General features: G+C 33.7%; 1 pseudogene; it reads left to right on the top strand.

The window, feature by feature from the left end:
* The first annotated feature begins 23,795 nt into the window (after positions 1-23,795).
* Positions 23,796-27,778, top strand: LOC112627044 (annotated as a pseudogene).
* The last annotated feature ends 44,311 nt before the right edge of the window (positions 27,779-72,089 follow it).

Here is a 72,089-nt window from a genome sequence, read left to right as displayed (position 1 = left end):
ATGGAATTATATATTACTTCTTTTGGGGGGTTTGCCTTTTTCCTTATTTTTTCTTTTTTTGTGTGTACAAACTTTTCAGAGACTCATCCATGCTGTTGTGTAAATCACTGGTTTATTCTTTTTGTTGCTGAATAATATTGCATTGTGTGAGTGAATTAATCCATTCCCTATTGAAAGACCTTTTGGTTCTTTCAAGTGATTGGATATTATAAATAAAACTTCTATTCTTATACATATTTGTTTTGTATATATATGTTTTCATTTCTCCTGGGTAAATATCAAAGAGTAGAATTGCTGGGTCATCGAGTAGGTACATATTTAACCATATATATGGTTAAATATATATAGTTTATATATTATATATTTATGATGTATATAATATATAAATATATATTTATAAAATATATAGAAATATATAATATAGAAATATATTATATATAATATAGAAATATATTATATTTATAATCATATCTAAAATATTTATATATTATATAAAATATATTATATATTTTATATAAACGATACATAAAATATATAAATATATATTTATATACAATATATATATTTAATATATAAATTTATTATATATAAATTTATAAATTTTATAATTTTAATATATAAAAATTTATATATCTAATATATATAAAATATATAATATATTTATATATAAAAATATTTTATATATTTATATATAAAAATTTATATATAAATATATTTTATATATTTATATATAAAAATTTATATATAAATATATTTTATATATTTATATATAAAAATTTATATATATAAATTTATAAATAATATATAAATTAATATATTTATAATAAATGTTATATATTTATATAAAATATATATTTTTATATAAATATATATAATATGTGTATATATATAAATGCCAAACGCTTTTGCAAAGGTGGTTGAGTATTTTATATTATCATTAGCAATTGATGAAAATTCCATCTACTCCACCTCCTCATCTATACTCTCTGTTATCAATCTTTGTGCTATTAGATATTCTAGTGGGAATGATGGGGTATTCATATACCTCATTGAAATACCTGATAAGTTCAATTTTCATTAAGCTGATGAATGATTTTGAACATATTTTCATGTCAAGTGTCTGTTCACGTCTTTTTTCCATTATTTTACTATTGAATACCATTTGTGGTAATTTATTTCCAATTTTTCATGTTAAATTTTGAAAATTATTTCTACATTTTGGATACAAATTCTTTACCAGATACATTTCTGATAATACTTTATTCCAGTGTGGCTTGCCTGCTTATTCATTTAATGCTATTTCTGAGGAGCAAAAGTTTTTCTTGAAATGTAATTTATCAGTTGTTTTATGGTTACTACTGTTTGTGTTCTATATGAGATAAAGATTTACCTATCCCCAAATCACAACTCTCTCCCTATTTTCAAAATTTCTTAGTTTATTCACATATGGCATTTATATATAAATTTTAGAGTCAACCTGAAAGTTTCTATCAAAAGAAAAATACCTGCTAGAAGCCGGGCACGGTGGCTCACGCTTGTAATCCCAGCACTTTGGGAGGCCAAGGCGGGCGGATCACCTGAAGTCGGGAGTTCAAGACCAGCCTGACCAACAGGAGAAATTCTGTCTCTAGTAAAAACATAAAATTAGCTGGGTGTGGTGGCGCAGGCACCCGTAATCCCAGCTACTTGGGAGGCTAAGGCAAGAGAATCACTTGAACCCGGGAGGTGGAGGTTGCAATGAGCTGAGATCATGCCTGGGCAACAAGAGCAAAACTCCATCTAAAAATAAAAAAAAAAAAAACCTGCTAGAATTTTTTATTAAGATTGAGATAAACCTAGACACCTACTTGTACACTATTGATATACTATAGTATTGAATCTCTTTGGGTATGAAGTTTCATGCCTCTGATTAAACTCCTTTAGTCTCTCTGAAAAAGATTTTTTGTTTTCAGTATAGAAATTCTGCTAACTTTCATTGTATTTATTTATTTTTTTTTTTTAAGGCTAGTTTAATAGAATTTTGAAATGTGTTGTCTCCAGATTTCTACTAAAATACAACTGATTTTTTTTTTTTTTTTTTTTTAATTTTTCCCGACCATACCTTGTGTCCTGAATCTTGCTAAATTCACTTTTTGTTCTTTTTTTTTTTTTTTTTTTTTTTTTTTAAATTTTGCATATTTCATAGGATCTTTCAGGTACACAGTAATGTTGTCTGACTATAATGGCAGCTATACTTTTTCCTTTCTGATAATTTACTTATTTATTTATTTTGCTTTATTATATCAAATAGAATTCTCAAAACTATTGAGTAAAAATCATAAGAGTGAGAACACCTTCCATTTTGTGATTTCAGAGGCAAAGTGTTCAATATTTCACCACTAAGTAGATCAGCTGTAGATTTTCCGTAATGACCTATGACAGATTGAGAAAATTCTATGCTATTTTAAGATATCTGAGGTTTTATTTGATCATGAATGAGCATTGATTTTAATAAATTGCTATTTAGACATCTGTTGAATTTATCATATTGCCTCTTTTTCGTTTATCCTGCCAATAGAGTGATTTACATAAGTTGATGAATAATTGTTAATCTGACTGCATTATTTGAACAAGCTCCACTTGGTCACATGTTTCTAATGGTTTTTTGTATATTGCTGGACACAATTTGATCATATTTTCTTAAGAATTTTTGGGTCTGTGTTCACGAGGAATAATGATCAGTAATTTTTTCTCTTGTAATGCATTTGTCAAGTTCTGGTTTAAAGATTTAGACTGCCTCATAAAACAGATTTGGGGAGTTCTCTCCTCTTCCACTTTCTGAAGGAATTTTTATAACATCAGTATTGTTTCTTCTATAAATGGTTAATAGAATTATACACAATGAAACAATTGTGCCTAAATTTACTTTTGGAGAAAATTTTGGATTCTAACCTGATGCTTTAGATTTCCATGTTTCTGTGCAAATTATCTATTTCTGTAAATTTAAGTTTTTGTAATTTGTTTTCTTCAATGATTTGTCTAAGTTTTATTAATCGGCAAAAAGTTATTTTAATATTGCATTAATATATTTTTATTGTTAGTAGAATTGGTAAGAATGTGTCCTCTTTTGATATCAGTAATTTTTTAATTTTCTCTCTTTTCCTCATTTAGCCTTTCTAAGAGTTTATCAATTTCATTAATCTCACCAAATAATCAACTTTGACTTTGTTAATTTTATATGTTATTTGTCTGTTTTCTATGTTATTCATTTTGGTACTTATCTTTATTTCCTTCTGCCTATTTTTATGAAGTTTATTTTTATCCAGCTTCTTAAAGAACTCTGTTTGCTTGTTAATTTTTAAATCTTCTATTCTAATATAAGCATTTAAGATCCACAATTGCTTCAAACCTAGCTTTTGCTGCATTCCACAAACTGTTAGATTTGTGGTGTTAATTCAAGTTGAATTTGTGTTGTTAATTCAAGTTGAATTTTTTTGTGTGTAATTATCTTCTGAGTTTTTTTTTCAACTCATAGAATTTTTAAAGAAATATATTAATTTCCAGGTATTAGGCATTGTAAAATATTTTCTGATTACTAATACCTAATTCATGTATAGTGTAGTCAGAAATATGCCCTGCAATATTTAATTATATTGAAATTTATTGAGATTTATGGTGCAGCATAAGGTCTATCATTGTAAAAATCTCATCTGCTCTCCTCTGTTTGTTCTGCGGGTATGGGGTACAATATTCTATTAATGTCAATTTTGTAAAAGTGGTTCATGAGGCTGGGCGCGGTGGCTCACGCCTGTAATCCCAGCCCTTTGAGAGGCCGAGGCGGGCGGATCACGAGGTCAGGAGATCGAGACCATCCTGGCTAACACGGTGAAATCCCGTCTCTACTAAAAATACAAAAAATTAGCCGGGCGTGGTGGCGGGCGCCTGTAGTCCCAGCTACTCGGGAGGCTGAGGCAGGAGAATGGCGTGAACCCGGGAGGCAGAGCTTGAAGTGAGCCGAGATCCGGCCACTGCACTCCAGCCTGGGCGACAGAGCGAGACTCCGTCTCAAAAAAAGGTAATTTTAAAAAAGTGATTCATGATGCTCAAATTTCCATTCTCCCTATTTTCCAACCATTGTCATGTATTTTATATTCAGTAAATCCTAAATATAATTTGCTTTAAATAGTTTTATTTTGAGGAAATTAAGAGAAAAAAATCTTCATATTTCTTACATATTTGCTTTTACTGATTCTATATTTCTTCTTGTATATTCAAGTTTCCATGCTTGACCATTTTTCATAGTGCAGGTAGGTATACTAGTGAGAAATGCTTTCTCCTTTTCCTATATGAAAATACTTCTTCTTAGCTTCACAGAAACAAATTTGTTAATACTTAAGTAGTTTCTTTGACTATTTTTAATTTAGTTGAATTTTGAATTGCAAAATTTTTCAACAGCTCTCAGATGTTGGCCTTATTTGCTTAGATGTCTATTGAAAACATGTCCTAAAGTGAGAAACAGTTCAAAAATACAAAGATGACATTATTTTAAATATTATATAGAACTTTAACTAATAGACACTTTTATCTTTACTAATGAACAATCTCAAATATTTTGTGCATGTTAGGATAATAATGAAACTTCCCCGAACATTTGATTAGACCCTTAAATCTATTAAATTAAAAGTAAGACATCTCAGAAAGCAAAATCCTTCACTGTATGCTGGGTACAAGCTTTTTTTTTTTTTTTTCAGAAATCCATTGTATAGTAAACATATGGGAATCATGAATATTTTCCTCTAGTCTCCAGTCAGCTTCATGTAGCTCTTTAGAAGCATTGTTCTATACATACTTTCCTCTTGCTTGTGGCACTTATGAATTAAACATAACATCTTCATTATGAGATCACAACATCATTCTGTCTTCTGATGAAACCTCCAAGGGGTAAGTTCTCACAAGTCACTAATAGAAGACATGATGCACAAGAGCACCAAGTCATACCAAACAAGTTAGCTAACAGTTATCATACCCACTGGCGAGGCCATATCCATTATTTGCTTTTAACATTGCCTATGGTTTCACCTAAAGCTTAAGACATCAATTACTTTCATGTGTTTGGATAATGTATTTAGAATGCCAACATGGTAATAGAGGATTTATCTTAAATGAGCTGACTTCAGCAAAGTGTTCTTTTCCAGATGGACTCAAAGGGCATTTCAGCTTCCTTCACAGTGAAAGTATTTTATTGCATTGGCTGAAATAGAATGTTGTCTGCCTAATATTTCATTCTAAACATTTTCCAAGCCAATTTCTATACTTTTCAATTTTGCCTTGAATGTTCTGAAAGTGCCACATTTCAGCTACTTGGCTATGCTTAGAAGCTTTATCCTTAAATTTGATGACCAAAGGAATATGCACATTTTGTCATAATCTCATAGGATTTGTCATAGGTCACTAAATTTATCAAAAAAATTACGGTTATTTGTCACAATTGACAGGAAATGTAGCTCTAAGTCTCTCTTGCTGAATTCTAGAAGACCCAGGTCTGGCCAGACAACAAAACAGACTGCTCCTTGCACAAAGCTGTGTAATATTTATAAACTACATCATACAAATTATCAGCTCTGTCATTGTCCATAAAAATCACTTTTGAAAAATGGTTACTGATAGATATGCTCTTACAAATCAATTGTTGACCTTTGATATAGTCATTGATCACTGACTCTGTTAGGATTACTACATTTGGATTTCATGTCTGGGGTTAACATCAACTATTACTGAACTTGAAGATATTTTTATAAATCAAAATGATTATTATATACTCTGCTCAATAGTAAGTCATCTCCTACTTTTACAAAGGGACATATATAACCATTTTAAGCCTCAAACTCAATATCATAGGATACAGTTTAATTATTATTCATATCCTGGTAAACTTTTTATTCGTGTTTAAGGCTATTTTCTCTCCTAATAATAAAGATCTCTTTGTTTCTTAATAGAAGAATGAATAGTTAGGAGCCTGAGGAATAAGAATTGCATTTTAGGATAAATATCAGCAATGATTCTAAATAACTTATTATTGGGATGTGTTTGTGTATAGCTTTTAATTTCTAACACTTAATATTATGTTTAATGTGGATTTTTAATTAAAGTTTTAATTATATTCTACATTAAAACTTTATTTTTTTATTTGCAGAAAATAGCACCTCAACATTTTTTCTAGCCATGTTACAATCACCATTTGCTCATGTATCTCTATCCATGGTCTATATATTAATATCATAATTGTCAATATCATCTTAGAAAATGGTAAGTAATCTTCTTTTGAAACAACTTTCTAGTCTGCTAACTATATATTGCAAGAGACCCATGTATCACTTATAAAATAAGTAACATTTAAAAATTTCCATAACACTTGAGGAGTATTTTGAAAGACAAGATATTTTAAAATGTATACTTTTGATTAACCTATTGGTTTTCTATAATTTTAACTGGGGTAGTGAATTATTTATTAAGAATTTTATTCATAAAAACATGACTTACTGTACATTTCTGTATACTTTCAGATTGTTTTATGCACTGGAAATACTGATTGTCTCACAACAAGGTGTTTAGTCTTGGAACAAAACGGTTAGCTATGATTTAATGGTCTGTTGTCCCTATAAAGTTAACCTTCTACAATCTGCTGTATAGTTTTATTTCAAAAAATCATATATTTATCTCTTACAGACTTTTGGTACAACCTAAACAGCCCAATCTTGGAATAGAGTACTTTGAATCATCATCATATGTGCGTCTTATTTTTATTTTTTTATTCTTTGGGCTTGAGGCCTTCTCCCTTCGTCAATATTTTCAGATTTGTTGTAATGTGATACATGGGCTACCCTGCTTTTCCCATGTTCCATATGATTTTATATAAATGGCACTGAGGTGCTCGTCGGTTCATCATCTTTCATATATGTTGGTTGAGCATTTGAAATATAAAATCCTTAAATGACAATCACTTTAGAGAGATATTATTCACCTGGTTTATCGACTCCAGTGCAGCATGATTTCAGTTACAAGTAGAGCAGCTCATTGCTGCTACCATGCACTTGAGCAGTTTAATTCTCGTCACTCAAAGATGCCAGCATACCCAAATGAGCTGCAGAAATGGTTTCATAAGAATGAGCAGTTTTTCGCATATTGAATGTTTGTTAAACACTTTCTGATCAGTTCATTAATAACCATACGGTGCTTGAAAATTTCTGTGTTGGTTAGATTTTACAAGTAAAAGCTTCACAATAATGCATGAGGGCAGTGAGGTTGCAACACAAAAAGAGAAAAAAAATTACCCAATTTTCTTCAAATTTTATTTTGTAAAGTTTTTTTTGTGGTGTGGTATCACATCCTCAATAATGTAATGTTATTGGAAATTTTACTTGCAGTCTCATTATTTGGTATCTTAAAACTATCTTTTCTAAACTATACCCAAAAATGATAAAATGTCACCTGAGAAGTCCTCTATATTTGAAAATAAAAATACACAATACACAAGTTCGAAATAATTCTTTGACTTTTTTATTTAGAAAGTCTATCTGCTTCTCTAGTAGCAGGCTCCCACTTCATTCCTTAAATAATTGCTTTCTTCTCAAAAAAGGATCATGCCATAAAAGTTGAGACAGTAAAAGTTTATCAAAATATCTCAATTCTTAGGTATGATATAATTTCATTACAAAATTCAGAGTAATATTGTTTTTACATTTCTTAAGGCCTTATCTAGAATGTTACTCTAAGATGTAAAGAAAGTCAAAATGAGTTTACCTAAAAAAAAAACGTAACAGTCACTGTATGCAACTAAAAGCCAATCATGGGGCCTGGGGTAATATATTCATAATTTTTTAAATTAATCAATCCCAGTAACAGCCCTCACGGAAAAAGGTCAGTCAGGAAAAAACAAGCAATCCTTTGGGAAAAAAGGATCCATTGCACATGGAAAACTTCCTATTTTTAATTTTTTCCTTGGGGGAGGTGTTGTCTCAGTGATTCCAAAGAAATTCATTCAAATTCCCTAATTAACTTATTCTTTGCAAGTTAAAAAAATCACTAATTTTAAATTATATTCTGCTTGATAAAATTTATTTCTCACGTCTGAATTTACATTTTTGCTTTTCTCAAATACAGAATTAACACTTTCATTTCAATTCATTCATACTGGGCTTAATAGTACTTCTTATTAAAATATTTTTATATTTTAATTTAAATTAGTTAATTGACTCCATAAACAAATAAGGATAGTTTTTAAAGAGTGATTATTCATACTATAATTCATGATAAACATGATTTAATACATATTTTCAATCACTTTCCTTGTGCTATATTAAATTTCCCACTTAGACATATTTATATAAACATAAAATGATAAATCTACGTATCTATATTATTTATATATGTTATTTTACAACCTTCACATAACTTCCCAATATTGTGTTTCATATAAAAGATACCACCCCAGCCCCCAGAATTGGGTTTTAGTTGCATACAGAAACTAAATACCTTAGATTTCTGATGTTAATAGCTATTCCTTGTGAGGTCTGTGTGGATGTTAATTTCAAATTGTATAGTTAAGAGGTAAAAAACAAATGAATAACACAAAACTTAAAAGCAATTTTGACATGTAATTTAGCAACTCAACTTTGGTAATAAATCAACCTAATCATTTACAATTACACTTGCCCCTTTGGCCATTCATACCTTTTTTTTTTTTCCTACTAGAATACAATTGCTTCTCCCCTGAGAATATATAAATTTATGTTTTCTCTGAACTTTTCACCAACTCTCCAACTCCAACATAGCAAAATATAAAACTCCACATGTTAATAGCTGGGTGTGTGAGTTCATTGCATATCTGCCAAATCAATGAGTTGGATTTGATGCTGCCTTTTAAGCACACTTAAAGCATTTTTCTAACTAGAAACACTCAATTATAAATCTAAGTGAAAATCCAGTACTGAAATAAAACCAAATTCTGAAGATGGAATTTAGCATGGTGTCCATTTAAAAAGAGAAATGCTTGGAAGTGACAGGTTTGTAGTTCAATTTAATTTTAACTAACTTATTGCCATTCTTCAATTTGAAGCCAATATTCACTTTGAGTTCATCTCAGAAGTTTAGATTATCATGAACATTTGACAATTTGTAATCGAATGCTCACAGGCTAAAGGGGTTTTGCTCTTTTATTTGATGGATTTTGTCATGCCAGAGTCTGGCAGTGCATTTTATTTGACCTTTCTCCTCAACTCCATTCATCTTAAACCCCTTGTCACATGAGTGACAGACCATCATGATGTGATGGAAGACAAAACTTCAAAAGGATGCATCACCTTGTCAGATAAATGCAGATCAGAAATTCTTTTTTAAATATTTAGTGAGTTAAAGGACAGTTTAGGCTAAATTAGGTTGTAATATTGAAAAGTAGAAGAAGGTAAATTTTAGAGATCAAAGCTCACTATTGAAATAACTCTAATAATATTTAGAAATGAAAATCAGAGTGACTTTTATGATCTTTCCTGTAAAGTTGTAAGTGACAAGATAGAATTTGCTTAAGAAAAAGTCAGAGGGAAAGAAAACAGTTCAACTAGGTACCGTGTGTTTGCGTACACATAGAAACGTAAACACCCCTTTATTAAACTTTGGGCATTTGTCAAGAAATGTGCTCTCATTGGGCATATTCACCAAAATGTAATTCACCTGGAGCTCTTGATACTGTTAAAAAATTTTGGTGGAACTGAAAATGGGTAGTTTTGTATTCCTTGAGCAGAAATCATGTATCTACTCACAAAACAGACATCACTGAGGTGGAGAAAGGAGTAGATTTCCTCATATTTTGTAGGTCATTCATCTTACATCAAAGATTTTTACTATGAAGTCCTGCAAGATTCTCTACTTTGTGTGTTTATACCAATAGACAGAGGCCATTCATATTGTAAATCAATGAACTAGTTTCTTATTTTGGCAGGATCAGCAGTGATTTAGCAGTAGAATGTGAGCACAGAGTAAAGATACTAACCTGACATATTTTATCCCTTCCCATGAGAATTTCTCCTATCCATGGAAGAAGAGAGAAATACAAAAGACAAAATAATCACAAGATAAAAATGCCATAGCCCTGGAACAGAAATTACAAGAAGCAAAGAGACCTGATTCTGTCACAAGATGCTGGAATCTGATAATGGTGTTTTTCTATTATATGAGTGTTCAATAACACATACACATACATATAAACATACACATATATACTGACAAATATCTTATTTATTTATAGATTTAGTTATTTGAAGTCACAAAGTGTTTTTTGTTTTGGATAACAAAGCAATCACAAAGATCAAAAACAATAGTCTCAATACACCTAAAATTTAACATATCTGAAATAAACACATAGGAATAAAGCATATATTTCTGTTTTCTTTCTATGGTTGTATCATTCATCTAACTTATATCATAAATTTTGTCCAGTTCTCTTCTCTTCATAAGGATATAAAATAACTGGTAATCCAAAGTGGTTTAAAGGAAGGTTTTATGACAGTTGATGTTAGAACACAAAGTGGCTGGTTATTATTAATATATTCGTTCTTTCCTTAGCTAATAACTAGTCTTTGTCAAATAATATTTATTGACATAAATGAATTCCAGCAAGAAATAACATTTTTATTTCACTATTATTATATAATGTATGCATCATCTGTAAAATCTCTTATATAGTATTATTATTCCCTTCCTATTGCATTTAAAAATGAAGTACAATTATATAAATATTATATATATTTAACTGGTAATTATTTTTGCTCTAAATTCTGAAAGCAACATCTTTGTGCTTCAGTAAATGCTTACTTATCATCAAGAATATTTTAAAATACGATGTAAATTTAGAAGACAGTAACTTTTAAAATGCAAACTATTATCTCTAAAAGTATGAAGATTAATAAGATCTAGTATTTGATAGAACAAGGTGACTATATTTAATAATAATATACTTATATATTGAAAAATAACTAAAAGGATATAATTTGGTTTTTTTTGTAGCAAGAAGTCAAATTACCCCATATGCCCCACAAATATATGTACCTACTGTGTACTATTATGCACAAAAATTAAACGTAAAATGAAATTTTAAAAATATTTAAAAGGAGTAAAGATAAAAGATGATATGTTACCCAATAATTAAGTAAAGAAAGGTGTTAACAAGCAAGTTTGTGAAAATTGAAAATATTTTAAGGCTGGCATTTTGCATCCATAAAGTGTTTGAACATCACCTAGGTTAACAGAATCATTCTCAACTCTATTTCCTGTGACAGGATACTCCATGGTTCTGCTCCTATTAATATCCAAGCTTCTACAAAGAGTCATTACCATTTCAGTAATTCTGCTTTGTGTGTATGTTATTATTATTACCATTAACACAAAAAATAGTGCATTAAAATTATACAAATGTATATGAACAAATGCACAGTTTAAAAAAATGTTGTGAAATGAACACTTGAGCAAACACCAACTTGGTTAGAAAATATAACAAGATTCTCAATGTCCTACATAAAGACAACTACCAGCTTCACTAACACTGTGAATAACTACTCTCCTAACTTTAATGAGAAATATTTACTTGTTTTGCTTTTGCCTTTTTTACTGATTTGTAAATCACTAAAAAATTATTTTGTCAGTTAACATAATTTATTAATATAGTTGAATCATATATATTCATGTATCTTCCTCTTCTAAAAGAATGTTTTTCATGCATTTTGTGAATAACCATAATTTATTCATTTGTGTCTCTGTGACATGCATATCACAATTCATGTACTGATTTTAGTACTGAGGAACCATTGAGATGTTTTTTAGCATTTGTTTATGCAAAGCTGCCATGAACACTCTTGTCCATGTTTCCTGGTTCACATATGCATGGATTTTCCTTGGGAATTAATTTGAGTGGAATTGCTCATCACAGACTAAACATGTCTTAAAATTTCTGATACTATCTACTTATCTTGAAAGTCTTTCAACCAATTTTAATGCCATGAGGCATTATTCCTCAATTTCCTCATCTACCTTTTGGATTGATGAACTTTTTTTTCTTTCCAATTTTTTGAGGGTATTGCAGTATTTCTCTGTGGTTGTAATTTGAATTATTGTATTAATAATGAAGTTAAGCATTGGGTTTTCATTTATCTGCCATCTGTATTTCCTCTTTTGTAAAGAGCCTGTTCAAGTTGTTTGTCCATTTTGCTAATAGGGTTAGTTTTTGTCTTATTGATCCTTAGAAGTTCTTTATATGTTCTGGATACTAAGATATTAGGTTAAACTTGTGAAAAAGTATCACTTTCCACAATATGGCTAAAATTTTAACTCTTTTTATAATTTATTTTGAAGCAAGATAGTCTGTCTAAGGCAGCCTCAAATTAATCCTTTTCTTTATGATGAACACTTTTTCTCTTTGTTTTGAAAGTTTCAACCTATTCAAAAAACATGAAGATACTATGCTGTATTATTTTGTAAATATTTTACAGTGGTGGCTTTATGTTTAAGTCTTTCAGCCATCCAGGATTGATTTTTGTTTACTTTATAAGAGTGGTCATTTTTTTTTTTCTATATGGATACTGTATTGTACCACAATAATCTTTTTGAAGAACTCTGTTTATTTCCCACCAATATGTGGTTCTACCTATGTAATAGATCCAGTATCAATGTATGCTTTCTTTTTCTGTTTTTGTTTTTGTTTTCTTTTTTTTTTTTTTTTGAGACCGAGTCTCGCTCTGTTGACCAGGTTGGAGTGCAGTGGCACGAACTTGGCTCACCGCAAGCCCCGCCTCCCAGGTTCACGCCATTCTTCTGCCTCAGCCTCCTGAGTAGCTGGGACTACAGGCGCCTGCCACCACGCCTGGCTAATTTGCTAATTTTTTTTTTTTTTTTTTTTTTTTAGTAGAGATGGGGTTTCACCATATTAGTCAGGCTGGTCTTGATCTCCTGACCTCGTGATCTACCTGCCTTGGCCTCCCAAAGTGCTGGGATTACAGGCATGAACCACCGTGCCCAGCCTCCATGTATACATTTTAAAAGGTTTATCTTTTCTGCTCAGTTGAGTTATACATTTATCATTATATTATTTTAATGATCTTTCATTTATTATAGTTTTATAATTCATGGTATTATCAGGTAAGTCAAGTTCCCCCTAGTTACATATCCTTCCCTTCAGATTTTTTGGTCTATGCATTTATATTTTTTTTAGGTTTCAAAATTTTCATTGATAAAGTTTACAAAATCTGTGAAATTTTACTGAGGTTATTTGAAACTATAGATATTTTAAAGTAAACTATAATTAAAATATCATATTTTGAAGCATTTATTTAGGCTTTTATAAATGTCTCTCAATGCAACTTTATACATTTATCTATATATAATTTTTAGATACTCATTGACTCTATTTTGATATAGCCATTTCCTAATTCTTTGCTGATACTCCTTTTCCATGGTTACTATCAGTGACCAAATTCAAGAATATTGTTTTAGTACTCATCTTGCTTGACCTATCAGCAATATTGAGAGACCTGAACCTGCCTTCATAGAGTTCTCTTTCCTTTTCTTTTCTGACATTGCACACTCTTGGTTTTCCTTTTGCCATGATAACTATTTTATATTCAGCTTTCTTTGGCAGATCTTTGAAGGCCTCTTTCTTATATCTAAAGTATTTATTCAACTAATTTCTTCCTCTTCTGATTACCAGTGTTAACATAAAAAACTTCAGACAAATTACATTCAGCAGAGTTTAATTGAGAAAAGAACAATTCGTGAACCAGGCAGCATTTTTCAGAACCAGGAAAGATTCCAAGAGCTCCACCTAACAACGTGGGCAGGCTGTCTTTATAGAAAGAATAAGGAAATGACAACAGAAACCGCTTGATTGGTTACAGCTTGGCATTTGCCTTGTTAGACAAAGATCAATTGGCATCCCATAAATGGCTGAAACTCAGTTGCTGTGATTGGCTGAGATTCAGCTATTTGTTAGAAGAATATACTCTTAGGTTAGGTTGCAATTTATTTACGTACTAAGTTATACTGCAGTTTGCTATGTATGAATTTAAAGTACAAAGGCAGCTTTAGGCCAAAGATAATTTAATTCAATACTAACAAAATGTAATTTAAAAAATTCTTCAGACCTTTCTGATAGATCACTTTAAAAATAAGCTTTCAATACTGATTTATTAGAGTCATCCCAATATTAACATGACTGTAATTAAACCCTTGATCCCAAATTTAAATAAAAAGAAAAAAAACATTTGAAACACTTCTCTTCTATCTCAGTAAATTATACCAGCGGGAAAATTTATAGAGTTGCTAAAATACATTTATTTTATCATTCCTAAAATATTTCACTGTTTCCTCTTGGTTTTAGAAAATGAATCCAAATTACTTGGCATGACACAAGAACACGATTACCTGACCCTTACCTATTTTCCCACTCACTCTCTTTTTTGTCTTTAATCTGTTGTTATTTTCTTCATTTCAAATTTTTAAAATACTCTCAAATGTTTTTCCTTTTGGTAAATCTCTTCCCCTCTTTCTCTTTTCAAATTCTATTTACTATTCTGTTCTTAGCTTAAATGTCACTTTCTCAAAAAGGCTTTGTATGACAACTCAGCTCTAACCAAAATCTCCTCGTGTTCTTCTTTAAAATCCTGTTGTTTGGGCTGGGCACAATGGCTCACACCTGTAATCCCAGCACTTTGAGAGGATGAGGTGGGTGGATCACTTAAGGTCAGAAATTTGAGACCAGCCTGGGAAACATGGTGAAATCCTGTCTCTACTAAAACTACAAAAATTAGCCAGGTGTGGGTGGCACGCACCTGTAGTCCCAGCTTCTCAGGAGTCTGAGACCAGAGAATTGCTTGAACCCAGGAGGGGGAGGTTGCAGAGAGCCAAGATCACGCCACTGCACTCCAGCTGGGTGAAAAAGCAAGACTCCGTCTCAAAAATAAATAAATAAAAATAAAATAAAATCCTGTTGTTTGTATATATGCATATGTGTCTATTCTTTAAATTAGATTATAAACTATATAAGAGTTCAGAAAGTGATTAGTATGTATTACCTTCTTACAAATTAATTATGGAATAAATGACTTGATCTGAAATGGAATATTGTCAGTACTTCAACTTAAAGCTATATTTGATTAATTTCTATTCTTCGTGGCAATATATGCTCTTTTAAAAGACTTCTAGTAATAAAAGGCTATATCTACGGCAACGAAGCCTAGCAATTCTTAGTTTAATTCTGGGATTATTGGTATGAATTATTGTTCAAGCATTTAAATGCTAAAATTTTTTGCATATTATTTTTTATATTACTAAGGGAGGCAAGCTTCATTTTTGTTTTTGTTTTTGTTTTGTTTTGTTTTGTTTTGAGACAGAGTCTCACTCTGTCGCCAGGCTGGAGTGCAGTGGCGCGATTTCAGCTCACTGCAACCTCTGCCTCCCAGGTTGAAGTGATTCTCCTGACTCAGCCACCTGTTGGGGGGAGGGGGCAAGCTTTTAATAATTCATATACTTACATAATATTGAAAGCTTAAATTTATAGATCATATTATATCCTTAATATATCGTATGCACAATGTATTTATAATTCATATATAAAATTAGACCATAAAGTTAAAAGGAAAAATGTTGTGCCTAAGAGTATGAGTCTGGATTCTATTTTATGATACATTCTGAGATACAGATTCATAATTTACTGACTGGAATTAGATATTACTTCATAGTAACTCTGTTGACCTTGATGAACTTTTAATCATCAAGGTTTTCCTGAGCAGCATTTTCCACTTCTAGATAATTTTTGAATTGATACAGAATATTCTAAGGCTACCTATCTAGTAATTTCTTTTGCATTTAAAATTGATTACTTCTGAAAGCAAAGGACACCAATTATCTGCTTAACAGTGAAATGATTTCCATTTAAAGTAACTGTCAATAATTTTTTTAAAAAAGGATTATAAAGTGTTTAAAATAACTGAAGTGTTAAAAGAATGTGCCTTCTAAAGCCTTGATTTTTACACAAAAATTATTTTTAGACTGAAAAGTTGTAATATACTCAATCAGTTTTTAGAGCTTTTAAGTTTTACCATTTATTTCTATACTTTGTGTTATTTTTGGAAAGATACAATCAGCGTAAATTTTAAAAACACTTTAACATTCAAACTTGAATTATTTCTGTGCCCTCTGAATATTCACAAATATCTTATCAGATTAAATGAGAATGCCATGTGTAAAAGCAAGAAAAGGTATATTTATCTGCTAGAAATGCCATAAGAAAAGTACCACAGATGTAGTGACTTAAGCAACAGATTTTTTTTTTTTTTTTTTCTAATAGTTCTGGAGGCTAAAAGCTCCAAGATCAAAGTGCTTTCAGGGTTGGTTTCTGATTTGGGCTCTCTTTCTGGCTTGCAGACAGCTCCCTTCTCACTGTTTTCACATCACATTTTCTCTGTCTCTGCATGCTCCTGATATTTCTTTTTCTCTCTCTTTCTCTTTAATCAAATAAGGACCCCATTCCTATTGGATTAGGGTCCCTCCCATATGACCTCATTTAAGCTTAATTGTCTACTTAATGGTCCTGTTTTCAAGTATTATCACCTTGGGGATAAGGGCTTCAACGTTCAGTTTTGAAAGGACACATTTCAGTCCATAATAAGGGATATTTACAGTATTGACAAGTTCATTTAAATTTTTTTGTTGAAAATAATAACTGACAGTTTGTAAACAATAGGTACATAGAAAATTGTTTGTGATTTTTCCAAATAAAAACTAAAATTGTGGAGAGGAGCAGAGCAAGATCACAGAGTAGAACTTTGCAGTGGAAAATTCTCTGCAGAAACCTTACAGGGCAGGACATAATTGGGTGATATATCCAAAAGGCTGAAGGAAAATAAAACCAACAACAACCTTTCAATCAAGAAGGCAGTACCCAGCAAAGCTATCTTTCAGAAAGAAAAGAAATAAAGACGTTCTCAGACAACAAAAGCTGAAGGAGTTTATTAACATCAGAACTGTCTTACAAGATATGGTAAAAGGAGTTCTTCAAGCTGAAAGAACACTATACAAATGGGTAACATGAAAATGTGAATGTATGAAACTAGAAAAGTAAGCATACAGTCAAATTCAGAATACTCTAATACTATAACAGTGATCTGTAAATCTATTATATTTTTAGCATGAAGGCTAAAGCACAAAATAATTAAAACTAATAATAGCCACAGTAAATTTTTACAGAATAGGAAATTTATAAAGATGTAAAAATGGTGACATCAAAAATTCAAAATGTTGTGTGGGAGTAGAGGTGTGCATTTTTTTGTTTGTTTGTTTGTTTTTTTTGCAATTAAAGTTAAATTGTTTTCAGCTAAATATAGCCTTTTATAACTATAAGAACTTTTTGGCAGCCTCATAATAACAACCAAACAAAAGTAATAGAAAGTACATAAAAAACAAAAGGCAAGAAATCAAAGCATACCACTATAGAAATTACTTAGCATGAAAACACAGCAAGAGAAGAAGAATGAAAAATCTACAAAACAACTAGACAACAATTAATAAAATGGCGGTAGTAAGTTCTTATCAGATAGTAATTACTTTAAATTAAATAAATTATATTCTGCAAAGGACCCAGTGGCTCAATGTATTACCAAAAAGAACCAACTATATGCTGCCTACAAGAGACTTACTTCACCTTTAAGGACATAGAGAATAAAAGCAATAAAAAAAAAAAGATTTCATATAAATGAAAATTAAATAAGAGCAAGAGTGGTTATATATATAGCAACTAATCCAGACTTTAAAAAGTATAAAAAGAGACAAAGAAGGGCATTATATAATAATAAAGGGGTAAATTCATTTAGATGATACTATATTTATAACTGTATACTGATTATTGGAGCACCTAAATATATAAAGCAAATGTAAATGTTTCTGAAAGGAAAGGCAGACAACAATACAATAATAGTAGGGAATTTAAACACCAGAATTTTAGCAATGAACCGGTCATCTAGACAGAAAATAAATAAACATCCGAGTTAATCTACATTCTAGATCAAATGAACCTAACAGACATATACAAAACATTCCATCCAACAGCTGAAGAATATACATTCTTCTCAACTGCACATAAGCCATTCTCTAGGACAAATTATATGTTAGGCCACAAAACAATTCTTGAATAATGTAAGATTTTAAAATTATATCAAGTTTTTTTCTGACCACAATGGTATAAACAAGAAATCAATAATAGGAGACACTTCAGGAAATTCACAAATATATAGAAATTAAACAACATGCTCTTCAACAACCAATAGGTCAATGAAGAAATTAAATGAAAAAATTAAAATTTATTGAGACCAAAAAAATATATACCAGAACCTATGGGACACAGCAAAATCAGTTCAAAGACAGAAGTTTATAGCAACATATAGCTACACCAAAAAAGAAAAAAAGAATCTCAAATAAAACACTTAATGTTGCATCTCAGGGAACCAGAAAAACAAGAATAAACTAAGCACAAACTTTGTAGAAGAAAGAAAATAATAAAAATTAGAGTAGAAATAAATGAAGTAGGGACTAGAAAAACAATATAAAACATCAACAAATTTATGAGTTGTTTATCTGAAAAGATAAATTGAGAAACCTTTAGCTAGACTAAGAAAAACCAAAAAAGACTCAAATAGATAAAATCAGAAGGAAAAAGGAGACATTATAACAGATACAAAGAAATACAAAATATCATAAGACTATTCTGAACAACTATATGTCAACAAATTGGATATTATAGAAGAAATTGATACATTATTTGATGCATACAACCTACCAGGAGTGAACTATGAAGGAAATAGAAACTCGCAAGAAACCAGTAACAAGTAAGGATGTTGAATTAGTAATAAAATGCCTCAAATCAAAGAAAAGCCAAAAACCTGATCACTTCACCGCTGAATTCTATCAGTCATTTAAACAACTAATACCAATTCTCAAAGTCTTCCAAAAAAAAAAATAAAAAATAAAGAGGAAGAAATACTTACAAAATTATTTTATGAAGCCAGCTAACCCTGATACAAAACCAACTATATCACAAAAAAAAAATAAAACTGTGGGCCGAGAGCCCTTGATGAATACAGATGCAAAAATCCTAAGCAAACTTCTGCCAAACTGAATTTAACACGGCATACAAAAGATTATTAACATGACCAAATGGTATTAAATCCAGGGCTGCAAGAATGGTTCAACATACTGTCACAGGATCCTTTGGGTGCTGCTTCACCAGACAGAAACCTCTGTGGTTGGTGGTGCCTCTGCTTGAGTTTTGATCATGCCCGCTGGGCTTGTTCCACTTTCTTGGCCCAGCAGGCTGCACCTGGCTCACACTACTGACCTGGATCCCACACCTGCCAAGGGCAAGCCAGGCACACAGCAGCAAGTGGTGTGTGAGTGACTGAGTGTGGGTTCCGGCCACTGTGCACAGTCATGCATGTCAGCTGCTGCAGTGGGGCAGGCAGCTTCAGGCACTGGCAGAGGCGTTGGCTCTGTGTGAGGCTGTGGCTGGACCAGACATACCACAAGCAACTTCCACTGCAGGCACCAGCATCTGAATGAGGGCAATGTGGTGGTGCCTGAAAGCTCAGAGATGCCAGGAACTGCAGGGCCCCAAAAAGTGTGTTAGGGCATGTCACATCCCTGGCTCAGGGAGCCCTGAGGTCTGAGCTCCCAGAAAGGCTGCAGCTCTTTTGTCATTCTTCTTTTTGTCATCTGCAGCATGGCAAGTGAAGGGGTGGGTTTGTTGTGGGACCATTTCTGTTACAGCTATTTCAGTCTCACGACCCTGCTCTGGTCAGTGGCTCCTGGGCTGGTCCAGCCTCACCACTGCTTCATGTTGTGTGGGTCAGCCACCCAGCACCAGCAGAGAGTGACAGGGCTATAGTATTACAGCTCTGGCTCAGGGAATCCTGAAGTCTAGGCCCCCAGAAGGGTCACCACTTTTCACTCCCATGGTCTGGGAGTATATCATCACCCACAGCCTGGTGAGCCAGCCAGGAATGTGTTAAAGCCCCTTTCATGCCAGCTATTTGGCAGTCCTCAGTTCTTGTCCCATTTCCAGGAAGAAAGAGGTTACATGGACAACTAGAGGTTGAGCAAAGTGGAGAAGAGCTTTACTGGGTGACCAAAAGGCTGTCCGCAGAGAGGAGACCAAAGTAGGTATCTCCTATCAGCAGTAAGGTGGTCCCAACGAGTGTCTGAACCTGCTGAGTCCTGGTTTTTTTATGGGCTCAGAATGGAGGAAGTGAGTGATGATTGATCCATGGGCAGGAGGAAGTGTATGCTGATTGGTCCATGGGTGGGCCTGGATAAAGCACCGCTTGATTGACCAGAAGGCACCAAGGAAGTTCTCACTCCTGGTGGAGGACTTCACCTGGAACTGGAAGCCCAATCTCAAAGCTTCAGGCCATCCCTGGCTTGAAGGTGGTGTTTCACTAGGGATCCACCCCTTCCCGCCTAGGAAACTGTCTGCCTCCTGCCACCATGTCTAAATTAACAAATGTGAAACATCACTTTAATAGAATAAAGAAAAAAATTCATACACTCATTATAATAGATGCAGAAAATGCATTGAATACAATTTAACTTTATTTTATTATTAAAAACACTGAACAAATCAGGTATAGAATGTACCTAAACACAAGAAAGACTATATAAGACAAAGCAATAGCTAACATCATATTCAACAGTGAAAATTGGAAAGCTTTTCCTCACAGATCTGGAATAAGACAAGAATGCCCACTCTTGCTCCTTCTATTTAATATAGCATTTGAGATTTTAACCAGGACAATTAGACAAGAGGAAGAAATAAAAGATATCCAAATTGTAAATGAATAAGTTAAATTGTCTCTCTTTGCAAATATGATGTTATAATATAGAAAACCCTAAAGATGCCACCAAACAACTACTAGGATTAATAAAAGAATTCAGTAAAGTTGCAGAATAAAAGTCACCATGCAAAAATCAATAGTAGTTCTGCATACTAACAGCAAATTATCTGAAAAAGAAAATTTATAACTAACCCATTTATAATAGTTACAAAAAATAAAATTCTTAGGAATAAATTTAATCAAGAAGGTGAAAAATCTCTCCACTAAAAACTATAACACATTGATGAACTACATTGAAGAAGACACAAATACATGGGAAGATTTCTTGTGTTCATAGATCTGAAGAATTAATATTGATAAAATGATCTTGCTATCCAAAGCAACTGACAAATTCAACACAATCCTTATCAAAATGCCAATGACTTTCTTCACAGAAATAGGAAAAATATCTTAAAATTATTATGGAACCACAAGGATCCTGAATAGCCAAAGCAATTTTGAGCAAAAAGAAGAAAGTTGGAGACATCACACTACCTGACATCAAAATATCCTACAAAGCTGTAGTAAATAAAATAGCATATTTCTGTAATAAAAACAGGCAAGTAGAACATTGGAACAGAATAGAAAACCCAGAAATAAATCCACATATTTACAGTCAACTGATATTCACTAAAGGCATCAAGAGCATACAATGAGGCATGGACAGGCTCTTTAATAAATGCTATTGGAAAACTAGATGTGCACATGCAGAAGAAAAAACATTAGACCCTATCTCACACCATATACCAAAATAAACTCAAAAAGAATTAAAGACTTAAATGTAAGACCCAAAACTATGAAACTAATAGAAAAAACTAGAGAAAAATCTCCATTACATTGTTTTGAGCAATAACTTTCAATATGACCCAAAAAGCACAGTCAAAAAAAAAAAAAAAAAAAAAAAGCACAGTCAACGCTAGCAAAAGTAGATAAATGGGATTACATCAAACTAAAAAGCTTCCTCACAACAAAGGAAACAATCAACAGAATAAAGAGACAACCTACTAAATAGGGAAAATACTTGCAAACTATACATTTAATAAGGGGTTAATATACATAATATAGAAGGAACTGAAACAACTCAATAGCAAAAGAATAAATAACTCAATTAAAAACTGGACAAAGGACTTGAATAGGCATTTCTCAGAAGACAACATTCAAGTAGCAATCAGGTACATGAAAAATAATGTTCAACATCATTGATCAGCAGGAAAATGCAAATCCAAACCACAGTGAGATATGACCAAGCACCTGTTAGAATGGCTATGATCAAAAGACAAGAGCTAAGTGTTAGCAAGGAAGTAAAGAAAAGGAAACATTTGCCCATTGTTGGTGGGAATGTACAGCCATTATGGAAACAATATGGAGCTTTCTCAAAAAATTAAATATAGGACCATCACATGATCCAGCATTCCCACTATTGGGTATACATCCAAAGGAAATGAAATCAGTCTGTTGAAGCAATATTTGCACTGCTGTTTGTTTTAGTATTATTCACAATAACCGAGATATAGAGTCAACCTAAGTGTCTATCAACAGATTAATGAAAAAAGAAAATATTTATATGTATACACTGGAATACTATTCAGCTATCAAAAGAAGGACAGTCTGGATAAACCTAAAGGACATTATGCTAAGGGAAATAAGCCAGGCACAGAAAGACAAATACTGCATTATCTAATTCATATGTGGAATCTTAAAAAAGTTAATCTCACAGAAGTAGAGAACAGGAGAGTGATACCAGGGACTGGGTTGGTAGGGGTGGTTGTTGAGGAAATGTTGGCCAATGGATACAAAATTCCAGTTAGAGAAGAGAAAAAAGTTCAGAAGATCTATTGTACAACATAGTAATGTAGTTAATAATATAGTGTATTATTAAAAAATGCTTAGAGTGGACGTAAAGTGTTCCCACCACAAAAATGGTATCTATGTGAGGTAATGCATACGTTAATTATATAGATTGAATCATTCCACAATGTATATTGATACTCCAAAATATCATGTTATACACAGTGAACAGACATTCTTTTGTCTGTCAATTTAAAAAAAATAATGTTCGCAATGTAAAATTGATTATGTAATAGCATTATAATCAGTTGAGAATAGCAACATATAATTATTTCATACACACATACACACTCCATGTGCACATTCAGGGAAAATTAAATTTGAAATTCAGATTCAATTTTCCTTGTTTCACGGTTGCATCTCGAACTTCTGTATAGGTAAAGTTTAGTGAAAGACTTTTGTCCAGGAGTATTTGTGTGGTGGGAATGGGTAGGGGTGTGTGTGTTTGTGTATTTCTGCTTTTTGCAAAAGCAGAGTAGGCAGCTCACTTTAAAGCTGGGTTTTCCTAGGAAGTACACTGATTTTGATTAAATTTTATGTTTATTGAGCGGTGGCTGAGTTTGACAATCTCTCAAAACACCTTCATGCTTTTTCTAGTGTAAACAATATTAGCACAAAAAACACTTTTCTTAATCTCAGTAAAACGTAATCTTAGCAAGAACTCTGAAGGTTGGAAACTATACAATGTACTGAACTTGTCAGAAGCACTGGGGGAAAAAAGAAAAATCAACTATGTTAAAGAAAAACTGAGGTGTATTACACAAATATGCCTCTGTTTCTGTAGCTTGTGTGTGTGTGTGTGTGCGCGCGCGCGCACACCTGTATATGCTTTCTTTTTACATAGCATGCATATGGTCATTCCGTACCATCATTTTTTTCAGTAGATTATTGTTTTCAAACTATTAGCTTTTAATACCACAGCTGTCCTCAGCATCTGATAATCAAAGCTTCCATGATTCTCATCTTACTTCCTCAGCAAAATTTTCCTTTGTTACCAATAGTACCAGGATGTGCTATACCAGGTATGTCATAATATATGCCTAATTAGAATGATGTAAAATGCTGTAATGCCTATGTAGAGAAGAGTAATTTTCTGCCAAATATGATAACATAGATATAAAATATAAGTGGTGTGAAGACAGAAAATTGATGCATATATTTTTGGGAAAGACGTGAATAAGTATAATCATGCCCAGTCACTGAAACAACACTGGACTTCAGTTGCTAAAACTAGAAAAGAAAATAAATCCAAAGACCAAACTAAATTTTGTGTATGTGTTTTTTATATTGTACTAACGTTTTTGACAGAATCTGAATTTCTCCCTGCCCACCCTGTCCAACATAAGCATCATTTTTTTTTTCTTGGAAAAGCTACTTCTTTTCCCACTGTTTAACACCTTCATATTTAATATCCTTAAAAAATTGTTATAATTAATTGTCAGGAAATGTATACTGCATATTAATCCATCTCTCTCAAATATTTTTAGTAACCATGAAACTTAACCTTCTTTTCTACTAACTTACAGGTTCCCTTCCTCTTCTGAAATTCTGTAAGCATAAGGGTTTACAATGCATCAAGCATTTAAAGATTTGGGAATGGTTAATTATTAAAAATTCCCTTTTGAATTGGATCGCACTCTTAGAGGCCAGGTGGAGAAATCCAAATGTTTTTCATCACTAAAATGAAAGTGGTAAGTACATTAATCATTGTTTTTGGTGAGATTTACTTATGTCAATCACAGTGTATGGCAACGCATTCAAAATCTGTTTAAAATACTGCTTTGAAAACATTTCAATACATTTGTTTTTTTAAATTTGCCACTTTACATAAAAATTATTTGACAATTTTCAATGCTACCTCAATCTCACAAAGTGAGGAAGACACGCATATTCTTTGTTTTTTGAATCAAAAATAATACCTGAATAGTCTAAATTTTTTTGCATCAGATTAAAATGTAACTTGTCAACTTTCTTGCTAAATTAGTAGGACCTTGTTTTGTGAGGGTGGGCAAAGCAAGGCAAAAAAATAGTAAAAATATAATTCCCATTTTTAATAACACAGTGATGTATTGCAATTGCAGTAACATAACTATATATATATTTTTCCTTTTTCTGAAAGTGACCCAAATAGTTCCATTACCACTGTGAAAAAGTCATTCAACCATTGTGGTTAGAGAAGTTTACTTTAACAATTTCCATGCTTAAGGCCTCTCACTAAACAATAATTCTGTGGTGGTGACTTTTTGGTGTGTCTAATTGTCCACAAAATCATACTGAAAACTGGCATTTCATGTAATTTAGAACCAAGTATTTAAAATAGAATAAGAAATATTTACAAAGCTGATTATTTCATAAAAATAGGGATCTCTCAAATGTCAAAGACATATATATGATATTAAATATAGGTTTATATATAGGATAATAAAAACTGTGGTTAAAAAGACAAAAAATAGAATACAATTCCCATAAAACATAATTGGAAATAAAATTTAATGTCAGATTAATTTTTTAACCATCAGCTTTTATCAATTTATTGTTTAAGCATTTCCTAATGAAGGCAAACAGCAGTAGCAAAACTTTCTAAATTTTCCTAATATTCTAAAATATTAAATATTAATTACCATAGCGATAAAGTAATTATCCTGTATACACAGGTTGGTATCTAGGTTTTAGATGTGTGATATTAACAAAGAACTCTGGATTTTAAACCTATATGTTTTTTTCTGAGGTAGACAAAAAAAGGGATCCTCACTGCAAGCCTTTCTCAAAATTAGTGTAACCTTCAGAACAGCCTGAGTTTTATCTGGCCTCAGAGAATGTTTACAAAAACTGACGAAATTTCATCATTACGGCACTCAGTGATTGAAGCCAACATATCCAATAAACCTCTATTGAACTTTGTGCTGAGGTTGTGAGCATGATGCAGAGATAATTTGGAGTGGGGCGGTAGTATTTTGTTTTGTCCATAATGAGTTTTTGGTTTAAAAAAAAAAATTGTACGCATATAAAATAATGAGACTGATTTTCTTTTTCTTTTTATTTTTTTCTGGTCTCAGAAAGCTTATAAAACTGCTTATAGGTGAGGGCGAGAAGCGGCCGCCGCCGGCCTCCCGCGCCGGGCAGTCTGAGGCTGACTTGCCGGTGGCGGCCCCCTTCTTCCTGCTCTACCCAGGAGGTGGAGAAGCTGGCTTCGGAGTGCGCCCGCCGCTGAGCAGCAGCGCTCCAGGGGGACCCTGCTGTCGCCGGCTCCCGGCTACCCTTGCTGCTGCTGAGCAGCGGCGCTGCGGCGGCAGCGGGAGCACCATCCTAATTATCTCGTGGCTAAGGAACACATGAACCTCATCAACACGGCCAAGCTGAGTATCAAGAGCTTGGTTGAATCAGCTCTGAACCTAGAGAGGACTCTTGACTCTGACTATGCACCTCTTCAGCAATTCTTTGTAGTGATGGAGCACTCTCTGAAACAGGGCTTGAAAACTTTAAAAAAAAAGAAAAAAGAAAAAAGAAAAAAAAGAAAAAACTTTTCTTTGACAAAATAAAGCCTTCTGGGGGGATCTAGAACTGGTAGAAAAGCCTGTTCCAGGAGCCGCAGAGATAACAGCAAGTGTTAAAAATCTTCCAGGACTGAAGACACCAGTAGGTAGAGAAAGAGCTTGGCTTTGTTTGGCATTAATGCAAAAGAAACTTTCAAATATATGAAAGCTTTGATCAATAAGAAATAACTTCTCAGTGAATTCTACGAACCCAGTGCCCTTATGATGGAAGAAGAAGGAGCCATAATTGATGGCCTGTTGGTGGGTCTGAATGTCATTGATGCCAATTTCAGTGTGAAAGGGGAAGACTTGGACTCTCAGGTTGGAGTTATACACTTTTCAATGTATTTCAAGAACAGAAACAACAGTAAAAGTAGTGAAGGAGACAGTCAGATTACTGCGATTCTGGACCAGAAGAACTTTGTACAAGAACTGAACAGGCATTTGAATGCTACTGTAAACAACCTTCAGGCAAAAGTAGATGCATTAGAAAAATCCAACACTAAACTGACAGAGGAGCTTGAGGTTGCAAACAGCAGGATTACTACCTTACAAGAACAAATGTAATGAGTTAAAGAGGAAAGTTCCTATATACTAGAATCCAGTTGGAAGGGTCCCAAGCAAGACAGAATTGCAGAAGGGCAAGCACCAAGTGAAGCAAGAAACCATTTAAGAGAAGAGACACAATTACCATTGGATATTGAAAAAGAACTGGAGATACAGATCAGCATGAGGCAGGAGATATGAAGATGCTACAGAAGGATGTCTGTGAGAAGCAGGATGCCCTGGTATCCCTTCAGCAGCAGCTAGATGCTCTCAGGCCCCTCAGGCACGAACTTGCCTTTAAGCTGCAGAGTTCAGACTTAGGAGTAAAACAGAAAAGTGAACTAAGAGTAGCTTGGAACAGAAGACTAATCAGATGACTGCTATCGTTAAACAACTTGAACAAAAATGGCATCAGGCTGAGCGAAACTGTCAGTCTGCTGAGTTGAACAACCGGCTCTTCAAACAGGACTTTGAAGACAAAATCAACAGTCTGCAGCTCGAAGTCGAGGAGCTCACCAGGCAGTGGAACCAGCCTGAGTAAGAACTAAATCAGGAAAACGAAAGAAGATTATGAAACAACAGGAACATCCCAGGAAAGGGTTCCCAGAAGCCAGAATCCAAGATGGATGGGAAGCACAAAATGCAAAAGGAAAATGTTAAACTAAAAATGCCTCTGGAAGAAAGTCACAGACTGCAACCCCACCCTATGGATGAACAGGATCAGCTGCTGCTCGCTGAGAAACCACAGGTGTGTCAGCTACGCCAGGAAGATGTCAGAGGAACTGCAGAGGAACCTTCTGTCATGCCTGTTCGACAAATGAACTGCCTCTTCCTTCAACTATGAAGCCTGAGCGAGTTTGCAATCCCTGTCATGAGCATCTGATGAAGTAATATTCCACCAGCCCATCATAAGACTGGAGGCCAAGACCTGGACCAAAACGTTTATGCAAGTTTATCTGTACCTGTGTTTTAGGTGTCAGGATCTCCTAGAGCCAGTCCTTAGAGTCAACTAAAGAGTTGATAGGAATTAACTAGATCCAGGGAGAAAAGGCAGTGTTTGGGGTTACTGGAAATTTTGCTTGTTTTCCCTAATAATTGTATGAAGAAAAGTGAACTCACTTGAGTCCTTCTCTTCTAAATCTAAACAACCTGACATTGAAGGTTTGCTTTATAGATTTCTTTGGAAGGGCAATTCATTTTTATGATTAGTGATAATAATGCTGGGGTGGATGTAATAGGAGAGAGAGTCCAATCAGATACGAATAAAAAGGTAAATGATCATCTTCTATAATATTTGCAGATTCAAGGGAGAGAGATAGATGCTGAGATCAAAATGACAGTTGTGACATATTTTCCCAGGTGCTGTTAGACATAAACATTGTTTCCTCTTCGCCCCAACTAACTACCTCTTTTTTTTTCTTTTTCTTTTTTGTTGTTATTTAGTTTATCCTTTTTTTCTTTTCTTTTCTTTCTTTTTCTCTTTTCTTTTTTTTTTTTTAATTATACTTTAAGTTCTAGGGTACATGTGCACAACGTGCAGGTTTGTTACATATGTATACATGTGCCATGTTGGTGTGCTGCACCCATTAACTCATCATTTACATTAGGTGTATCTCCTAATGCTATCCCTTCTCCCTACCCCCTCCCCACAATAGGACCCGGTGTGTGATGTTCCCCTTCCTGTGTCCAAGTGATCTCATTGTTCAATTCCCACCTATGAGTGAGAACATGCAGTATTTGGTTTTCTGTTCTTGCGATAGTTTGCTGAGAATGATGGTTTCCAGCTGCATCCATGCCCCTACAAAGGACACAAACTCATCCTTTTTTATGGCTGCATAGTATTCCACAGTGTATATGTGCCACATTTTCTTAATCCAGTCTGTCACTGATGGACATATGGGTTGATTCCAAGTCTTTGCTATTGTGAATAGTGCCACAATAAACATACGTGTGCATGTGTCTTTGTAGCAGCATGATTTATAATCCTTTGGGTGTATACACAGTAATGGGATGGCTGGGTCAAATGATATTTCTAGTTCTAGATCCTTGAGGAATCGCCACACTGTTTTCCACATGGTTGGACTAGTTTACAGTCCCACCAACAGTGTAAAAGTGTTCCTATTTCTCCACATCCTCTCCAGCACCTGTTGTTTCCTGATTTTTTAATGATTGTCATTCTAACTGGTGTGAGATGGTATCTCACAGTGGTTTTGATTTGCATTTCTCTGATGGCCAGTGATGATGAGCATTTTTTCATGTATCTGTTGGCTGTATGAATGTCTTCTTTTGAGAAGTGTCTGTTCATATCCTTTGCCCACTTTTTGATGGAGTTGTTTGTTTTTTCTTGTAAATTTGATTGAGTTCTTTGTAGGTTCTGGATATTAGCCCTTTGTCAGATGAGTAGATTGCAAAAATTTTCTCCCATTCTGTAGGTTGCCTGTTCACTCTGATGGTAGTTTCCTTTGCTGTGCAGATGTTCTTTAGTTTAATTAGATCCCATTTGTCAATTTTGGCTTTTGTTGCCGTTGCTTTTGGTGTTTTAGACATGAAGTCCTTGCCCATGCCTATGTCCTGAATGGTATTACCTAAGTTTTCTTCTAGGGTTTTTATGGCTAACTAACTCTTTAAAGTATCTCTACCAAACTGTGAACCCAATCTCAGGGAAAAGAAATTCAAGAGTAATATAAATTCTGAATGTATTGAAAACAATATTATAATATAATTTGAGGACCAGAATCTTCTGGTCTTTATCTACAAGGGTTTTAATTATCAAAACAAAGAACATTTGTTTTTCTACTTAATGACTTCAAAGTAATTAACTGCCCCTTTCAGAATCTCCTTCCACAAGACAAGCCGACTCTTCCCCCTTCCCTCTGTCCTCTCCAAGTCATAATGGAAATTGTAAGGAGTTTTAAAACAGCATTTGGATTTTGCAAACAGAATCTTGATTAAAGCAAAGTCAAACATAGAGTCAAACAAGTTTAATTTGTTTTCCTGAGATAGGGTCTTGCTTTGTTGCCCAAGCTGGAGTGCAGTGGTACAATCACAGCTCACTGAAACCCTGACCTCCCAGGCCTCAAGCAATCCTCCTACCTCAGCCTCCCAAGTAGCTGGGGCTGGCTCTTTTTTTTTTTTTTTTTTTTTTTTTTTAGCAATGGGGTCTCATTGGTTGCTCAGGCTGGTCTCAAACTCCTAGGCTCAAGCAGCCCTCCTGAAAGTGCTGGGATTACAGGCATGAGCCACCACATGTGGCCAAGTTTAATTTGTTGATGACTGAGAACAGTTAGCTCAGAATACTTACTATATTGTTTTATGAATAAGGAATTCCTTATTCTGAGTCACGAATCAGAGCTGATAGATGCTTTCTTGGAAAGGGCAATACAGTCATCCCTTGGTATCCATCGGGGATTGGTTCCAGGAACCCCACTGGATATCAAAATCCATGGGTGCTCAAGTCCCATTATATAAAATGGGTTATATGGTATTTGCATATAACCTACATACATCCTCCTGTGTACTTTAAATTATCTGAAGATTACTTATACCTAAGAAAATACCTACACATCACTTCATTTGCATGGATTCAACATAGTGCTTGGTGTTTGGCAAATTTCAGTTTTGCTTTTTTGGAACTTTGTGGAATTTTTTTTCTGAATATTTTTTATTGGCAGTTCTACATGGATGTAGAACTCATGGATATGGAGGGCTGACTGCACTCATACAACTTTGAGCGGCAAACTCTTTGGGAGAAAAGAGGGAATTGTATTGAGCAAGAGAAGAAAAAAAAATTATGTACTATTTTGATTCTCTTACATGTTTCTATAGATTGTTTGATTCTAATCAAGACCTTAGAAGAAATGATTCTGTGACTGGTTTAGAATTCTGGGGTGGAAACATCCTGAAACCATGATATTTAATAAATTCTGTCTTCTGGAAACGTTTACAGACTGGGAAAGAGTTGTTATTCCGAAAGTCAGCCTGTTACTTGGTGAAGCCCTCATATAGGATTATTTTAAATGTCTGCGTCATCATTGTCTGCTCTAAGACCTTTATGATACAATCATAAACACTTACATTGTTTGGCATTAAATTAAGAGTTCTAGGGAAAAATAAAATCAAATAATTATTAAAAATCCTGCCTATAAACTTATAGAGGAGTTTCCATTATATTGGACCTAGACAACTTGATGAGGTCAGCATATATATATATATTGTTGACAACTTTGAAGGGGCAATATAAAATAATCATTTTTGCTGTGCTGACTGGAAAGTTAGCTTCACTAACATAGCCACATTTAGCACATAAAGATACAGGTAATAGTTTTCTTTGTTGTTGTTGTTAGGATACTAGTAATAGTTTCCTCTCAGCTTTATACCAGCTCTTTATACCAACACATTTAATATTACAGAATTACTTATGGGAAAGAATATCTAATCATTCTCTTTTTAAATGAGAGGGCAATTCATTCTAGTTATATGTCCCTATGATCATTGGAATATGACAGAATGTATGATTTTATTTTCAGCTAAATGTTTCTGCACAAATGGATTTTGAAAATCAACAACTGTATTATGTTTAATCAATTCTTTTATTTTAAAAATAATGAGGTTTATTATTAGTCTTCTCAGAGGAAACCAGTGAGTAGCTTTCATGAGAATAAATGAATTATCTGTAAAATTGTTATTGACAAGGAATCTATATTTTATGCATGTAAATAATAAAGAAATAAAAATTGAAATTGAAAAACCCCTCATATAGGATTATTTTAAATGTCTGCTTGGTCATTGTCTAATCTAAGACCTTTATGATACAATCATAAACACTTACATTGTTTGGTATTAAATTCATATTTTCTTATTGGTTTGATGGGGTTAAACTAGCTCTATCTATTCTACTAAACAGTGAAACTTTTCTGGAAGACAGATATAAGACACTCAAATCTTTAACTCAAAACCTAAAGTCTTGTATATTTTCTGAATGAAAGATGTATACAAATGATGTCGGCACACAAAACATTTGTTAAAGAAAACTATTTCCATGTCCAAATTTCTAAATCAAATCCATGTTTCTCACTCCAGGTTTTAAACATATTTCATACTGATTATCCTGACATTCATCTTTTCTTGACTTCCTAACATAGGTATGACTCTCAGCAATCTAGCTGATGAGTCTTGCTTAAAATTTCAATTACACATTGTCTCCTGCCCTATCAAGATTTATACTGTTTTAAGGCAAATTTCTCCTTTATAACTGATAAACTACGCATTCAGTATTTAAACAAGGTTATCAGCCCCTGACTAGAGAAGCAGATTGATGAACAAAAACAATTACTTTGACAACAGAAAGCATAGAAGACAACTCTTTGAAGTGCATCATTCTCAGTGGTAAAGGAGATTCCCAAAGACCACATTTAAAGAAATAAAAAAGAGTTAACTGAAATGAACTAATGTTCTCTGCGTGCTTGGCAATGTAAACAGAGAGAAAAGGACAAAATACTTTTTAGGATTCTGGAATTTCGGCTGCAGTGTAATAGCATATAAACAGGTAATAAAGCCCTTGATCATTACAAAAAGAAAAACTGAAGGAAAAAATCCATAGCAGTCTTATAGTAGAATAAAATAAGGTTTTGTTCACATATAATGATGTGGCATAAATGTAACACATTCTATCCTGGACAGAGCTCTACCACACGATAAAGATAATTAAGAACTAATATTTATTAAACTTACTTAAGACGTAATTATAAGAGCTTTAGTTGCATTAATCTACTTAATAGTCACAATAGACCTATGAGATTAGAGTTAAAATTTCTCATTTTTACAGATGGAAAAACTGAGATAACATGTCCTAGGTCTGATAACATGTCCTAGGTCAACAAATTTTAAATGTCAGATCCAGGGTCTGAACTTAGCAATTTGAAGTCGGAGTGACACTCAATCATTTTGCTTCCATATTCCTCTTTAGTCAAGTGATAAAGACAAATTTGCAACCTGAAAATATCAGGAACGTATGTTAAAGCTATAATTGAAGGATGCAGAGTGGCCTATGGTCTATGGTGACTTAGAAGAGTGAAGAGTACTGTTAAGACTTTTTTTCTTGATCTGTGTGCTGTTTATACAACTCTGTTCAATTCCTGGAAGTCATTAAGATGTGCGCTTATAAACTGTTACACACACACACACACACACACACACACACAATATTTAAATGTTTTATTTTAATTAAATATTTCCATATAATCAAATTACATAGATGGAACATATAGTAGAACATTTTCCCCAAGTGTGGCAAAACATAAAAGATTTAACAGGATATTGCATATTTTAGTATTACTGTCAATAGGAGATAGTCAATTAACTGTATCAGATATAACTATATATAGAAAGATATAAACTGTATAAATATGTATCTACATATGTATAGATAGATTTGGATAGACTGGTATATTCCCAGTCCCTCAGCCCTTTATTTATACTATATGATTTAAGAACAGTTATATTAGCATTATGATTATTGATTGAAAAGAAAAATGAACCTCATATTTTAGCATTGCTATTGATGCTAAAACTTTTTGAAATTATCGAGCTGTTTTTTTAAATTCTTCATTTAAAAAGTCATATTCATCTAATCAGTTGTGAGCGAAGAAACCACAATTTTAGCCTTAAGTGTTCAAAGCAAATATCACACTGTCCCTTCAAGTGCTGGTGCTAAAATTAAAGACATTTTCAATCTCATCTTCAAGGCAATGAGTCTCATTTAAAAAGTCATTTTTCTCTAATAACATTTGCATACTTTATTTTTAGAATAAAACTTCAGATTTCTTCCTCTTGGAAAAATGCAATTTAATTTATAATTTTAAAATTTGTTCCTTGAGCATTAATGTGAAGCATGATAAAATGGTTGCTATATATATGTGTGTGTGAATATTACATATGTAGAGAAAATATGACAAAATTATTGCTAGTGCATGAGTTTGTTTTTTATCTACAAAACTTATTTCTATATCATTTGCTACATAGAAGTAAGTTTTTGTAGATACAAAACAAAATAAATAAGAAATAAAAGAGCTCGGCCGGGCGCAGTGGCTCAAGCCTGTAATCCCAGCACTTTGGGAGGCCGAGACGGGCGGATCACGAGGTCAGGAGATCGAGACCATCCTGGCTAACACGGTGAAACCCCATCTCTACTAAAAAATACAAAAAACTAGCCGGGCGAGGCGGCGGGCACCTGTAGTCCCAGCTACTCGGGAGGCTGAGGCAGGAGAATGGCGTGAACCCGGGAGGCGGAGCTTGCAGTGAGCTGAGATCAGGCCACTGCACTCCAGCCTGGGCGACACAGTGAGACTCCGTCTCAAAAAAAAAAAAAAAAAAAAGAAATAAAAGAGCTCCCTAGACTAAGCATAATTTCCAAATCATTTACACGTATTTATTGTTTCTTAATTTAATATTATTTTAAAAATCAGACTTCTTCAAGGAGAACTACAAACCACTGCTCAGTGAAATAAAAGAGAACACAAACAAATGTAAGAACATACGATGCTCACGGATAGGAAGAATGAATATTGTGAAAATGGCCACATTGCCCAAGGTAATTTATAGATTCAATGCCATCCCCATTAAGCTACCAATGACTTTCTTCACAGAATTGGAAAAAACTGTTTTAAAGTTCATATGGAACCAAAAAAGAGCCCACATTGTCAAGACAATCCTAAGTCAGAAGAACAAAGCTGGAGGCATCACGCTACCTGACTTCAAATTATACTACAAGGCTACAGTAACCAAAACAGCATGGTACTGGTATCAAAACAGAGATATAGACCAATGGAACAGAACAGAGCCTTCAGAGATAATACCACACATCTACAGCCATCTGATCTTTGACAAATCTGACAAAAATAAGAAAAGGGGGAAGGATTCCCTATTTAATAAATGGTACTGGGAAAATTGACTAGCCGTAAGTGGAAAGCTGAAACTGGATCCTTTCCTTACTCCTTATATGAAAATTAATTCAAGATGGATTAGAGACTTAAATGTTAGACCTAAAACCATAAAAACCCTAGAACAAAACCTAGGTAATACCATTCAGGACATAGGCATGGGCAAGGACTTCATGTCTAAAACACCAAAAGCAACGGCAACAAAAGTCAAAATTGACAAATGGGATCTAATTAAACTAAAGAGCTTCCGCACAGCAAAAGAAACTACTGTCAGAGTGAACAGGCAATCTACAGAATGGGAGAAAATTTTTGCAATCTACTCATCAGACAAAGGGCTAATATCCAGAACCTACAAAGAACTCAATCAAATTTACAAGAAAAAAACAACCCCATCAAAAAGTGGGCAAAGGATATGAACAGACACGTCTCAAAAGAAGGCATTCATACAGCCAACAGACACATGAAAAAATGTTCATCATCACTTGCCATCAGAGAAATGCAAATCAAAACCACAATGAGATACCATCTCACACCAGTTAGAATGGGAATCACTAAAAAATCAGGAAACAACAGGTGCTGGAGAGGATGTGGAGAAATAGGAACACTTTTACACTGTTGGTGGGACTGTAAACTAGTTCAACCATGTGGAAAACAGTGTGGCAATTCCTCAAGGATCTAGAACTAGAAATACCATTTGACCCAGCCATCCCATTACTGGGTATATTCCCAAAGGATTATAAGTCATGCTGCTATAAAGACACATGCACACGTATGTTTATTGTGGCACTATTCACAATAGCAAAGACTTGGAATCAACCCATATGTCCATCAGTGACAGACTGGATTAAGAAAATGTGGCACATATACACTGTGGAATACTATGCAGCCATAAAAAAGGATGAGTTTGTGTCCTTTGTAGGGGCATGGATGCAGCTGGAAACCATCATTCTCAGCAAACTATCGCAAGAACAGAAAACCAAATACCGCATGTTCTCACTCATAGGTGGGAATTGAACAATGAGATCACTTGGACACAGGAAGGGGAACATCACACACCGGGTCCTATTGTGGGGAGGGGGTAGGGAGAAGGGATAGCATTAGGAGATATACCTAATGTAAATGATGAGTTAATGGGTGCAGCACACCAACATGGCACATGTATACATATGTAACAAACCTGCACGTTGTGCACATGTACCTTAGAACTTAAAGTATAATAATAAAAAAAAAATTTTAAAAGAGACTAATCATAAATCTCAAAAAAAACAAAGTCACTACGATTCTTGTTTTCCAAGGATCTTCACTCTCACCAACAGGCGTATGACAGTTCTTGGGAATTAAACTGTGTGAATTTGAGAAGCGTGTTCTGTTGCCTGGGAATTCAAAGATACAACAATATACAGGTTACAGAAAGAGATTGTACCATGGTCTTATAAACTCTGAATTTTTTTTTCCTCTTCCTGCTCCCTATAAGCCGTGCTAGCCAAAAGAGTATAGAACATTTTATTGATAGTATTTCTGTCTATAAATGTGAAATAAATAGATGATATATTAATATTCCATTATCATTATTACCTTTTAGTTTAAAAAATAGTAATTAGGATTACAGTCAGATGTGAAGAAATTCTTCCAAGGATAGGGGAAACATACGGCTAACCAGGGCTGTGGTAGGTAGAATATAGCCCCCAAAGATGTTCATGTCCTGCCCTATGAAACTTATGAGTATGTTACACTACATGGAAAAGGGAAATTAAGTTTTTGGATGAAACTAAAGTTGTCAATCACCAGAAAAAGTGATTATTCTGGATTATCTAGGCAGATCCAATCACAAGTATCCTTATCCTATTAAGGACATTTTATCTACAAAAACTTATCCTATTAAGGATGCTTGTGATTGGATCTGCCTCGCTAATCCAGAATAATCACTTTTTCTGGTGACTGACAACTATAGTTTCATCCAAAAACTTAATTTCCTTTTGCCATGTGGTGCAACATCCAATCACAAGCATTCTTAAAATTGCAAATAGCGGCCAGGGGCGGTGGCTCACACCTGTAATCCCAGCACCTTGGAAGGCCGAGGCAGGTGGATCACCTGAGGTCAGGAGAGCAAGATCAGCCTGACCAACATAGTGAAACATTGTCTCTACTAAAAAATACAAAAATGAGCCGGGCATGGTGGAGGGCACCTAAAATTCCAGCTACTTGGGAGGCTGAGGCAGGAGAATCACTTGAACCCAGGAGGTGAAGGTTGCAGTGAGCCGAGATCGTGCCATTGCACTCCAGCCTGGGTGACAGAACAAGACTTAGTCTCGGGGGAAAAAAAAACAAAAAACAAAAAAACAAAAACGTGCAAATAGGAGTTTGAAGAAGATCAGAGAAAGAGTTTTGAGAACAAAAGACAAAAGGAATGTTAGAGTGATGTGACGTGAGAAGGACTAGCCCAGCAGTTGTTGGCTTTGAAGATGGAGAAAGAACGCCAAGAGGCAAGGAAAACGAGTGGCCTACTGAAGCTAGAAAAGTCAAGGAAAGGGATTATCCTCTAGAGCATTCAGAAGGGAACGTGGACCTGCTGACACCTTGATTTTAGCTGAGTGAGATATGTGCTGGATTGCTAACAGAACTATTATAAAATAATAACTTCATTTTGTTTTAAGCACCTTAATTTGTAGCAATTTGTTACATCAGCAATAGAAATCTAATACAACCACTATGAGCTATATTTTCCAAGAAGCAAAACCAGTATGCTGTTACAGTTAACTCCTCAAACTGCATGGGCATAGACTGGGCACCAGAACAAATGTTCAGCAATTTTGTACAAAGCTGGATAAGGAATCTCAAACTTATTACAATTTATAAAATATAAAACATGCATCCACTAGCACATTGGTGTTGGAAAGTAAAAGAATACACTTCGCTGTGCACTGTAGGGGAACTGGCAGAACGAAGACTGGTTCCAACCAGAGCTCCTAATGCTGTCACTGAGGCCTGAAAAGCACCTGCTTACACATCATCTGCTTTAGTACCTCTGTCTCTGGTTATTGGGCAATGATTCAAATAGCACATTTTCTGCCAACCCAAAGAAGGTCTATTCCCGTTCCCTGCAGATCGAGCTCTCAGAGCAGAAGGTCGTTGTGCACTAGCAATAACTTTGTAGTATTTTAATAAGGGATCCAAGGAAAAAGATTGAGCCATGAAATATGGCTTGAGATGCAATTAATTCTTGCTGTTGCAAAGGTAAATGAGGACTCAAGTCAAGGAGAAATTTAAATTCCCCCTTTGCTGTTACCTATAATTGTGTTCTCTCAGGACGCAAATCAACAGAGGAAAAGAGTTGATCCGAGTCAAATATGTTGGAAAACTGCTTCAGCTCAGTGCTGCCAAAGTTGGCATCAGATTGAGCTGTCTCTGGTACTCAATTGCCAAGAGCAGAAATGTAAGCCACAGAAAGAGGAACTTCACAGGGAGATCCTGAACTCTGTAAAAATTGTTCATTCATGAGTTGGCAAGAAGCAGATGAAAGAGACACAGTAAATAGAATGAAAGTCTTAGGTGGGAGTAAATATTGTAAAACTATTATTTTAATGAAGAAATTTATATCTTTGTTCCCAAGGGGAATGTACACATACACACACACACACACACACACACACATATTTTTATATATATATATAAATATATAAATATAAATAAATAAATAAATATAAATATATATATATAAATATATATAATGAAAAGAAGAAAAAGATTAGGGTTATTCACATGCAATGTAAGAATCATTTCAAACAACAAATATTAATTTTGCTACTAGAAGCCAGAGCATGACATAGTCATTGGATTGATTGGATCCTTACAAAATAGATCAGATTGTGTAGTCTGCCTTAGCTATTTTTTCTCTGCTCTTTTGCAATCAAACTAGTCATGCAGGGTAGTCTGACTGTTTTTGATAAAATGTCTGAGTAGAGTCTCTGTGAATCTGAATTTTTCCAGGTTCAAAACACCAGGGAAGCAAAAGTGACATTTATGTATTTTATAACTTATTTTCACTGTCTGTGATTATTTCAGATTGAATGGAGTTATGGAAATATGGGACCTTCTGACATCTCCTGACTGATGAACTATAGCTCTGATTTTTATGATGATTGATTTTATTTTTCAATTGTTTTGATTTCTGAAAATTTAAACACCCACTTAGCATGAGATTGATAATGGTTATTTGTCATGTAGAAAATCTGACTTAGATTTATGGAATTGCTTGACATATTTCAGAACTACTTGTACATGTGAATTTCTATTATTTTGTTCATATATGAATTTGAAATGAAACAGGAATATCTGCTATTATATTAGCATGAGAAGGGCAAGTTCTTATTATTGGCACCACCAATTCTTATGATAGAAAAATACTGTAATTTATTACATTATTCCGAGAAGAATGGAGATATATATATATATGTATATTATAATATGTATAATATGCCATTCTAGCAATATCACATTAGTGCAAGAATTACTGCTTTGAAGGGATAAAGTATTTTCATATCCTCAAATAAGTTTTCAGTCACCACACGTAATAAAAAGAAAGAACAGCTCATTCTTGGCCCCAGCTGGCCAAGAGGCATTTATTATCAGTTACACTTACCTATGTCAGTGTGAGTTCATCAAATCTAAAAGATTTTTCACCTCCACTTGATATAATCATAGAAATTTTGAGTTGGATATGACCTAAGACATAAGCTTGCCTAACCACTCACCTAAAGTAGGAATTATCAATGTCAATATCTCTGATAAGTGGACATCAATCATATGTTTCAAATACTACAAGTGACAAGAAACTCAGTGCTGTTTGAGTCAGGTCATTTCTCTGTTGAACAGATCAATTTTCTAAGATATTCTCTGTTATGATAAAGAATCTTCATCTCTTTAATATCTTCATATTGGTTCTGTAGCTAGCCTCTGTAGCTCTAAGACTATCATAGCTGCTACTATCTTTCTGTCTTCTTTATCTCAACATTCTGTTTACCTTTAATCCTATCTGCACCTTGAACATATTCTCTAGCAACCCTCAAGTAGATTGCTTACCATGTTTTGGATGCATGCTGATTGTTTAAAACACTCTTAAAACCTGACCTAAGAGCTTAATTGGGTTTTTCCAATGTAGACTTCAGGGCAAGTTATTTGCTTTCAATCTTTTTGAACACTATTATTTCATTGAAAACCATGATTTTTAATTATTATAAAAAGAGTCTTGCTTGATTAGACCTCAAAACAGACTTTATTTTATTTTATGTTATTCTTTCTAAAATATTATTCAACCAGAATTGCCCCTTCCAACTCCCCAACCCCTAACACACACACATATTATTTTCAATTGTTTTTTTAAACACAAATGCAACTCTTCACATTTTCCCTGTTGATTATTGCTGGGACATATTATTGTACTTTTTAAATGTCTTACGCAATGCAGTGGTAAGCACAGGACAGTGTGAACCTAATCTTTTAAAGTTGGGCTTCTAGAGGTTCATTCAAGTCATCCATTTAAAGAAATAATAAAATTTGGCAAGAATGAGGTGAAAGACAGGTCTTTATGATATATTATGAAAAACCTCCTCCTAATTAACATTTCTCAGAAATGATATGACAGTCTTGATACTTGAGATGAAAATTTCCTGAAACAACACAAAATATCATTAAAATGTGTAGATATTTCCTCATTATGTATGTTCTCACTAAAACTTCAATTACTTTAATATATATTCGTTTCACCTAATTTAGTTTGAAGGGCATTTTATACCCTGTTAAAAATCAGTATTATGCTAGCTACTCTTACCATTTAAGGACAATCTACTGCATTACCTCCTAGCGTTCTGGATAAGCATTGACTCATTCTCAGCTCTAGGTTTCCTGCAACCAATATTTTTGGTTGGCAACATTATTTTTTATTCATCCTTCATGATGGATACTTTTTAATATTTGTAGTGTTTTCAAGTATTATCTTTTTGGAGACATACTGTTTTCATTTAAGGTGTCTCTTCAGAGTAAAAACTTATACATCTTTCGAAACAGGAAAGTTAAAATAAGTGAATAAATGACTCTCTTAAGCAATGCATTTTTTAGATTCATTCTTCTTTCTTGAGATATAATTATCTCACAATGTCTCATAAAGGATTTTCTTTTTTGATGACATTGAGAAGTATATTTCCAACTTTTCAGGTACAAATATTGGTCTTTAAGTTATCTCTTTCAACCATTGTCATCTAATTCTAAGTTGTCTAATTAGGAGTTGACTCCTAATTTCTTCTTTTCTGTGGACTTCAAGTAAATCCACAGTAGCACCTTCCATTGTTTCTTAGGGCTTCCATGAAATAAAATTTCAATAAATAAGAATTCATCAGATATCCCATTTGAAGACTTGTTTTTTCACAAATGCTTCCATTATAACCCATTAGTTATTCCATCATTGCCAACTCTGCAGCCTATTTCAGAAGTTCATAAACACTACTTACCATTTCATTTAATGAGTTAATATCTACATAGTTTATACTGATGTTACTTACCATGTTTTGTTAATTTGCAAACACTACCCTGGGTTTATACACTACATTTTCTGGATATATATTTAGGAGGATATATATTTATATCTGGATATATATTTAGATAACTATTTCTCTTGTCCAATCATTCGATTAAGTCTGTTTGTGATTAATAATACACACACTTTCTTGGAAATAATGTGATCAAGAGACCAATTTGACTATGTAGGAGGAACAATAATATCAATTAATAGTACAAATGAATAGGCAGGAGGACAAGGAGCACAAGATAGATCAATAACTTCACAGTGATTCTTGGGTTTAGCATTTTCAAGTGATGGACAGCCTTCTTATTCTAGATAAAGTTTTCCTTCAGGATCGTATCTTCTCTCTTTTAAAAGTAAAATTAGACAGAAAAAAAAGATAGTACACCCTTAATATCTGACCATGGCTAAACTTTGGAAGATACTGAGATGCAAATATTACCACTTCCTTTCATGAGTTCTAAAGTATACCTAGGTACACATACAAATAAGAAAGCAAGGCAGTGTAACTGTAGTAGAATCTGTGTGTTATAAGCACAGTGTTATTAGAGTTCTGAGGAAGGAATATCATATTTGGGTGTTATAAGCAAGGGCTTTTTTGTGCAGATGCTATGGGCCAAATTGTATTCCCCCCAAAAATTCACACGTTGAAGCCCTAACCACCTTGGAGATGGGGACTTTAAGAAGGTAATTAAAGTTAAATAAAGTCATAGTGTGGGGCCCTAATCCCATAGGGCTTGTGTTCTTATAGGGGGAGAAAAAAACCTTCCTTATAATGATAATACTGTGACAAGATTTTTCTTCTCCTTAATTATATTGTACATATGATGAATGTAATGGAATAATATATCTGTTAATGAAAAATCTATAGATGATGAGCAGGGAATTTTCCAGTGGCTGCACCTGTTACTGTTAAAAATGCAATGTGGCAATATGCATGGCAACAACTCAACGTTTTTTTGAGCCCATGGAGATCTTCCATCACCAGATATTAGAGGAGATAGAACTGATGTGCAGCACAGTCCCCACTCCCTGCATCTCCTACTACTGCTGACTCGATGTACTGCATATGAACATGACACGGTTTGTGGCAGCACACCTGCCTACCACACCAGCCAAGTGGAGCCCTAGTCTTCATTCGAATGAAAGTAATCATTAAACACTTTTATTTAGAAACCATTTATGGTTTTCATATTTATAATGTAACATACATGTAAAACTCATGCGTTCACAATAATATATACAAGTCAGAACTGAGCTGCTAATAAAATGGCATGGAAGAACAGAGTGTTGCACAAGCATGCCTAGACTCTGAAAAATACTTTTTATATGCTATCATATTTTAATCCATAGAATAATAATATCAGGCAGAAACCAGGCTTGTCTCTGGTTTATAAACAAAGCTACCAATGCAAAGAATGACTCAGTGACTTGTTCAAAGTCTCGGAGGCAAGTCTTACATTTAGGTCGATCTTAAGTCCATGGGCTCAATCATCATGCTAGAATGATTTGGATAGGGGACATATGTTAAGATGACAAATGTGTAAAATATATTTAAAGATACTCCAGTTTTTCTGTAGAAGTTTTCTGGTTCCTGCTGTCTGACAAATCTCAGCTTCTAGTAGTTTAGGTTAACGAGTAGGCTGTGTATTAGTGCTTTCTTTCAGTTAAGACAGTGAATGAAGACTAAAGGAGTGAGCAATAATCATGATGAAACATAATAAGGACTTTGGGGAAAAGCGACCTGAGTCACTTGGTTCAACTCAACCAATTGAACCCGTATGTGCCCTATGCTCAGGTTTGCAGGATAACTTTGTTTTCTCTGTGCCACGTAAAGATGCCATAGACCAAATACACCCTTCAAAGACAGATCTTACCAAGAACTCAGAAACAAAGCACATACTATAAACAAAACAAAATAAAACAAAACAAAACCCTGCACTAAAGAGAAAAAGTTACTCAGGAAATTATTATTATTATTATTTTATGTTGGATAACTTCTGTTGTGGTTTTAGAATAAAGCATTGAATATAAAAAGTGAAAATGGGATTTAACCTCTATTTATTTCCTCCTGAAGAAAAGAATTACAAAATTGAAAAAATGAACTTTTTTTTTTGGAGATAGAGTGTCACTCTGTCACCATGCTAGAGTGGACTGGCGCAATCGCAGCTCACTGCAACTCCTGCCTCCCGGGTTCAAGCCATTCTCCTGCCTCAGCCTCCTGAGTAGCTGAGATTACAGGCACGTGCCACCACACTCAGCTAATTTTTGTATTTTTAGTAGAGACGGGGTTTCACCATGTTGACCAGGATGGTCTAGATTTCTGACATCATGATCTACCTGTCTTGGCCTCCCAAAGTGCTGGGATTACAGGCATGAGCCACCGTACCCAGTCAAAATGAACATTTGTAAGAGAATTGAAGGAAGTGAATAGTAGAAATTCATTAAAATAAAACAACATTATACAGCAGTCTTACATTGGGTGAGATAGAAAAACATCTTTGTAATAAAATAAAAGAAGAATAGAAACCTAAATCAAGACAATAGATGAAGTAACAAATCATTACAAAGGTCATATTTCAGTTTTGGCTTTATGAGGAATAAAATGCCTGAGTCACAGGAAAGTAGATGATCCTCCAAAATCTCAGACTTTTTGAGAAAAAACTGTTTAAAAGATGAAAAAAAAAGCTATTGCTACTAGAATGCTCAGCAACATGGAAGGATGCTTGTTCGCTTTTATATCCATGACAACAGGCCTCTTGACAAGAGACACAAACAAATTATGAAGCCTGGAAACTGTACTCCTTACATGAAAGCTTGAGTTACTCTACACATTTCTACTCTACTCTGCCTCAAGATGTTACTCATTTCCTAGCTCTCCTTTGGTCTTTCTTTCTTCCTCCTTCATTTAATCCCTTTCTCTCCTTTTCCTCATCAATATTATTTTAAGCTCCTGCTATAGGCACTTCCAAGTCTTGAAAAAAACGTAGATAAAGTGAACTCCCTAAAAAGTCTCATGTGGTGGTAATAACAGAAAAGTTAAAAAGAAATAGAGATCACTCATTTATGGAGAACCTAATGTGCATGTCTCATTTTATTTCATAATCACAATATGAGATTGGTTCTGTATAATATATGAAGAAACTGGAACTCCTAGTTTTTAGAAAGTTGTCAAAAGATTGAGAGATATGTAAGCAAACATCTTTGATGCTCCCTGAAATTATGGCAACAAGCTTAATAGCATGCAGGTATTATTATTGAGGTGTAGAAGAAAGAAACCCAGTGAATTTTAGATATGTTTGTTGGGAATAAGGTAGGATTGAGAAGACACAAAATGCTTGGTAGAGAAGATGATGTGAACTTGGTTTGAAGAATAGTGTATTAAATCGATGGATAATATGGAGAGATTTGGGCACACAAGCAGTATTTGAAAAGACAAAGTAATATGGGAAAACAGGATATTTGGTGGACTACAATTTATGAAGTATAACTGCATTACAAGATACATGGTAAGAAAGGCAGTAAGAGAATTTGAGTGGAAATCATGAACAAAATGAAGAAAGGTCTATTAAAATATGATACTAAATTTAAGCTTTATCCTAAAGAAAGTGATAATCCACATATAGATTTTTAGCAGAATAATTGCACGATTAGGTTGCATTTCTAAAATTTACTCACAAATAATGAGGAAGGAAGCAGAATAGTTTAGGAGAGAAACGACAGGAACTCAACCAGTGATGGTGTAGACAATAGCAGCACTTTGAGAGATATTTTTGCAGCAACTAAGTTTGTGTCTAGCACATCCTCTTTTACAATACTGGACAGACATATGCAACTTATAAAACCTTGGTGCTTGATGATTTTTCTTTACATTGTGTTGTTCTAAGTTTTTTTTGGTTTTGTTTTGTTTGTTTAATGACAAATGCAACTTACAAAATCTTGGTGCTTGGTGATTCATCTCTACATTGTGTTGTTTTTAGTTAGTTTGTTTGTTTTAATGAGTAAAAAGGAATAGTTAGTAACTGTAGTATATATGAAAGCAACGCATTGCTTTTAGAATAGCATACATACATTTTCAAGTTTGTATGCCATTCTACCAGTAATGCAAAGATTAACTACCTCACCTGAATGTATAAATGATTGCATAGGTGCCACACTTCCACTTATATTCAACATACATCTGCATGAATCATAATCTTCATACTGCACAGACAAAAACATTCCACCAAGTAGATTTGAATGACATTAATTATATATTCTATGCACAATAACTGTTTACAAATCAGTTTTTTCAATATTAATCTCATATTAAATATTGAAAACACGAAGCTAAAAATAGTTATAATTCACTTAGTATGCTCTTGCTGTTAGGAAAATTTGATGAAATTTAATTGGTTTAACATGTTTAAAATATATCTCACATTCAGGCCAGGCTTGGTGGCTCATGCCTGTAATTCCAGCACTTTGGAAGTCTGAGGTGGGTGGATCACCTGACGTCAGGAGTTCGAGACCAGCCTGGCCAACATGGTGAAACCCCATCTCTACTGAAAATACAAAAAATTAGCAGGGTGTGGTGGTGGATGCCTGTAATCCCAGCTACTTGAGAGGCTGAGGCAGAAGAATCGTTTGAACCTGGGAAGTGAAGGTTGAAGTGAACTGAGGTTGCATCATTGCACTCCAGCATGGGCAACAAGAGCAAGACTCCATCTCAAAAAAAAAAAAAAAAAAAGATATATCTCACAAACACTACTCCTAATTTCTATTTTGGTTGTATGGAGGTCTTCAGTTATTAAAATAATTATATTCATGAATACCAAGTTTATCAGCAGTTCCACGAAGTGTTTTAACCCCTGAAAAGGATCTTGGTGAAAGTCTCATAGTGATTATATCATTATATCAATATGCTCGCCTGCATCGCAAAGTGAACTAGAGACTTGTAGTTGCTTCTGTTTAAGAAGACATTTTATACTATTCAATTTTCTCATTGGTATTAGAGTTTTCTAAATCCAAAGCATCATTTTTTGTATGTTCTTCTATTTTTGAATGTTGTTTCCACTAATTTCCCTCATATTCTTTTTTTATTATGTTTCATATATGATCTTTCAAGCAAGGGCATATGTTCCTCTAAGTATTTTATTCTTTGATCTGCCATATAAATTTATTTTCTCATGTTTTTTCCCTATGCTATTAATATACTCAAAATGATATATCAGTTCTTTGAACATTTGAATTATTATATTTTCGTTTGACATACACTTTTAATTTTAAGTCATCATATTTTATTTCAATATAATTGCATCACTTGCCTTTTACCATTTTGGAATACAGTACAAAAATTCCTGGCTATTTCAATTTTATCTATACTTCAGGCTAAGAGTTTTCATAATATAGTACATTTCTCTTCCTTTAAAACAAACAGTCAAACCTATAAAATAGACCTTATTCGTGTTCTCCAACACTAGGGTTATTGCTGTTTTATATTCTAAGTTTTTGAAAAAAACTAAGAAATACTGAGCCCAGATATAAAGGTCATGTAGCACCGTGTACACAGATACTCAATAACTTTGTGTTTCTTGAGTTAAACAGTTAGAAAGGCAAAGGGAGAGAGGAATTGTGACTGAACTCTCAAAAGCATGAGCAGTAGGATAGACAAACGTGCAGCTTTTCCTCCTTTCCTCTTCTGCCTATGAATAAACTTAGTGAGACAGAAAAATAACCATGCACTTCATCATGCTAATCAATACGAATTTTTGTTGAAAGTTTATTATGTGCAGAGCACTGTTCCAGATCCTTGGGGATGTAAAGAGCTGCAAAACACAGATCCTGCTTTTAAATGTCTTTAATTTAGATGAAGAGTTAAAACTTATATGATATATAAAACATATTTTTTGGATTCAGAAAAGAATGAGGAAGAATATTTAACTTACTATAAAAATGGATTCATTAGAAGTTAAACTTTCTGAGGAGTTCACATGATGTTTTCACTTTTCTTTGCTCTGTCCTGTTTCCTACTCTTCTTTAGGAAAATATTTCAAGCTTAGTCATGCTCAGAGTGAGCTATAAGATTGTAATGTAGGGTAGGGGAATTCCCCTAAATACCCACACCCAAGTATAGCATGATCTTTTAAAATAAACTTACAGTAACTCATTCCCTCTGATCAGCAGGAGTAGTTTAATGGAGATAAATAAATTATACAAATGTTATAATTACATTAAGCCAGTTGTGTTTCTATGAACATACAGCATGAACTAACATTGTCTATATCCATATAAATATAGTAGAATAAATGCAAATGAGCTATAAGCCAAACTAAATTCAAATTACATCTTGATAAATGTTATAAAATATTTTAAAGAGGGCTTAATGAAAACATGAAGTTATTCCTAGTATGAAGAATTTATAACCTATTCCTAGTATGAAGAATTTACATGAAGGCAGTGTAAAAACTCACAAAGCAGACTATTAAAAGTATTGTTTATATAAGAATTGGAAAATATAATATCAAAAGCTAACTTGGAAAGTATATGTGTTCTTCACATATCACCTATTTACAATCGGTAAAGGAAGTGAATATGTTTTAGTATTAAGTGAAAGGATGAGGACACTCATCCTTACTACAGATAGTAAGATCTAATTTTTAGGCTTATTTTTCTTTCTGTAGTTATCTAATTACTTATATCTGTCATGTAACTATCTATCCATTGATATATCTGCATGTAAGGTATGGTTTTATAGTAAATCCTAGAGAGTTAGAACTTTGCGTAGTACTTAGTTTTTCTTTCTTTTTTCTGTGTTTTCTGAACATTCTGCAAACTCTAGATATTGGTATTTCTATAATGATCAGAAGAGGAGTTTCAGGTTAGGTGATAAATTTCTACAGCATCTCTAGAAAGCTATTGGTGCTGAAATATTTTAAAACACTTAAAATCATTCAGTGTTCTGTGAGCTTTTTATTTACTTTCATAAATCTGTCCTCAGGAACAAGTCAGAGACATAATCAAAGGTTATTTGCACAAGTAAATTAATATCAGCAGTGCTTATAAACCTTTGGAAAAAATCTAATTGTAAACGATTGGAACATTTTTAAATTTTGTTTGAACTAATCATGAGATGGAATATTATGCAACCAGGTAAATCATATTGAGACTTAATACTTAATGACTTGGGTGCATGTTCATAATATAATATTAAGAATAAATGAACATGAACACTATGTGCAATATAAAAATTAACACTCTATTTAGTATAGATCAATAGTCGCTCATTTGCAGACGCGCATTTCAGTTCACACAGGTTTTATATGTTCATGAAACCATATCAGAGGAAAATATATTAGTATAGGAGTGCTCCGGTAGGATTTTGATTTTTTTTGTTCTATTTCATATTTTTAAAATTTTACAGTGAAATTTTATTGTTATTATACTCAAATAAAAAGATAAATGTGACAGAAATTTGGGCTGGGTATCAGTCTCCGTATTACGTTGTATAGTAATACGTTTGAGAAAAATGGTAGGGTATTTTCTTACTGAGCCTAACATGTAATTATGTAAGAAAGACAGAAGAAAATGGAAAACAAAAAAATGTAGTTAGCTCCCTGTGGGTGTGTGAATTTCTTAACTACCAGAATACACACACTAAACAGTCTTCTGTGGTTGAAAGATAGATTCATAATTTAGGAATGAGGATATTGTAAGCTACTCAGAAGTCATTTGACTCCCAGCAGGGCTGAATGAGCACTGATATTGTATTGTCTTGCGGCTGAAAGACTAGCCTGAAGGAAGTTACCCTGAGTCATTTCCATGTGCTGGGTTTATGTTGGGGCCTACTGGAGAGTTTTTCTGTAAGTACCCTCATGAGTCTTGATTGCCAGCAGGCTCCCTGGGCTCATGCAAGTTCCTAGATGCCAGATTCACAGATTAGACACAGAGGATACATATCGACTTTTGATGAGCATCTCACTAACTATGCTATTTCAACCTTGTGTAACTACCAAGGGGTTTGGGATAAAAAGAAAAATAAGTCTTTCTGTTTCCCTAAACTGCTGAAACAACTTAGGCTGTTGTATTCTTAAATAATTTCCAAGGTTTTATAGCGTAATGTTGAAATTTAAGAAAAGCAAATGGACAGGAAAAGACAGAAAGCAAGGATGACTGTATTTTTCCACTTGTTTCAAGTAACAAAACAGATTCAATCTGGTTACAACAGCATTGTACGTTTGAGTAAGAAATGACCATGTATTTGAAATAGTTTTTGACTTAAATCCCAAAAAAAGAGACAAATCCAGTTTTTAAAATTTCCTAGCTTTATGACTTTTTTAAGTTATTGAACCCCTCAATTTCAGTTTCCTTTTCTGTAAATATATCTAATAAAATCTAATTTATAGGTTAGAGTGGGCTTCAAGTAAGATTATTATTTTAGAAGTACATAGCAAAGCATCAAATAAATATAACATGATTAGTTGTTCACCGCTTTTTTTTTTCTTTTTACTTAAGACCTGTGGTCAGTGGAGAGTATGGAACTTAGTGTCAACAGTACATGTGTCCTGTCCCTAGATCAGTCACTTATTAACTGGATATTTTTAAACCTGGGCTTAAATTTAGTTTTCTACGAGGTGGAATAATGTTATCTATATAAACCACAGAATGCTTAAAGATAATGAAAAGAATTTGGGGGGGGTGTTGTATTTTATCATTTAATTTGCATACAATCATCACTGCCATCTCTAAAAAGTATGCGTTATCAGAGATGATACATAAATTTCACAAGGTCCCACAAGTGGTAAGAGTTACGGTAAAAGGCAGTATTCAGCTCTAAGTTTTTTCTGAATTAAAAGTCTCTTCCCATTCTTTCATACTAACACCTTATGGCTGAGGTACCTAGAAGCTCCCCACAACCCCTTAGATTATGGTTTTAGATAGCTTCATTGCTTTGGGTCAGGGTCTTTATCAGTAAAATAATAAGCTGTTTTAAATCAGTTCTTTATAATCTGGATTTGTTTGGGGATTATAGGTTTCTCAACTCTTTTCAGGAGGAACTTTGAGGGAAATTGAGGCAAACTGGAAGGTTCTACCTTTTTTGTTACTTCAAAAAGAGCAGCTTTTCTCTCATTTCCTTTATTTTCTTATTTATATGCATAAGATTTCATTTGTACAGAAGAATCCATCATTAATAAATAAGCTTGAGAACTACTAGACTAGACGTTCTCAAAAGACCTCTTCATTCTCAAGTAAATATATTAAAGAGTCATGAATTAGTCAGGTCAGAAAAAAACAACAGATCAGTAAGCAATGAATTTTGAACCATGGAAATATTTACCTGACACATGTGCTCAACAGGAGTGGATGGAAGTCTCAAATTTTATGACAATTGTTTATACTGCTATGTAAATGCTTAGACTGAAAAAACTAAAATGCAGAAGATTAATTAGCGATGTGAGTAGGCCTAAGAGAGTAGTAGGCAGCTTATTAAGTAAGTGTATTAGTAAACATATTAACAGCAAGGAGGAAGGTTGAAATCAACAAATTAAAAAGCAGATGTCCCAGGAGCACCTACAAACCAAGAGAAGTAGGATGAAGCATTAAGAAGGGTAATCAAACACTCAACAAAATCGCTGATAAAACCAGTCTTTATGCTTCATGTACAGATGACTGATACAACCAGAAAGAGCAGGAATGCATCTCTAGGGACCCTAAGGTTTAGAGCTAGAATTTTGAAGGCTGCAATCAAATGTTTTTATCGCATATTCTGATTTATTCACCCATTCACTCAGTAATTCACTGTACATATATTTATTAAAGATGGCATAGGAATTAAATAACAGATAAAAGATATAGTATTAAATAGTCAAATCGACTGGGACTATTATTTACAATGTCAAAATAATCAGTTCTCAGTAAATGACAGAATTCATCTAAAATATATGAAAGATAATGTCTGGGAAAGATCCATTAATGTGGTAAAAAAATTTTTTAAAGGACATGAGTGTGTGTGTGTGTGTGTGTGAGAGAGAGAGAGAGAGACAGAGAGAGAGAGAGAGAGAGAGAGAGAGAGGGAGAATGAGAGTGAGAGAGCTTGAGGGAGAGTGCTTAGAAAATCAATAAAACCAGATGCCCTGAAGAAGAACCTGTGTTATTCTCGGATGCTGTCCATCTTCATTACAGTCACCACAGGCACATTCTCTACCCTGGATTGCTAGAATTGCCCTTCTAACGGGTCTCTATGCTTCCACTCAACCCTTGAATGCTCATTTTATGCATAGCAAGCAGAATACTCTTTAAAAACAAAACACACACAAGAAATTCACTAATTGTAATGAAAGCCACTAAATTTTACACTTAGAAATAGTTAAAATGGGCAGGGCGTGGTGGCTCACGCTGTAATCTCACCACTTTGGGAGTCCAAGCCGGGCAGATCGCTTGAGGTCAGGAGTTCGAGAACAGCCTGGCCAACATGGTGAAACCTCGTCTCTCCTAAATATACAAAAATTAGCTGGGTGTGGTGGCTCATGCCTGTAATCTTAGCTACTTCAGAGGCTGAGGCAGGGATTCTCCTTAAGAGAAGTGATTCTGCTTGAACTCAGGAGTCAGAGGTTGCAGTGAGACCCGAGATCATGCCGCTACACTCCATCCCGCCAGCCTGGGCAACAGAGCGAGACTCCATCTCAAAATAAATAAATAAATAAATAAATAAATAAATAAATAAATAATAAATAAATAAATAAGTGGTTAAAATGTCCCAAATGCCCATCAAGAAATGACAGATTTAAAAAGGTATATACGAACACTTAAATATTATTCAAGCTTAAAAGGAAGAAATTTTGATATATAATAACACAGATGAATCTTGAGGACGTTATGTGAAATAAGTCAGTCACAAAAAGACAAATACTGTGTGATTACACTTACATGAGGTTTCTGGAGTAGTCAAATTCCTGTAGACAGAACGTATATCAGGTGCTGGTGGGAGAAGAAAAGAGACAGTTGCTTACTGGGTAGTAATGACTACAGAGTTTCTGTTGTGCAAGACGGAAGAAGTTCTGGAGATGGATGGTGGTGATTGCACAACAATGTGAAAGTACTTAACGCTATTCAACTTTCACTAAAAATGGCTAAAATGGTATATTTTATATTATGCTATTTTACCATAATTTTAATAAAAATTTTAGTGATTAAAACAAAGCAAAACAGATTACATACTGTAAGCCTCCCATTATATACTAGCCACTACTGTGCTACAGATATCCTCCTTGTACAAGTCCTGCTCTCCAACATAATCTCATGCCACTCTCCTCCCAAAACATCAGGACTTGCCTACAGGTTTTTGTCCATTACTGACATCTCAAGTCAATCTGGCCTTAAGGAGTTTGTACCAGCTATTCCAGTTGAGACAAATATTCCTTCCTACAGTCTTTCTACAGTAAAGGGTAAGAATGGGTAGTTTACATATAATTTACATATAATTTACATAAAATTCTAAGTTTACATATAATTCTTTACTAACCACACAATATGAACTAGCTACTCAGACATTTCCTATTCATTACTCTATTAACTTTCTGCTATATATGTGAGTTTAGAAAGTTTGTATCTCTTATTCATTCATGGTATTTTCCATGACTAGATGTTACCCAGTACACAGTAGGTGTTCTCTCTACATTTATTGCATGAAATGTATAAATATGTGTATATATATTACAAAAGTCGATTGTCAAGATTATTTACGGTACAAATCAATACAGAAACAATACCTATGAATTAGGATTACTATTATAGGTGCTTGGAATATGTGAAATAAGCAATGCTAATCTAAAATTATCATCTAAATGAACATAATTTGTTCTCACAATTGTCTTCAAGCCTTGGCGAGATAGGGCTTTTTTCTTAGAACCATTAATGAAAGGATATTTCACACTAGAAAGAGAACTAATACAGAGGGAAGAAAGAGGAATAAAATGTAACACATACATTATGTACCTTTTATTTAATCATCAAAACAACTCTAGAATATTTTAAAACATTTTATACCTGTTTATCAATGACGAACTGAGACCCCAAGAAAATAAGGGACAAGCCTAATGGCATTAGAGCTCATGATGGAGATGAGCATCTAATTCAAAATGCCCTTCAAACAAACCAGATTGGAAACATCTTTGAAAATTTATTTAAAAAGCAACAAGCCTCTTTTTAAAACCAAGATCTTATATAAAAGCCCAATATGTAAAGGAGGAAGAAAGGGAAGCTTTTTTTATTCTGTGGCTTTCATGGTCAGCTGAATTTCACCTTCTAAACAACCATGTTTCCTTTGTATTTTTCTATATATTTATGCAGCTTTAGGCAAGTCTTAAAGGCTTAGAGATCAGTCTGTCTCCTTAAAATCACTCTGCCTATGTTGGCTCTGTATGTTTCTTTGTTGATTTCATTGCTTCTCTCAAATTTATCTAAAGGAAGAACATAGAGACAAGAATATTGTTAAGAAGAGGAGATTTGTTTCAAAGCTGTATTTGCTGTTTTACTTGGATTACATGTTCATTTAAAATACATTTAAGTGGGCTAATGGAGGTGGTACTACATAATTATTGATTGATTTTTACAGTTAATTTCCAGTAGACATTAAAAGTTCAAAGTTATTATAAGCTCCAAATACTGATCAGTTAGAAACATACATACATACAAACATACATACATACAAACATACATACATACATACAGGTATGACTACATACATACATTGATTGTTCATTCTCTTTTTCCCAGCTTATGTTCCCTAGTCATTCCCATAATAGTCATTCCCATAATAGTCATTGTTTTGGAAATTCCTAGTTCTGACTCAAATACAATATTGAAGAATGATGAATATTCACCTCCTGTAACAACCAAAAGAAATACTGGTGGCAAAGTAGCACCACGTGATGCTCAAATGTGATGCATAGAATTGCAGTATAGTTGTCCCCTCTTCTGCGCTGACTGGGGAAATTAAGACATGACACCCCAGAAGTGACCTCCAAGGTTGCACTGGTGGTGAAATGCCAGCTCATGTTGGGTCCAGGTGCCAGACTGAGCTGACTGTTCCTGTTGCTATTATGGCCCTAAGTTGTTGCCTTTTCATAGCCCTATGAAAGGCATTGCCTCCTCCCTGTTCACAGGCCTCCCAAGTCTCATGACTCCTGGCATTTGCTAGCCATGGAACACCATTTTAGGGCTGGCACAGGTACACGTATCCACCATGTCACTGGCAGAAATCTCAATTATGTTCATTTTCTTTGCCTTTACCCAGGCTTTATGATTTTCCCATCTTAACCTTTCAAATCCTCCCAAATGATCTGATTACAACCTTTTCCCAAAGGACTACCTGTCTAAATTTCTAATCACAGCACAAACATCCCGACAACCCATACGTGGCTTTTCAAGTCTTAAACAAAACTTACTTAAACTTGATCCAGAGAAATTTCTGACTTCTCTATTACTGGAATATTGGAAAAAACATATTTTCTAAAGAAGGATCACACTACCCTCTTTCTCTTATCAACTTTATGTAGTATTTATGAATTAATCCTACTCCAAATCCCACCCCATCTCTAAATTCCTTCTGCAGGAGCTGGACAGGGACACCATCTTTCATGCAGAGCTTTGCAGTTCTGTTCCAAGGATGGGTCACCAGCATGTTCATCCTGTACCCAGAATAGCATTTCATTATGTCAGGACCATTTTCTCCCTGAACTCCAGAAAGCATGGAAGTGAGATCCATACCTGGCAGTTTTTTTTTTCTGCTCTGCTGTTGATAGGACTATAAATTTGTGCAGTTAATCCTTACACTTGGGCATTTTTACAGTCCTTACAATTATAAATTATAAGCAATGATCACCCTTGCATTCTTTATTTTTTCTTTCATTATATTATACTGTATTATTTTACTTGCAATATGTTTAATATCTTATGCAAGTGGTATATTTTATTATACTATACTATTTTATGTCTACTTTTTTGTCCATTTTCTATCTCGTGCATTGTACTGGAAGGTCACTGAGAATGAGAACTATTTTTACATTGAACATTATGCGTTGATCTATCTCCAGCACCTTGAAGTACTCCTAGCTCATAATATTTCCTCAGAGTTTTAAAACATTTAATGAGTTTTCATGAATTGGAGGAATGTATATTGATGTTTGTGCAACAGTAGCTGACTAGATAGAAACTTGTTCTTAAGTTTGGCTGCATACAGAGCTTATTCTATGTATGTCATTTTTCTCACTCAGTACAGAGCAGTGATCATTTGGCCACTGAAATTCCAAACAAATATCAATCAAGGACTCAAGACTGTTGTAATAGCTGGTAGTGATATAGGCATGCCAAAAGTAATATTTGCTTACAGCACTGACTCTCCGTCTCAGAAAAGAGGATATACTTTTCAGTCTTCCAATTGTTCTGTTTAATAGATTCTTTGTTATGTGTCCTTAAGATTTGGCTAATGCACAGTCATCCAGAGGGAAAGCATGCCTGGCTGAAGCTTGGAAAGACATAATAAGATATTTTATAGAGAGGGGATATATTAGCTGCTATTTATTAAATAGTTCCCCGTTCAGCATTAGGGAATTTCAGCTGTGTGCTAAACACATTTCCTGTTACTGATACAGGATAAGAAGAGTTAAGTGCCATACCCAAAATAGTATGATTAAGATGAGATGTAGTCTCAATAGATAAAATAATTAAAAATTGCACTTCAAATACATTTTTAAATAAATTTAAATATTATCTCTTTTTATTAATTGTAGACACTTCATTTGATATATGATATATACATACATTTTATAAACTGTATTATACCAAACGTTGAATACTATGTATTACCCCACAGTTAATTTTTTTCCAACCAAGAGTTCCTTGGCTAATTCTTCACTAGTTTAGTGATTAAATATTCTTTAATAGAGTGGATGAAATCTCACGTAATCTTAATCAAATTATGTGGTGGCTCAGAACAGTGTCTAGAAAGGTATCAGACTGCATAAGTAGAGAGTGATAGTTGAAGAATTACACAAGCCAATCATTTTTTCACATAAAGAAGTAGGTAACCCCGCATTTGGAAAATACCATGCTGTTACTAGGTAATGAATAACCATTATTAAATCATAGAGTATGCAAAGATTATAATCAATAATATAAAAAGCACTCAAAAAGGCATTGGCCAGAAAGGATTTCATTTTAATATTGAGTATTGCCTCGTTTTTTTTTTAGTAGCATCCCCTTTCCAAACTATTACAGGATGCAAACTGAAGTGTCTATTAAAAACCCTCATATGTCTTATTTTTCTTGTTGAAATATAAGACTGTTGTAATTGGGCATAATAACTATTCCACAATTTTAACAAGAGAATATTGGAAGAAAGTACAAGTACAAAGAGTAAAATTGTATAAAAAGAGGCTTATTCTCAGAATATACTAAACTGTTCTCAAGGAACCTTTCAGCCTGTGATACACTATTTATTTCTAGTCAGGATTATTGAACCATTTAGTCAATGAATCTAGCATGTAGGCAAACAAATATAGATCAGTGTTTCCCAAATGTCTTTGACCATGAAACAGTTTTAATATTCTAGTAGTTTGAGATCGCGCTAGAAGTTTGTCAGATGTAACACATACTAGAATTAAAAAGGTGGGACTGTATGGCTCTGTACACAAAATAACTGTTGAAATTATAAAAATATGGCTTACATGAGGTAAGAAAAATACAGAATTATATCTCATTTATTAAATACCATAGGTTATGATTTTATTATAAAATATAACAAATGTATACTGAAAGTACATAAGATAAATGACATTGGTCAATGATCATTAAGTAGATCAAGGGTCAGAAATATTTTTCTGTAAGGAGCCAGATAGTAAATATAATAAGCTTTGTGAGCTATTTAAGCATTGTAACTACTCAACTCTCTCATTAGTGCAAAAATGGTCATAAACAATATGTAAACAAATTGGTGTACCTATGTTCCAATAAAATTGTATTTCTGAAAATAGGCAACAGGCCATATTTTGCCTGGGACCATACTTTGTCAACCCATGAAACTTGATTATTAACTAGATTGCAGACAATGCAATGGTTAGTTAGTATATGTTAACCACACATCAATGCATAATAACCAGAGCATTTGTTCTACAAGGAATTAATGACGCATTCTTTGATATAGTGTGTGGGTGTTTATATATATATACACACACACATATATATACACATACACATATATACACATACATATAATTTCTAAAAGTTTCAAGAATTTTGTAGGTAAATTTTTTAAGTATAAGTGATATTTTACCCATGATTTAAAAATTATATTTTAGCTAAGAAATACAGTAATAACATAGTAATTCTATAGAAGTTTTCTTCTTTCCTTCCCCCTTCTTTGCATTTTTTCTTTATTTTTTGATATTTTTTAAATATAACTTTTATTAAATTTTGCAGAATGTGATTTTTTTTTCCCAAAATTGTTTAGGAAATTCTTTCTAACATGATTCAGGACAAAAATATCTTGTTATTTATTTATTTATTATTTATTTATTTATTCTGAGACAAAATCTTGCTCTGTTGCCCAGGCTGGAGTGCAGTGGTGCAATCTCAGCTCACTGTAACCTCCTCCTCCTGGGTTCTAGTAATTCTCCTGCCCCAGCCTCCCGAGTAGCTGTGACTACAGGTGTGCGCACCACGCCCAGCTAATTTTTGTATTTTTAGTAGAGACGGGGTTTCACCATGTTGGCCAGGATGGTCTGGATCTCTTGACCTTGTGTTCTGCCCGCCTCGGCCTCCCAAAGTGCTGGGATTACAGGTATGAGCCACTGCACCCAGCCCTTAAGTCATTTCTTAAGTCTTATTAGTCAATTTAGCATGCTAGTTGAAATAATTCAGTCAATACAGAGAAGTCAAATTCTTCATCAAAAGTAGGATATTTAAGAAATCAAAACATTCAGTTAGTAAAAACAGCAATCTTTGACAATCAATACATAACTGTTTTCCTTCATCATTGTCCATCCTACACGTTGAAAGCGTACTGGAAAATTTGTTTTCACTCTGTTCTGCCATATACTGGAGTGTCATCTTGAAGAATCCCAAACTAAGATTCAATATGTTTGGGATTTGTTGTTGTCTGAAGACCTTTCATCACATAGGATTTGTCAGTAATAGAAGAACAGCAAGCAAAATACCTCTTTAGGTGAGTCCCTGCATTTACTATTCAGTATTTAGTTTAAGGTGCTGGGAAATTGTCAGAATGCAGGAAATCTTCAAAGACAGGAAAACAGGGAAAAGGAAAACAAAGCAAAACAATGCCATAATAGTATTTGAGTCACCCAGGAAACCAGGCTTTGTTCATAATGAAATACCATAGCATTGGATTAGCCTTTTTTTTCCTATATGTCATGTCTTATTTGGCTTATAAAATAGTTAATGAATAAATCAAAAGCCACCTATTCAGATGTGATCCTTTGACAAAGCTGGGAGACAAGTAGAGAGCATACAGGAGACTTAAACAGCAAACTAAGAAATATAGCCCTTTCCAAGGTTTTACTTCACAATAAAGCTTGAAACCATCTAGAGCAAAATTATTCTTTGTTGGAAAGATAACAAAACCCTAAGAGTTTCTGAATCAAGAGGATTTATTAATCATTTTAGTAAACAAGTGAACAAAATAAATGATTGAGCTAGCTCTCAATTTGGGCCTAGATTTTATTTTACATCTTATTTTCTTTTACATTTATCAGATTATTACTATATTGTATATATACATACATATACATTTAAAAATGCATATATCAATTTTTTTAGAAAATAAAACTGGTGGGGTTTTGGACTTATTTCCCAGGAGGTTATTATTATTATTATTATTATTATTATTATTATCATCCAGAATGTGTTCTTCCTCTTTTGAATCATGGATACTTTTAATTCCAATGGCCATTCAGGCTAGAAAACTTAAAGTCAGCTCCTTTTCGGTTTCTGCCTCTCCTTACCCAACCAGTGATTTAGGATGCTTTCTCAATGCTAGCGCTTTATGTATCATTCAAAACCTTTTTTTCTTACTCATCCTAACTGCAGCTGAGCCAATCAAGCCCTCATTATTCCTGTTCTGATTGACAGCAATAAGCTCTTAATTCTATCTTACACATAACTCTGGTTTACTCTCACTCCACTCCAAACCTCACACATAGCCCCAAAGTCATGTTGTTACAATATAGATCTCAACAGGATAAGCCTTGTTTTAATACTTTAATGCCCACTCAACTCCTTTAGGAAAAAATCCAAGCTGTAGTAACTGTTACATACAAAATATGTTATTTTATATTGCCATGACTTTTGAAGGTTATTTTCTGGGCCTATACTGCCAGGTCCCAAATTGTCTCTCTTTTCTTCAATTTCTCAGTATCTCTTCCAGGGAAATAATAGCTTCATCACTAGTGAAGCTGGATTAAAATTACCTTTTTTGCTGAAATAAAGAAAGGAATCATGGGTGGAGTATGCACATGTATTTATGTGAACATACACACACATACATGCAAATAAAACAGTATAATACAGTGTCTTCTCAAGGAGGTTACTGTATTAGCTCATCGAGGAAAAGGATAATTATTTATGTCTTAGTACCGAAGACAGTTCACTGACTGCATTAATAAAGGACTTAGAGAATGGGTGTGCTTGGAGAAAATTCACCATCTAGCAGAAACTACTGCAAATTTATCTTCTGTCCCAGTCCCTCAGAAAAATCTCAGGGCCTGAAGAGTAACATAGTGGATACCAACTTTGAGGTCAGGCAGTCCCAGATTCTATGTTTAGATCTACATAGTTTCGCTATCTTGATCAGGCTATTAGACTATCTATGTCTCATTTCCTCATCTGTAAAATGAGGATAATAGTACCTATATAGTATCATTTCAGATATTTGTGAGTGCTCAATTAATGATACCAAATATTATTTTTAATAAATTTTAGAAATGATTCATTTATAGTTATTTAGGTATTTTATATGAACCCATTTACTATAATAGCTTCTGAAGTTTACCCTAGGAGAAATTCACCAGTAACTTAAAAATAATTTTTGTGCACCCATTGTGTTAAGAGCTTCATTCTATATTCAGAAGTTTGTAAATGCCAGCTTGATTTAGAACTTGGATCTAAATTTCTCTCCTCTTTGAATTGCTTGGAGCTGAAAATAAAGATTTATTATAGAGTATATAAACCTTTAAGATTTTCTCTCATATAGAAAAATTCTGTAAAACTTTCTAACTTTGTATTTAGGTCATATAATGTTTTTAACATTAATTTGAGCTATTTTTTAACTTTTTGTTGGCTGTGAATATTTTTTCTAATATACCTAATTATTTTTGTTTAAACATTTCTGCTTGATGGCATTTCATTTTAAGTATAGTTTCGTGATTGTTCTTAATTATAATTGTGACCATGAATAATTATTTTTCAAATTTGCAAGTTTTTGTTACATTCAATTATTATAGAGATTATTTAGTATAATAATTATGAAGTAGGGTAGCGTGTCTTTTGATACAATTGTTTGAAAAAAGGTCATAGAATGTTGCACAGAAAACCATTACAATTAATAAAAAAATTTCACAAGAAATGTATATTTGATTCATGCTTGATATATTCAGTTTCTCAATCAGAAAGTATATTTAAATATAAATTGGAAGAATTCTTTTAAAGAGAATTTGAATATAATAAGTAAAATCCATAATTTAAAAACATTATTTGTGGATAATTTGTGCCAAGTGGAAACAAAAACCATGCATTGGTTTCATACAACAAAAATTCCCTTCATGGAATATAAAATCTCAATTAATTATTGTGTCTTTTTCACAAAACAAAACAAGACAAAAAGATAGGGTTTTCTTTGTCTTTTGCTTTTTTCCTAAAATGTTTATTGTGATTTTATGTGGAAACAGCCTATGGCTAGCAAAAGTGTAATACATTTGCATAAATAAAATTAGTTGTTCTCTTCAGTTTACAAAATTTACATGAAACAGAGAAATGATAATATCCCTAGTTAGTTAGAAAAATATCATCTTAATAAGAAGCTAAATGGTTATGCCAATTCTTCACCCGAAGCCACTTCTAAAAGTAACATAAATACTTATTTAATAAAAAGTATAACTTTAGGGTGCATTGGTTTTTAATTTACGTTATTTGAAAGCTCTACATGATTCTCAAGGATAACTAGTCAGTGGGTAAATCTAAATGTTTACTTAAACAGAATATGTAGAGTGACTCAAGTATTGTAGTAGTTTGTCAACATTTTCTTTTCAGGCTGTGATGGGATCTGAGTGTTTATCACTAGTAATCTAATTTTTCTTCAAAATTTAAATCTGTATAAGTTTTCAAAAAAAATCACCTTCTATACTGCTTTATTAGAGACTAGTCATTTTGTTGGTAGACTGGTTCAGGTTCTTGACTTTGCTGCACGAAAGTACTTGAGAACAAGTCCAAAGTTAGAGTAGGCAAGGAAGTTTATTGTGAAGCAAAAGTACTCTCAGTGGCAGAGTGGGCCACTCAAAGGAAGAGACAGCCCCTAGTACATTAAGGAGAATTCCCTTTGTGGGATCTGTACATACATCTTCATAAAATATTGGTGAGGTCAAATATAAAAAGGCTGACCTGCGGTTGGCGCATGCGTTCATCATCTACATGCTCTAACACACATCACATGTATCATTAGCATATAAATCTCCCTCTAAGTGTGTGTATGTTACTGCTAAAATAAGGAAAGGTTACTGTAACCTACGCCTGGAGCCTAGCTGCACGTGCAGGATCCCAGAGAAGTCCCTATGTCCTTCAAGGCAGGAATTTGTATTTAATAGTTTCCTGGGCTTTGGTGCTGATTGTCTGGAGATTAGGAAACATGCAACAGGAATAAGGGGCTTTTACTGGGTATCAGAAACTTGTAACCATTTGGCAGTCAGCTGGTATCCTGAAGGACCGCTTAACTCACAAAAGAGTTAGGTGCTGATGGGCGAGGGTCCAAGGGATGTGAAAGGAGTCAGCAAGGCTTCACAAAAGAGGGCAGGTCAGTATGGCCTCCTAACTTTACTCATCCTGCCTCATTAAAAGTAAAAGAGATGCTGAAAAGAATGTTAATAGTTTTAAGCTTTGACTGAAGCTAAAATTGTTTGCTTGTTGCTTCAACCTTTCGTAGTATAATTGTCTAATAGAATTATATAATCTCATTTCAACCAAAGTTTGTCTTTGCATTCGTCTTATGAAATCTGTAGTTATTTACTGAATTGCATCCTTATATATTAATGTTCTATTGGTGAAATGCTTGCCTAACTTAAAAAAATTATAACCGTAGGTCAATGAGTTGAAATTATGCTGTAGCATTCTAGGTGGGTCATATCATTGACATATTTAAAGTGATGGTAACTTTAGCCTTACAGTTCATTTTTAAGAAATTACTTTTTCACATCTTCACAACCTTCTTTTAAGGTAAAACTGTTGAACACGCTAACAAACATAAAAGATGTTTTCCAAAAAGGGGTTTTATGTCTGCAGTCTATTAAAAAAGTAAATGATCTTTACTTCAATATGGTTTAATTGCATTACCCCTAGACCAAGTGATATTTTCTCTCAAGGACAAGAGATTCATTAGGGAGTCCAAGGTTCATTTTGTTAGTTAACTGAAAATAAATTTGTGGCAACTTAGAGTTAGTATCTAAGAACTCACAGTGAAATGCTCTATCTTAAAAAAAAACAGGTTTAAAATTCTGTAAAGAGAGATACCTCTCTCAAAAACGACACCATTTCTGACCATCGTATCTGTAAATTATTAGACACACATATGTATACACACACACACACACACACACACCCCTGATGTTCAGCTAGCATGCTCCAGTGCAGTGTATTTTTTCTGATCAGTCTTGTATTCATTCTGTCTGCTTTGTGCTCATGCCTTTCCATTCATTAAATTATTTTGACTATTATTCCTATTTATATATGTGTGTATGCCTGAAAAAGAGCAATCACATACTGTGAAACACCTCTGTGGGAATTTAATTAATAATAAATGAGAATTGAGACTCAGACACCACCTTAAGAGATGCCTATTAGAATGCAATTCTATTTAAAAGAAAGTAATATAAATGCAATAAACTTGCTCTTAATCATGCTGAGTTGACTAGAAATGTTTAGTTTCTCCTGTTTTTACTATCCCAGTAAAACGAAGTAAACAAATAGAGGCTGAGAGGAACAGGGGCAAGATGACAGCAAGATGAAGACAGCAACAGTTTTTGAAAAATAAAAATTAGCTGGAGGAGTGGTAACTAACATGACAGAGTGAAGGAAGTGGAGCTCCAAGCACCTGCAGAGAGACACTGATGGTAATAAAATCAACTGATCCATCAGGAACCAAGAAATACTTAGCAGAACACAGCTGCCACCTCAGAAGGCATAGTTGAGGGAAGAAACTTAAAACTCATAAACTGGTTGAAAGACCGCATACTCAATGGTTACTGCCTCCTAGAAATCCTATCCTGCTTGACACCAGTATCTTTGAATTCCCTTCCTCCACCTCACTTTGCCTAATAAAGAGCTGCTGTCTAATCTGAGGAAACTGAAAGAGAGAGAACTGAGCTTGGTGCTCAGAAAGAAGTCAGGAAGAGAAGTGGAAAAGAAAATAAGATCGTCAGATGGAGGTCATCATACTGAATGAGTGAGAGCCCCAGTCTTCTCTGCATGGTTTGAAAAACACCAGCAGTCAGAGGTACTAGAAAATGAGTCATATGGAAACTTTTCCTACTCAACATAACCATCTGCAGTGATGCTGACTATTTGGCAAAACATATCCGTATACACAGTCTCCAATCAACATTTTAGTGACTCACTCTTAAATATGAAAACCAATCATCATCCAATATTTAAGGGAAGCCTCCAAAGCAAAAGACAGAAAACACAACAAACAGAAGAAAAGAGGGAACTCAGTTGGAACACAGAAAATGCAACTAGATAGAATATTTTAAAATATATATTTAATACCCTAAAAGAAACAGAGACATATCACATCTAAGTAAGAAAATTAAAATATTCTGAGAACATAATCAGAGAAATACATTTAGAAATTTAAAAGAAAATTTTAAAAATTAAAAATTCAATGGAAAATTTAGATACTTTATTGTGTCTCCCTGTAGGTGGAATAAAGGAGATGGAACAGTAGAAAACTTTCCAAACTCCACCATTACATTAAAAAATTACAAAGAACACAAAAATATAAGAATGAATCCCAGAAATGAAGGATATTTTTCTTCAGTTTGAAAATTCAGTATAATAATCATCATCATATATAATAATAGCCCATATTACCTTCAATATTTTTCTTTTTCCAGTGATCTTGAAAGAGCAACAAAGTCATAAAATAGAAAGAATCTAAGTTCATGAATCATCTCTTGAAGCAAAGCAGCCTCTTTATCAGGAATACCTATAGATTCTCTTTGACATTCTTTGTTTTTTTACTCTTTTTGCTCATATTTCATGTCGTTTTCTTTAATACATATTAAAATGTATATTCTTTAAAATAATTATTTTAAAGTCTGTGTCTGCCAGTTTCAATATTGTGTGACTATTGAAGATTCACTTCTTATTCATTGTGATTTTTTTCCTGCTTCTTTGCATATCTTATAATTTATTATATTTACAATAACTCTGGATAATAAAGTTGACAATTTTTTTATTTTTCCTCCAGAAAGAAAAGGCTTTTTCTGTTTTTCTTTTTTCTGTGTAGCAGATAGGGTGAAGGTCTGATTGCTTTGACTCAATCATGAATTACAACCCAGTTTGGGACTGGGTTGTAAATGTGGTTATTTTCAATTCCTCTTTTGTTTCAAATGATTGACTGATTACAGGTTACTACATCCAGCAGGACCTTGGAATTTAAGCACCACAAGATTACGGAAACCTCACTCTGCCTTCCAGTGAAACCACTGGCCTCATGCACCAACCCATTACTAAAAAACACTACCTTAGAGGAGAAATGTCATCCAAAAAGTGTTCACTATATATATGAGGCTCCTCTGGATTTTAATCCTTTACACTAGCCCATATGAGAAGTAAATGTGTCTCTTCCCTCTACCAGAGTCTCTACCTATTACAAGCTTGATCCTTCACTAAAGCTCAGACTTGGCTTTTATCCAGGAAGAAAAGTGACTGCATAATTCCTCCTGGCCTGGTATGGTGGCTCACGCCTATAATCCCAACACTTTGGGAGGCCAAGGCGGGCAGATCTCTTGAGGTCAGGAGTCCAAGACCAGCCTGGCCAACATGGCGAAACTTCGTCTCCACTAAAATACAAAAATTAGCTTGGTTTGATGGTGAATGCCTGTAGTCCCAGCTACATGGGAGACTGAGGCACAAAAATCTCTTGAACCCAGGAGGCAGAAGTCACAGTGAGCCAAAATCACGCCACTGTTCTCTAGCCTAGGTGACAGAGCGAAACTCTGTATCCAAAAGTTAAATAAATAAAATAAAATAAAACAAAATAAAATAAAATAACTCCTCTTACTTAAGAAGGACTTTCCCTGATCATTCATTCTTCAATTCATACAGAGTTCTCCATTGTCATTTACAAAATAAAATTTGGATAGTTTATGCCTTCTCCCCTCTAATTGTCATGGTGAGATTAATGGGTCGCTGTCATGCTCTACACCCTGACCAGAAATACTGCCCATGTGATATCGTGTTAATGCATTTTGCGTTGCTATAAAAGAATGCTGAGGCTGGGTAATTTATAAACAAAAGAGATTTATTTGAGTCATGGTTTTGCAAGGTGTACAAGCAAGACACCCACATCTGTTCACCTTCTGGTGAGGCCTCAGAAAGCTGAAAATCATGGTGGAAGAAGAGAAGCCACCACATCATACGGTGAGAGGAGGAGCAAGAAGGGGCGAAGGAGGAGGTGCCAGGCTCCTTTAAACAATCAGCTCACATGTTAACCAAGAGAGATAACTCACTGATTGCCATGGCAAAGGTGCCAACCCATTCATGAGGATCTTCCCCCATGATCCAAGCACCTCCCACCAGGCCCCATGTCCAACATTGGAGATCACTTTTCAATATGAGATTTGGAGGTGACAACTATCCAGACTATATACCTGTACTGTGTGACTTTAATATAATGTGGGGGTTTATTAGTTACACTGACTACCATTAATTTAATTAATAGAATAAATTTTTTAAGAGCTGCTGAAATAATAAAAACAATAATGGTAGTGCCCTAAACATACTCTTCAAAATTCATAACATAGAAAAATGATAATGTCTAAAATGCATAACTTAAGAAAATATAGTATTATCAAATTATTTAAATATACAAATAGGTAAAAGACTTAAACATTACTTCATCTGGGCAACAGAATTAGTGGTTAGATGAGGATCATGTTAAGACGAGGATCATGTTAAGACCTGCTGTTTTACTACAAGATTTTTTTTCATCTTATTTGACTTTTTTAAGCTCTGAGTAAGCATTATCTTCATAAAATAAAAATACAGAGAGGCTAGATGAATAAAATTAATCAGATGGCTAGAAAAATAATACTATTAAGAACATGGTAAATTAAAAGAACGGATTCCAAAAAACTTCTGGGGGAGTTCAGATGAAGGAAAATTACCTTCATTTGATGGCATTAGGAAATGGTACATCGATATACAGGCATTTAAGCTGCAAGGGGATGGTGTAAAGTCTCAACTTAAGTAGTTGATGCCTCAGGCTGAAATAATAGCTTGGGTAAAGACAGGATATATGTGGAGATGAGGACAAGTCTAGAGAATATAATATATATGGAAGACTTATGGAATCAAGCACATGTGGTGAATATAAAGAGAAATATTTGGAAGTAATATGATAGATCTCTGAATGCCAACTAAAAAGTACATGCTCTCAGAGGCAATGAGAATCACTGAAGGTGACTGAGCAGGGAATAGTCTGATCAGACTTGTGATTCAGGATGATTTATATCATTCACACACATAAAAGTTTAAATGAAACTTAGAGGTAGGAGACAACATTGTCCTTGTTCAGCCTCAGTGCTCAGGAAGAAAAAATACCAATCAATTAAACTCAAATTTGTTTTACAGTGCCACAGATATGAGTTGGAAAAATATGTTTAATTCCTGAACTCAAATATTATTCTCTTTTCTGACAACATAAGTTCCCAAATTTCCTTTTAGACATATACATGAAGAAGGTTGAGGGAATAGGGAGTCTATTAAGAGCCGCTTACTTAACAGAATTTAACTTACTCACCTATGAATTTTTACGTTACTGTCTGTTAGAAGAGACAGATAGATAGAAACAGTTATTTTACTCAAAGCTAGAATATTGGAATCAATAATTGGAGTAAGGTGCTGTATTTACTGCTGTGTCTCAAACTTAAATAATTACGGGTATAGGTATAAAAAGAAAGTCTAAAGGATAGAACAGAGTTGGCACATCAAAGTTCTAAAATGGGTCAAAAGTTTTTGGAGTTAGGCTTAATAAATCATACATGCAAGAAGAAAGAGAGAGGAAGGAGGGAGGGAAGGAAGGAAGGAGCAAAGGGAGGGAGGGAGAGAGGGAGTAAGGAAGGAAGGAAAAAGTTGTCAACTGCTTAAACAAAGACAGTGGAAGAAAGGAGCCAGAATCAAGTAAAGAATAACTAATATTTTTTCAGTACCAGCATCCATATCAATGAAATCCAATGTATTTTGACGTAACCTGAACAAAATAATTAATGCTTTGAGCTCTCACATTGTGTAATCCCACAAGTAAAAATAAAATGCTCTGTTATTTGGTATGAATGAAATAGATCAAATAAAAAATAAATTCTACCATATATGATAAGAAATCACACATTGTTCTTAACAAAGAAAATAAGTGATATAAACATAAGTTCTCTTGTGAAGAAAATGAAAAGTCAAACGAAAGGAAATGTTGCTAATTATCTTTATCTGGGAATTTCATCAAAGTCTTGGGAATTTTGGGGTTTGTGGTTAACATGATTCATTGCTTCTGTCCATGTGTTGCTTAGATTTTTTTCAGTTTCCCTCTGATTATCATGTGAGTAATGATGATCAGCTATTTTAATGGTTTTGAACTCCAGGAAGAGGAAAAATTCTTTTTTAAAAGCCATTATTTAATCATATATTTTGGTAACATAAAAAACAACATAGCAAGAAAGTTTTGAGCACAAAAAGTATCTAAGTCCAGTCATGGCACCACTGACTTTTTCCTGTACGCTCTAGTTGTCTGTACCTAACTGGTATTGATGGTAATCTAGAAAAGGTAACTCCTCATGGCATATTATTCTTTGAATATTTGTTTATCTCTCATCATTCTAAGAGTTTCTAAAATTTCATTTTCAATCTGTCTTAGCTTCTTTCAATCAGCCAACTAGAATGTATTATTGAGTATTCCATAGAACTTCTTATGTATATGGAATAATTATAATGCATTATTAAAGGAATGCTGTTATGAGCTATGCTTCAGATCTTTTCCAAAAAACATTCAGTGCATTCTTTTCCATTTTTAGAAGACTTCACAATTAAAAAAAATATTATTAAGGGGATTTATAATTATTTAAAGTTACCTCTGAGAATTATTTGAAAGAGTAAGGTTTGAATAAACTATGCTAATATCCGGTGACAAAATTGACTTATGACGAAGGATCAAACAAATCAACTGATATTTTAAAAATACTAATTATTTCATGCTTGGAACAGTATTTGAGTGTGAAGGAGAAGATTGATCACTCCTATACATTACTTTCCATGAAGACTAAGAAATACAAGGAGTAATGTCATAATTTCATATTGATCACTCCTATACATTACTTTCCATGAAGACTAAGAAATACAAAGAGTAATGTCATAATTTCATAATCCTGTGATTTCTAATCTAAGGAACCAATAAGTAAGTCCTATGTATGAATTTGGAGAGTATCTGAGCCACAGGAGAAAATAAATAAAAACACTTTTCATTTGAAGAAACTTCAATAAAAAATGAAAAAAAAAAGATAACATTCCTCATATGCACGGAGTTTTAAAATGGTATTGTAGCGGTAGCAAAAGCAGCTAAAGGCTCAGGGAATTACCTTCCTTTCTAGTCATAAATCAACTATATACCTATATGCTCCATTCCATTAACATAAGTGGTATTTAAATCTGATTGCACATTAGAAACTCCTACATTTTTAAATCCTCAAGCCCACGTCTCACCCATGGGGAGTCTGATATAATTGGGGCTCAGAGATTGGTACATTTTGATTTGCACCCCAGGTGATTCTGATGTACGGAAAGGGTTAGGAGTCACTGCATTAGACTGTGGGAATGGTGATACTATTAGTTTACTTCATGCTGGGTATTGTGGTAAGCTCTTCACTTGCATTGTCTCATTTAATCCTCCCAGCAACCCTATACTGCAGAAATGACTTGCCTCATTTTGCTAATGGGACAAGCAGAAAAATTAATAAGTAACTTGCCCAAAGCCATGCCCCTTAAAATTGTTGAAGCAAGGCCTCAAACTAAAGCTATGTTAATTTAAAGCCTGAACTCCTAGGCATCTTTGCTACCTAATTTCCACATCTTGGTTGCAATAATAGAAGCATCCTTGTTTCTTCCTCTCCTCCTGGCCTAAAGGAGCTATAAGCCATGACTCAGGGGGAGTGTCACCATCTCTTCAGAGTTAGGCAAAATACGAAATATCTAGAGGAGAATGTAAAAAAAAATGCCTTTAGAAATTAATGAATTGATGTGTTTTGAATAACAGAGAACATTTAAATGTTTGTTATCATTAATTATTATAAATATTGGGAATTTTGTATTAAAAGTTACATTACAGGTTTCTCTTTAAAAGCTATAAAAGATGTAAAATCCTGGACCTAAACGATGGAAGTTTTTAGCTATAAATGGGTTATGCTTTCTCCTATTTACCATAGCCTTTGTGTGTACAGATTGTCTTATACGCCAGTGGTTCTCAAAGATTAACATTTACATGATTAACCTAAGAGTCTTATGAAAATGCAGATTTTTAATTTAGTAGGACTGGAATGGGGGTAGAGATTCAGCAATTTACCGGTTATGCTGATACTCGTGGTCCTCAGGTCACAAATTGATTATCAAGGCTATATACCACCTGAGATACTTATGTACATGACTTCCCTTTAATTACATCAATTCGTGTTGTGTTCCCTACTATAGATCCTTATGAAATCTCACATAAACTAATTCACTCCCATTTTCTGGGAGAAACATAAAAGTATATATTTTTATTTTTGCTTCCTTTTTCTAAAAAAAAAAAAAAAAGTAATTTTCTTTCTGTTGAATGGCACAAAAGAAGGAATAAAAGTCCATTACTGCAGCATCCAGTGTAATGCCAAATGATGAATGCGACTGAAAACATTGGCAAAGAAGACATTAGCACTAAGTGACAAGAGTAAGGAAGAAGATAATTATATCTATGTGAAACATATTTCGATACACTGAGGTAATCTACCATAAAAAGGCAATATGACCCAATTTGAAGATCGCTACAGAAAAAAACACATATCCTATATCTTACTAATCTCCCTTTCAACTTGATTTACTGTACCTGTTAAAATATTACAACAATATTTTGTTTGTCACAACTCTTCCAAAATGTATAACACTTTTCTTCATTGTGCCAATTCTTTGTCAGACTGGTTGATCCCACTACCATACTGTTTATATTGCCCAGTATTTCAGAACTGAAATGACAGAGCTCTCTGCAGATGGAGGATGGAAAGAAATGAATTGACTTTAAGTTGAGAGAGCAGAATGGTCCATTATTCCATTCATAATACATTGCTACCATCAGTCAGTGTTAACATTCCTGTATGTTTATTGTATTTTCTTTTATTGTGTCAATTCACTATTTCCATTTCCACGATACACTGGTCAATTACTCCAATGCAGTTGATGTATTTCCTTAATAACACATTTATGCCTAGTGTTCCATTATTGGAACACTAAGCATATGGGAGTTATTCATATCCTACTGCTCAAGCCCATCACCAATGTCTGATTGCAAAAATTCAAAAAATTGCAACCTCAGGCATAAATGGGTTATTATGTGTGAAGTGTTTTGTATGTTTTAACATTTTAAATAAATGGAAGTTTATTATTTTTAAATTTTTTAGTTAGCACTTTTCCTGTCCTTTATTCACAATGCTCCTTAAGTATTTAGTTGCTACTTTTTATTTGTGCTTTACTTTCTTCCTGGTGCAACTGAATATTTCTCTTCTATTCTCTGATTAAAAAAAAAAAAAAAAAAAAAAAAAAAAAAAAANAAAAAAAAAAAAAAAAAAAAAAAAAAAAAAAAAGAAAATATTGTAAACATTTCTATCACTACAAGATAGTTAATTCTATTATCAAAATCAATTTTATCTTTGTTCTTTTTCAATCTGATTTATTATTTTTGGTAAAACTTGTGTTTAAACACTCATGTGTATGTTTTTTATCTATTTGATTTGGTAACTTTTACACATCTTATTTTAAACATTTTGAGGCCCCATTATTATGTATATATAATGTTGAATATTATATATTTTTCTAAATAATTATAACTCATCAATGACTCTTATTTCCATTAGTAACTACTTTTAATATCTTAACTCCATTAAACTACTTTTAATATCTTAACCATTTTTGTGTATGGTTTAGTGGTATTAAATACATTCAT

This window comes from Theropithecus gelada, chromosome 6 (genome assembly GCF_003255815.1).
Source record: "Theropithecus gelada isolate Dixy chromosome 6, Tgel_1.0, whole genome shotgun sequence".
In the NCBI taxonomy this organism is placed as follows: domain Eukaryota; kingdom Metazoa; phylum Chordata; class Mammalia; order Primates; family Cercopithecidae; genus Theropithecus; species Theropithecus gelada.
The sequence above is the reverse complement of the archived record's forward strand: the minus strand, read 5'-3'. Positions and strand labels throughout refer to the sequence as shown.